We start from the raw sequence: 72089 nt of genomic DNA, 5'->3' as shown, positions 1-72089 counted from the left end.
AAAAGAAAGGCGCGCAAACAAGGGTGTGATAACAACCTAAATCTGGAGGAAGGTAATTTGGGGTTAATTCTTCAAGGGAGCAATGGGTATAACTTAAACCATACCTCAGAGTTTTTCTAACCAAAGCTAAAGAAGTTGGAGTATTTATATGCCAGCATCTATCTATCACTGGCCAAGGGCTGCCTCCGGGAGGTCCTGAGTCCTCAGGCACTTCTTTCAGTGAGTACAGGTCAAGAAGTTTCCAGCAGCCCAAGGATAGCCCTCAGACCAAGTGATGGGTGTGCTGGCTATTGCCAGTGAAAGCACAAGGGGCATTGGTATTCATGCCCCAAAATGTAAAAGACCCTAGAAGAAATGGGCAGAGCACTGACAGCTTGCTATTCCTCACACTGTCCAGTTCCATTCTCTTTTCAATGAAGTTCATAGCACTGATTCTTTAGGAAGAAAAGATTAATGAAACATTTACACACCCGCAACTGCAATCAGTCCCAAAGACTTAACTGATATTCAAGATCTTCCTTCATCCACCCCTTACAGGTCTCCTCTCTTGGTCAGTCCTTTTGTTGCTTTGGGTTGCTTGCAGAGTACGGTGACCCAATAATTCATCTCTGGAGGTTTGATGCCACAACTCTGTCTAATGTTCAGTTCAGTTGCTCAGTCATGTCTGACTCTTTGCGACCCCATGAACTGCAGCATGCCAGGCCTCCCTGTCCATCACCAACTCCTGGAGTCCACCCAAACCCATGTCCATCGAGTCGGTGATGCCATCCAACCAGCTCATCCTCTGTCATCCCCTTCTCCTCCTGCCTTCAATCTTTCCCAGCAACAGGGTCTTTTCAAATGAGTCAGCTCTTCACATCAGCTGGCCAAAGTATTGGAATTTCAGCTTCAACATCAGTCCTTCCAATGAATACCCAGGACTGATCTCCTTTAGGATGGACTGGTTGGATCTCCTTGCAGTCCAAGGGACTCTCAAGAGTCTTCTCCAACATCACAATTCAAAAGCATCAATTCTTTGGTGCTCAGCTTTCTTCACAGTCCAACTCTCACATCCATACATGACCACTGGAAAAGCCACAGCCTTGATTAGACGGACCTTTGTTGGCAAAGTAATGTCTCTGCTCATTAATATGCTGTCTAGGTTGGTCATAACTTTCCTTCCAACGAGTAAGTGTCTTTTAATTTCATGGCTGCAATCACCATCTGCAGTGATTTTGGAGCCCAGAAAAATAAAGTCAGCCACTGTTTCCACTCTTTCCCCATCTATTTGCCATGAAGATATGGGACCAGATGCCATGATCTTTGTTTTCTGAATGTTGAGCTTTAAGCCAACTTTTTCACTCTCCTCTTTCATTTTCATCAAGAGGCTGTTTAGTTCTTCTTCACTTTCTGCCATAAGGGTGGTGTCATCTTCTTATCTGAGGTTATTGCTATTTCTCCTGGCAATCTTGATTCCAACTTGTGCTTCCTCCAGCCCAGCGTTTCTCATGATGTCCTCTGCATACAAGTTAAATAAGCAGGGTGACAATATACAGCCTTGACATACTCCTTTTCCTATTTGGAACCAGTCTGTTGTTCATGTTCAGTTCTAACTGTTGCTTCCTGACCTGCATACAGGTTTCTCAAGAGGCAGGTCAGGTGGTCTGGTATGCCCATCTCTTTCAGAATTTTCCACAGTTTATTGTGATCCACACAGTCAAAGTCTTTGGCATAGTCAATAAAGCAGAAATAGATGTTGTCCTGGCACTCTCTTGCTTTTTCGATGATCCATCAAATGTTGGCAATTTGACCTCTGGTTCCTCTGCCTTTTCTAAAACCAGCTTGGACAGCTGGAAGTTCATGGTTCACATATTGCTGAAACCTGGCTTGGAGAATTTTAAACATTACTTTACTAGCGTGTCTAATGTAGTTGCTGTAATTACCTATTCATAGTTAAAAAGGGCATGGGATTTCCCAAGCTCTGGACATACTTGTCGCTGTCCCTTTTATGTAGTAGCAGCCAACCATCTCATAATGATCAGGGTTAATTACTCTGGCCAGTCTGGTGACTCCTTTCTTTGGCTCTTGGGTCTACCAGCAAGAGGATCCCAACATGACAAGTCAGCACTCATAGTTTTAGGCATTTTGGAACCCTTACTGAGCCCATTCCTGGAAGTATTCCTCTTTTCTGGGAACTAGGACTTCTATACATGCTGAAAATAGAGTTCTATTAATGATATGCCATCTGGCAAAACATATGCAATTAAGACTACCATTGGATTAAGTGGACTTCTCAGTTGGCACTAGTGGTAAAGAACCCACCTGCCAGTGCAGGAGATGCAGGTTTGATCCCTGAGCCAGGAAGATCCCCTGGAGAAGGAAATGACAACCCACTCCAGTATTTTTGCCTGGGAAATCCCATGCACAGAGGAGTCTGTCAGGCTATAGTCCATAGGGTCACAAAGAGTCAGATACAACTGAAGCGATTTAGCACCCACTGTCATTGGATTTGGAGAAGGCAATGGCAGTCCACTCCAGTAAATCTTGCCTTAACAATCCCATGGATGGAGTAGCCTGGTGGGCTGCAGTCCATGGGGTTGCTAGGAGTCGGACACGACTGAGTGACTTCACTTTCACTTCTCACTTTCATGTATTGGAGAAGGAAATGGCAACCCACTCCAGTGTTTTTACCTGAAGAATCCCAGGGACGGGGGAGCCTGGTAGGCTGCTATCTGTGGGGTCGCACAGAGTTGGACACGACTGAAGTGACTTAGCTGCAGCTGCCGTCATTGGATTAAGTCTATGGTAATTCCTCAACTTTTGTTACAATCCATTTTTGCTGGGGCCACATAATGGTGAACTGAATGGCAACACGGTAAAGGCCATTATCCGAGTATCCTGTAAACCTTTTAAAATGGCATCACTCTCTGCTATTCCACCTGCCATGCAGTATTGCTTTTGAATTGCTAATTTGCCAGTAATGGACCATTTCAGGTATTCCATTTAAGCTTATATAACATTAAGTCTTGAGTCATAGCATTATATCCCCATATTGTCAAAGTCTCCCTTATCCAGTCTTACATTCTGCCCCAAAACCCTGCTCCCATATTTCAGGCACACTCTCCTGATCCCTGATACTTTGTTGGTGAATAATCCCTTCCCTCCCTCAGTGGGACCAGAACTATTCCAGGTAAGACACACTAAGGTCTAACCTAGTTATTTGTTTCATGTTAGGTTTATTATTTGTTGGATATTAGAGAAGAAGAGAATAGAACTTGAACAGTCTTCAGAGAGGCTGCTATCTGCCAATAGCAGAGCAAATAAGTTTCAGGTTTATCTAAAATGTGATATTAGCATAAGAGACTTTTTGTGCCTTTAAATAGTCTTATGTTTTTGCTAATCTAACAATCAAATCTAGTCTTTAGAGTATATCTTCCCTCTATTGGAGACTGTAATATCTATGTGCTGCCAGGGAGGTTTTCTGACTTTCATACCATGTTCTTAGTCGCTCAGTCATGTCCAGCTCTTTGTGACCCCATGGTCTATAGCCCACCAGGCTCCTCTGTCCATGGGGATTCTCCAGGCAAGAATACTAGAGTGGTTGCCAAGGTCTCCTCCAGGGGATCTTCCATATCATGCTGATATCATTCTCTCATTTGAGTCCCTCAGTGGTTCTGACCAACACACAGCCAACCTCGAAGTTGTTATAATTGCTATTCCTCCATATGGCTCAAGACTAGAAGTATTGACTAAGCCAGGGCATGCCCTTTCACCTGTATCTCACTTCCCATCCCAATGTTCTCCTACCGTTACAGTAGGCCAAGACTACTACTGCTACCCTTACTAACATCAAATGTGTCAGTGTCACCTGACTTGAGTGATTTAACTCCAGAAGTCTATCCTGAGACTCTATCTCCTAGGTTCCCTTGTAGAAACAGTTGTCTTGGATCAAGTTCTCTAGAGTCAGATCTTAAAATGATTCTTATGAAAATGATCTATTAGGACACATTCCCAAGAAAAAACTGTCAGAGAAGAGAAGATCTAGAAGGGATATCAAGTAAGTTTCAGATCAATTCTTAGGAAGTTTGGAAGACAGTGTATTTGTCTCAGAGTAGGAGCAAGGAAGTTGGAGTATTTATATCTCTGTGGCAATGAATTATTGATCTCTTGTCCCTGGAGGACATAAATTCTCAGGCATGTTCCTGTTGGTAGGCAAAACAGGCTCCTATAGCCTGAGGGCAGCTCTCTAGTAAGGCAAATAGGTGCCAGGTACTGGAAATGAAAGCTTACCTCAAATTAGTATGTGTTCTGGTAAGGCAAATGGAGGATGTGTATTGCAGTTACTGCATGTAGTTGAAGATTTCTTTTTGATGGGAAAGAACCTCTACATTGATTTTTTAGCACACATATAGCTAAGGTAGGGATTGTCTCAGGATGAACCTAAGCTGTTTCTATTAATAATAGTAAAATCAAAATATACTTGGTTTATGGAGAAATCCAATGGAGTAATTCTCACCAGGAATCTCTTCATAAGTGACTAAAGATCCCCTGGGAACAAGGAAAATCAGAAAACAAAAAGGAATGATGGAGGCAGGCACACAATTTCAATATTGCTGATTCAGTAACAATGACATAGTAAATAGAGGCAGTTATTGACAGAGTAAAAGTGAGTGTGGTTCACCCTTCAGACTTCATGAGGAAAGAGGGGTCTGCAGTTAAAAACTAAAGGAGCAGTTTTACCAGAATCTCTTTAAGACATGGTGCTCAAGATAGTTCTGCTTGAAACTCATGTAATGAAGTGGGAAGGGACACTTGGAAGATATTGGTTGCTGGGCTGCACCCCACAGGCCTGCAAGCCCTGTACTTGCCCATCCTTGAGACTGAAGAATGAGCCTAGAGTCATTGACAGAAACTTTAGTGGGTTAATGGATAGAGAATCCTATATGTTTGAAGCCAGGTCCTGAAGTGACAGACCCCATGTGGGGAGGAAGGCAGGCAGGACGTGGCAGCAGTCTTAATTGGATTGGGGTGGCGGGGCAAGGAATTTATAACGGAATTGATATCAGGTTGGCTCCTCAGTTACCATGGAAACCAGCAACTAGGGCACATCCCTCACAGCCCCTCAGGTTAACCACCATCATGAGAGCCAATGTTTTGCTTTAATAAACTAAAAGTGGAGCCATTCTGGCCTAAGGAGCAGGGGGAAAGCATGCTCATATGAGGGACTGAGTCAAGTTGGCTCATTGGTTACCAGGGAAACCAGCAGAGAGGCATGCCCCTCATGTCCCCTTTGATAAGTAATTATAATGGAAATGTTCTGATCTAAAGTTAGAACAATCATTAACTGGGGCTGCAGCAAGTTTGAAGGATGGTCGGTAGTGTGGGTAGGGAGTAGCTGAAGCAGGCACGGGATGAGCAGATGTACAGAGAGCGAGAGAACAGCCACCTTGAGTGGCCTGACAAAACACCCCTCCCCTATACACCCTGCACGATCCTTACAATCCTGCTCCCCCACCTCTTACCTTCAACATTATCCCTGGGGTCAGGTATGCAGAAGTGAACTGCAACTAAATACCACAAATGCAATATAGATGACAGCAGCTAAAGAGTGTTAGGAGTCCAAGAGGTGGGCAAACTTGAGTCAGGCCCTTATTGGGTCAATTTTTCATGGAAGGTCCAGAGGAGGACCACATTGGCATCTCCCTGTAGACCCAGCAATCCAACTCATTTCTTAGGGAGGCCACTGTTGTCACCCAGTCTGTGAACAGGTTCCCTCTGCTCAGACTAAGGATGAAACATAAGTTGTTTAATAGGCGCAGTACAGGGGAGAGCATGACCATTAAGCAAAATACAAGCAGTATCTGCATTCTGAAATAATACCACCCTTGTCTGTGGTTTCTGTCCTGGCCTGAGGACCTCACCACCCATCTACCTGCGGACCCCATAGCTGAGAGCTGAATACTGGAGAGGTCATATAACAAGATCTCAGGGTTAGTAGAATGGCATCCTTCTCCAGCAGGGGGCCCAGATTAGTTAGCTTAGTCCTTTTAGGTGGGGCCCAGGAGGAGGAGACAGGTGAAACCTGTAAGTCCCTTTCTAATTCTCTTCCCCATAAGCCTGCAAATCCAAACCACGGGGACTTACCTGCCAGTCTCAGGGTCATGTTTTTATAATGTGGTTCACTGGGGAAGATCCTATGATGAGGGCAAAAGTGAATTATTTTCCTGACCAACAGTTGGCAACAGTCCTTCTGTGGTCAACTAGGGAACTCGATGACACTGACTAGTTGCCTCTGAGTTAAGATGGTGTCAGCACTGGGACCACTGCTCCTGGGATGTGTCCACCACTGAGGGAGTGGGTTTTCTGTCTCAGATGTTGAAGCAGCTCATTCACAGCCCAGCAGCAATGGAGTTGTGAGGCAGGGGAAGATGCCACTGTGTGTCATTCTCACAGGCCCATTCCTGAACTTCATGGTGAAATAGTGGATTCCCTTGTCACTACTGGTGTCCATGGGGGTCCTGAATCTCACACACAGCTGTTCTAGACCCCTAACAGTGGCTTATTCACCAGCTGTCTCTTTGGAATCTAATGAGCCACGAGCATGGGGCTGCTACTTTTAAACTAGAAAGAGGCTCTGTGGTTAACAGGATATCGTCAACATAATGGAAAGAGAAAGATGCTTCTCATAGTAGACAGCTGCCACAAGGCCCCACATGCTAGTGAACAGCCCACATGCTCAGAGTCACCCCTGCAACTTTCTGCTCCTTGTCCTTATTTCCTAACATCTCGCACTCACAAGGGTTTCCTCCATCTTCTGGCTGACTCACCATTCTGCACCCTGCAAGCCTCGTACTTGCCCAGCCTTGAGACCAAAGAAATAACCTGGAGACAGTGACGAAGAGAGCAGTTGGTTATTGGACAGGAGACCGTATATGTCTGAAGCCAGGTCCTGGAGCAGCACCTCCACAGCGGGCAGCAACCAAGGAGCAAAACACCCAAGGGCCAGGCCTGGGGACGTTACCATTTATAGGGGGAATGACATCAAGGAGGTTGGCTCATCAGTTACCAGGGGAACCAACAGCCGGGGCACTTCCCTCCCAGCCCCTCAGGTTAACGACCATCATGAACACAGCTGTTTCCCTTTAATAAGCTAGCAGGTGGAGCTGTTCTGGCCTAAGGAGCAGGTGGAAAGCACATTCCTGTGAATGGAGTGTAGGTGCATGTGTAGGTCAAGCAGGGGATGTCCAGAGAGCAAGAGATCAGCCACCTTGAGAGGCCTGACCATACGCTAGTGCTTTAACTCAGTTCACCAGATATTCGTTAAAAATGCTTATTTTGAAGATTCAAAGGAGCATGGCACAGCCTTGGAATGTCGGGGCCTTCAGCACGTCAGTCACATCCATGTAGTGCTCTCAGTGACAAGATTGTGGTTGTTCAGTCACTAAGCCATGTCTGACTCCCTGTGACCCCATGGGCTGCAGCACACCAGGCTTCTCTGTCCTTCACTATCTCCCAGAATTTGTTCAAATTTATGTTCATTGAGTCAGTGATGCCATCTAACCATCTCATCCTCTGTCGCCCTCTTCTCCTTTTGCCTTCAATCTTTCCTAGTGTCAGGGTCTTTTCCAGTGAGTTGGCTCTTCACATCAGGTGGCCAAAGCATTGGAGCTTCAGCTTCAGCGAGGACTTGTCATTTGTGTGGGCCCTTTCCAAGCTTCCACTGGAGGAAGGCAGGGTGCTAGAAATATGTTCATGTAGCCTTAAGTGTTTGAACATTTTGGCCAGTTTTAATCACAGTTGTGTCTCCATTCTGTTGGCCTCCGTGAGTGCTGGGTGATGAAGTGATGGATGCAACTGTTTAATACTGATTAAGACAAAGCTTAAGTGGGAATATGTTTAATTTGGGCTTGAAATTAGGATATGATTGTGTGGTTTGGGTCAATAATGGGTAGAGTTAAATTACTGCTAGCTAAACTTGTAAAAGAACAGCTTCCTGGGACACTTATTATATCATCCATAATGCCTACTCATGTGTGTAATGGAATTTAAATACAATGAAAAGGAGTGAATCAAATGAACATGGGGTTTCCCAGGTGGAGCTAGTGGTAAAGAACCTACATGCCAATACAGGAGACCTAAGAGACACAGGTTCAATCCCTGGGTCGGGAAGAACCCCTGGAGAATGGCATGGCAACCCACTCCAATATTTTTGCCTGGAGAATCCCATGGACAGAGGAGCCTGGTAGACTATAGTCCACAGGGTCACAAAGAGTCGGACATGACAGAAGCATGCAAGCACACATAGTCAAAAAACAAAACAACTGTGGTGTGGGGAAAATACTTTTGTATGTGTTTTGAATTTCAGAAAAGACAACAGACATCACTTTTAAAAACTTGATTGCAAGGAAGAGAAGAATCAAATTTCTGTCTTTAGGAGCTCTCATTGTATAGTATATAACTTAAAAAATATAATACACCTAAAGTTAGGACCATGTTAATCAACTGGTTCAATTTTAAGTCATCTTTCATTTTCAATGTAGGCATTTTAATAATATATTTAATAATCAAGATCTTTCTTCTGATACAAGCATATGGAGCCTTTAGGTTATATGGCCCACCAGGAAAAACTTACAGGTTTCATTAGTAATTTTTTTTTTTCTTTTGTCACATTAATATCATAGGGAAGAAGGAGGGTTCACCAAACAAAAATGTATCTACTTTGGAACTTCTTAATTTAGTTCAACAAGTATAGTCAGGAGGCAGTTTGCTGAGAAAAAAAAAAAAAAAAAAAAAAGGATGCCCTTACTTCCCCCCCCCCCCCAGCTTTATTGGGATATAATTCACATGTGACATTGTATAAGTTTACATCATGTTGACTTGAAACACTTATATTTGCAATATGGTTACCACCCTAGTGTTAGCTAACACCTCCATCATGTCACGTTATTACCATTATTACCATTTCATTTTTGTGTTGAGAATGTTTAAGATTTACTCTTAGCAACAGTCAAGTGTAAAATATATTATTCACTATAATCACTATGCTGTACATGAGATTCCCAGAACTTGCTCTTCTTATAACTGGAAGTTTGTACTCTTTGACCAACGTCTCCCCTTTTCCCCTATCCCCCAGTCACTGGTAACTCCCATTCTAATCTCTACCACTGTAATCTTGTTTCTATGAATTAGGCTTTTTTAGATTTCCCTGATAAGTGATATCAAAATATTCATCTTTATCTGACTTATTTTACTTAGCATAATGCCTTCAAAATCCATTCCTGTTGTGCAGAATGTCTTTCATTTTCATGGCTTAAATAAACATCTTCTTTATCCATTCGTCATTGATGGACAATTGGGCTGTTTCCATATTCTGGCTATTATGAATAACGCTGCAATAAACATAGAAGTGCAGATATCTGAGATACTGTTTTCATTTCCTTTGGATACATAGAACTGGGGCTGCTGGATCATGCAATAATTCTGTTTTTAATTTTTTGAGGAATCACCATACTGTTTTCTTTAGTGACTGCCTTTTCTTTAGTGGTTGCCATAACTACCTTCCCATCAACATTGTACAGGGGTCCCTTTTCTCCCCATCTTCACCAACACTTGTTATCTCTTGTTTTTTTTGATAATGGACATTCTAATATGTATAAGATGATATCTCATTGTAGTTTTGAATTGCATTTCACTGATGATTAATGATGTTGTGCATTTTTCATGTAACTGTTGGCCACTTTTATGCCTTCTTTTGGAGAATGTCTATTCAGTTCTTCTACCCATTTTTAAGTCAGATTTTTTTCATTATTGAGTTGTATGAGTTCTTTATATTTTGGATATTAACCTCTTATCAAACATATGATATGCTTCCCTGGTGGCTCAATAGTAAATAATCTGCCTGCAATTCAGGAGCCGAAGGAGATACAGGTTCCTTCCCTGGGTCGGGAAGATCCTCTGGAGGAGGGCACAGCAACCTACTCCAGTATTCTTGCCTGGAGAATCCCATGGACAGAGAAATCCCATCATGGGCTACAGTCCATGGGTTCACAGAGAGTTGGATATAACTGAAGTGACTTAGCATGCATGGAAATATATGATTTGCAAATATTCTCTTCCATTAAGTAGGTTGTTTTTTAATTTGTTAGTGGACTTTTCCCCTGTAATCCCATTCTTAAAGAGAAAATTCTTGTTTCAGATTTTACATTTTCTTTCTATACCTTCAAGGCAGACTCCTATATTTGAATCCTTACTGTGTTTTCAAAGACCTTGCTCCATCTTGTCACCCTGTCCTTCCATAACCTCACTCCCATTCCAGCCTTTCTTCCCTAAAGCTTCTCTGGGCCAGGTTCCTTTCCCCACTAGGTCACTCTTCCTTTCCCTCTGTTCTCCTCTGGCTATATTCCCATCCCTTCCTCTTCCCAACTAAACTTTCTGAAAATAATTTTCTTGTTTCCTCTGCTCTCTCATTCCTCTTCACCCACCATCAAACTGCAAAATGACCTGCATACCCACATCTCGGCTGGGTATGTCATGAAAAAGCCATCAGTGAACTTCTAACACAAGGTGACTGTGTTCCTTTTCCGACCTCACCAACCCGAATTGCAATGTACTTATTGTTGCTCTGCCATCTTTCTTTAAGGCCACGAGTTCCCATGATAGTTGTGTCCCCCTATTGTTCCTCACACATACAAGCCTGACCGTTTAATCTCTGTTGTGTGTGGGCATTTCTTATTCTGTCCACTCCTTGAATGTTGGCATTCTGTCTTTGGCTTGGTATTTTTTCATTCATAGGCTCTTCCTGACCACTACACATTTAGTTCTTTAGTACTGAGCATACATACTTTTATATCTTCGCCTCTATCCCAGTCCTTTTTGCAAATTTCAGATATACAATCAGGGTTTTGTTGGGCTTGCTGTTATGCATTGAATTGTCTCCCCCAAAGATACTGAAATCTCCCAGTACCAAATGTCACCTCATTTGGAAGTAAGGTCTTTGCAGATAACCAAGTTAAGATAAAGTCATTAAGGTGGGCCCTAATTAAATATGACTTGTATTTTTATAAATTAGGGGATTTATTTTTTGGCTGCGTCTGTGACTTGTGGGTTCTTAGGTCCCTGACCAGAGATCAAGCCCCGGCGAGAGCAGTGAAAGTGCTGAATCCTAACCACTGGACCACCAGAGGATTCCCCAAACAGGGAAATTCTGACACAGAGACAGATATGTAGAGAGAGGAGATGAGATGAAGACACACAGAGAAAGCGATCTACATGCCAAAGCATGCCTGGAGCTACTGGAAGAGAGGCATGGGACAGATTCTCTCTCACAAATCTCAGAAGGAACCAACTCTGCTGACATTTTGCTTTTGAACTTCTAGAACTGTGAGACAATAAATCACTACTCTTTAAGCTACAAGCCTGAGGTATTTGTTATGGCAGCCCAGGAAAGTTATACACACACCTGCTTGTTTACCCCACTTTTACTACTAATTCATGTCTCAAAGTCAAATCATTGTCTTCCCCCTGAAAAGGACTCTTCCTGAATTCTCTGGCTTAGTTATTCAGACCACTCTTTATCCCATATCGAAGGTTAGAGGCCCAGGACTCCTATCTCCTCTCTTCTCCTGCATCCATCTAACCCAATGCCATGATCTTTCAATTCTACCCCCTGAACATTATTCATGTCTCTCTTCTTTCCATGCCAGCTCTTCTAGCCCTAGGTCAGTCCTCACTGCTGCTCTGTGAACCACTAACTAGTCTCCCTGATTCTGGAATTGAGCCAGCATATGCTATCTAGAGAGAAAATCTGCCCATGTCACTATCTATGCTAGGACACTCTTCAAGCTTTTTAACATGGCAAACAAGACCTCCATGCTCTGTCACACTATCCTCCCTACCTTAATCTTCTGTCCTTCACTAACTGACCATGTAGGCAAGTGAGTCCCTTTAAAATCCACCCTTTTTCTTGCTTTCATACTTTTGCATAAGCTGTTCTCCAACATGGGAAATTTTACCATAACCCTCCTCATTTAACATATAGATCAGGAATTACTTGCAGAAGATCTCCCCTTTGTTCTTCAGTTTAGGATTAGAACCCCTCATCTGGTGTCCTCTAATGACCTGTATGTTCCCCTGCTATTGTACCTAAGAAAATGCACTGCCACGTATTATTATGTCTATCTTCCACATTTGAATAGGGACTGTGTCTAATTTACTCAAGTGTTCCAAGGGTTTAGATTCTGGACTATGGAAAATCTTCTTTATCCTTGTCCTAAATTTTCACACAGAACTAATGTTCATAACATCTCTTCTATACAAAACAACTTAATGGCTATAATCTATTCTACATGGTAAAGATCACCATGGGGAGCAACCTAGAATGTAGTTCTGGTCCCTCTGAACATGCTATGACCTATTGCCACCCACAAATTATAATTTAAAGAAATACTGATCTATTTCATGTTTTGAGCTTTATATATAACTTTACTGAAATCATTGGATCCTAGAAGGAGAAACATTGCAGACTCATAGTGGGTAATTTGAGGACAGTGTTAAATAAGACAATTACATAGGACTGAGACGGTGGGAAGAAAACCATAAGATATTCCAGGGCTTGCAACATAAAGGCCAAAAAAGGTTTGAAAGGACAGGGTGAGAGAGAAGTTACAAGAAAGTATGTAGAGAGTTGTTTGCTAGGAGCTGTGAACTGCAGAGGAAGGATCACCCACCTGCAGTCTCCATGGGGAGGAACAGTAGAGATAAATACTCCTATCCTCACTTTCCTGCCTCCACTGAAAATCCAGCAGAAGCCAGTAGAGAAAGTGTGGGGTGCAAACCACACAGGTCAGTCTCCTGGGGCCTGAGCAGGATGGAGGGGAGTGGAGCACACAAAGGAAGGAACACATGGACAATATTGAGCCCAACAAATATATATCAGTATTCGTTTTTGCAAATAGGAGGAACTATTGCCCTAGTGAGGTTATTGCCCTGCATTAAGAGTTTCAAAACATTGTTTCCTGTTTAGAGATCCAAAATCTATGAATCTAGCATACTGGCTCCCATATAGCAGCTTCTCTGAATGCATTGTTAATTCCATGAAGATGACAACTTTTTTCTTGGCTATCATTTTATTTGGATTTTCACTCATCTTATATTTTCCTCAAAAAGAAGTCTGAGTAAAATAAAGAAATGATCTCAGATTTGAAAAGAGCTACAGCAAAGAAAATTTTTCTGTTTGTCCACCACTGAAGCCTTCTCATTTATGAAATAAAGTACCTAATGACTTTCCATCCAAAGTGGGGTAACTAAGAAAGAAAAATGACATAGAGTTAAACACGTAATACTCCAACGTAAAATAAAAATTAAGTTTAAATAGTGCTTCTGTGGTTTTAACCATAGATGAAATCATTACCCTTTACCTTCATAAATGAGTAAGTTTTCTTTCTTTAGCCCAGTCTTGGACATCTGCTTTTCCAAAGATAAGATAGAAGATCAGTCCTAATGTGTTAATGACAAATGACAAGGAAAAGACATTCCTCCACCCAAATTCAGGGTCCTGAGGAAACAAAAGTTCAAGTAAGTATTACCCCTTTTATTCCCTGTTCCTATGAAACTCACATTAAAAGTTTAGAAGACAATGTTCACTAGTGGATCTTCATGTAGAAATTCATTTCCTATACACAGCTTAATAATTTGATGGAAAGAATTTCAAAATGGATTCAGAATGTTCTTCATAAAACTACTACAATATTGTAATTAGCCTCCAATTAAAATAAATTAATTTTTAAAATAATGGACTTAGAGACTTTTATATCTAACCTCCAAAATTGCATTTGTCATTATTTATCAAAGTGCCAAACACTTTCTCTTTTGTGCGAATCATGACTCTCTCTATATACATATTTACATACACATATATATATGTACTAATAAAATTTCTTCTTCTCCAGTGCAAGAATCTTGCAAGAAGACAACTGTGGGTTTTGAAGCTAGGTAGGTCTAAGAGGAATTCTGATTCTACATCCTCTCAGTGGGAAGACATATTCTATCATATTTTAATCATCAGGAAATGAGGATATTAATACTTTGTTTTCATAATTAGTATGAGCATCAATAACTTAGATTACTGTTTATGAAATACCTATAATACTCCCTGTATATATCAGACACTTCAACATATTTGCTTTCATTATCTCTTTGCTTCTGTATGGTTATGCAAATGAAAATTTCAAAGTGTTGCAGAAGACATGACAAGTTGCATATATGCATGGATTCATCATCTTCTCATAGGACACGTATGTCACTGTGTGATTTCGAAGACTGGAAATTACCAGCGGATCCCCAGGGAGTGCTTTGGTTTCAGAATGAGGTCACGAAAGAAACTGTTCTGTATTTTCCTTTGCTACATTGATCGTCATGACAAAGTTACTCATGATTTAATTTTATTCTCCAAAATGTGAAAATGTTTTTTATGCTATTATCGTTATGAGTAGATTTGGCAGAGCATTTTAAGAAACCTTGACAAGAAAACCTTACCTGACTGAGAAGAAATCCACTGACAGTGGGTACCAGGACAGCAGATAGCTGTGCAAACGCCCTTGACATTCCCATGAGAAAACTAGAATGCCTGTGGGTGACAGGAATGTTTCAGGCTAGATCCACATTTGTTTGGCAGCATGCTTCAGCCCCAGAATGTATCATATATTAACAGTAATTATGTCAAAAAGACTTGCTCTGTGTATGTCCAATGAAAGGCACTGAGGCAAATCAATAATGCCCTTCCCTCCACATACTTGAAAATGGCCACAATCATCATCGCCCATGATTTATAATTTTGCAAAATTTGAGGCTTCCAAAAGTCTGCAGGCTAAATCTTTTTCAGAAAATATGAAAATGAGAGTGGAGATTACAGTCCTACCTTGGAGCAATATCTAAGGCATTGACATAGACCCCTGGCTGACATAACAGGCCTAGTCCACAGGAGAGCGTCAGAAGGCTCACTGCTATGATATAGTCGGAGGCAACGAATGGCAGAACCAAAAGGAATGTTGAGGAGGGGAGACTTCCTAAGGAATGAGGAACAGACCAATTAAGCAACAAACATTTTTGGATGTTGTATGCCTTGTGAATTATCAGACATTTTGGCCCTGTTCTTACCTAGAACTGTGGCAATTTTCCTCACTGTAACAAGCCTAAAATTCTTGGTCAGAAGGAAATCTGCCAGGTAACTTCCCAGGAGGCAAACGATCCAGGCAATAATGAAAGGAAGGGCAGACAGGAAACCACTCTGAAGGGAAAACATTGAGTAAACCATCATAATAAAGGCCGTGAGACCACAACCTTATACTGATAAATCACTAATAATCCTACTGACAACTCTGAAATCATACTTTCCCAAGAAAATCAGTGGTCCCTTCCATCATACCTTCAGAAAAGCTACTCACATTACTGTTAAATTATTTCTTGGTAATAAAAGGTAAATTTTTCTAGATGAATGATTTGTGAAGACAGAGTAATTTGAGAGTTGTGCAAACAGGAAAAATGGTTGGAAGGAAATATACTCACATTTCTAATATCAATGTTGAACACAGAGCTAATGTAAGTTGGTGCATATATAGTTATTACATTCATTAACCACTGATGGCTAAAACAGCAAACACACATGGACCAGAGGGGTAGAGATCTGACCATAGCTTTGATGGGAAGAGGCTGCTTAGTAGAGCTGACCTGAAAACAAATTTACTGATCAGAATAGTAAGATCTGAGACATGCTCACATGTTCGTAGTCACTCTGATAAATTCAGATGCTGATATAAGACCTCTGGAGAAGGCTGGAGTTTTATGTGTACCTGTTGGGCCAAGGAGGATATGATATATTCTTTCTCTGTAACGTTTATCCATGGATGAGCGACGGGGTCATCATAAACCAAAACACACCAGAGGGGAAAGCAGACACAGCCAAAACCTCCTGCAAGCAGAGATTAAATTGGTAAACTTCTGTGTGAATTTCTTTTCAATTGGAACATTTTCTGGCATGGGTCCTGGGAAAAGCTTTTGCTCATAATATCTTCTTTCCACTTCTCAAAAAATTCACATGAATATCACAGCTTTTTAAATAAGTCTAGAACCTATTATTTCACATTTCTTGATTATTTGTGTGCATGAAAATCACAGACCCTAGAAATGGCATTAAACTTGGTATCTCAACTTCTTGAGAAGTAGAAGCAGTAACAGATTTTATTTTCTTGGGCTCTGAGATCACTGCAGATGGTGACTACAGTCATGAAACTGGAAGATACTTGCTTCTTGGAAGGAAAGCTATGACAAACCTAGACAGCATATTATAAAGCAGAGACATCACTTTGCTGACAAAGGTACCTATAGTCAAAAGCTACAAGCTTTTCCAGTAGTCAGGTACAGACGTGAGAGTTGGATCATAAAGAAGGCTGTATACCAAAGAATTGATGCTTTCAAATTGTGGTGCTGGAGAAGACTCTTGAGGGTCTCTTGGACTGCAGGAGATTAAACTGGTCAATTCTAAAATAAATCAACCTTCAATATTCATTGAAAGGACTGATGCTAAAGCTGAAGTTGTAATACTTTGACCACTTGATGTGCACAGCTGACTCACTGGAAAAGACCCTGATGCTGGGAAAGATTGAAAGCAAAAGTAGAAGAGATTGGCAGAGGCTGAGATGATCAGATAGCATCACTGAGTCAATGGACACGAACTTGAGCAAACTCCATGAAATAATGGAGGACAGAGAAACCTGGTGTGCTGCAGTCTATGGGGTCACAAAGAGTCAGACATGACTTAGCAATTGAACAACAACAAAGGAAAACTATATATCTACTCACAACACTTCTGACACTATCTGTGTTGGTTTTTCACACTAAGAAAGTCTCTAATTCTCTTCATACACCAAGCTAGTGTCCTACAATTTAGCCCAATTCTGACAATATCTGGCATTAGCACAGACCCTACAGAGTAAGGACTCAGTCACATAGACTGCCTCCTACTTCAAATACTAAATGCAACTAATAAGTCCCCAAATTAAAATTCCCACACTTACGTTCAACTTTACTACAAATTCTGAGGTTCCTGCAAGTCCCTCTCAGTTTGATAATTTGGTGAAACAGCTCACAAAACTCAGGGAAATATTCATTTTTGTTTACTGGTTTAATATAAAGGGACTTCCCTGGTGGCTCAGAAAATAAAGCATCTGCCTATAGTGTGGGAGACCTGGGTTCAATCCCTGAGTTGGGAAGATCTCCTGGAGAAGGAAATGGCAACCCACTCCAGTAATCTTGCCTGGAAAATCCCATGGATGGAGGAACCTAGTAGGCTACAGTCCATGGGGTCACAAAGAGTAAGACGTGACTGAGCGACTTCACTTCACTTTCACTTTATTATAAAGGACATGATAAAGGTTCATGATAAATGAACAGCTGGATGCCATGACTAGGGTGAGATCTGGAAGGGTCCTGAGTGTAGAAGCTTCTGACCCTGTGGAGCTGGGCACGTGCTCCCCTCCCAGCATGTGGGTGTGTTCATCAACCTGGAAGCTCTCAGAACCCTATAGCTTAGGGATTTTAAGGAGGCTAAATCATGTAGGTATACAATGCTGTGTTTAGTCACTCAGTCATGTCTGACTCTTTGCTACCTCATTGACTGTGGCCCACGAGGTTCCTCTGTCCATGAGGATTCTCCAGGCAAGAATGCTGGAGTGGATTGCCATTCCCTTCTCCAGGGGATCTTTCCAACCCAGGGATCAAACCCATGTCTCCTGCATTGCAGGTGGGATTCTTTACCATCTGAGCCATAACTAATTATTAATACAATCTGAAGCACCCTCTCCTCCCAGGAAGAAGGAGGGTGGGGCTAAAAGTTCCAAGTTTCTAATCATGGCTTGGTCTTTCTAGTGGCCTCCATGCTGAAGCTATCCAGGAGGCCACCAAAAGTCACCTCATTAAATGAAAGATGCTCCCCTAACTCTATGTAGTTCATTCTGGATGGTTTCTACTGTTATTTTTAAGTTCATTAATCATTTCTTCTGTTGTATTATCTGTCACTAATTCAATCCTTATAACGTAGTTTTTAATCTCTAGAAGTTTGATTTAGGGTCTTTTAAAAATATGTTTTGCTTGTCTTAATTTCTGAACAAATAGAGTTATGTTATAATATAGTTATAATAACTATTCTTGTGTGCTAATTCTAACATTTGTGTCAGTTCTGGGTTGGTTTTGATTGATTAATTATTCTCCTTGTTATGGATTATGTTTTCTTGCTGTTGTCCATGCCTGGTAACCTATGGTTGGAGCCATTATGGAGTTCAGCATAACATGAACTATATTTTGTTGGGTACTAAATATTTTTGTATTTCTATAAATATTTTTGAGCTTTGTTTTGGGATACAGTTAAATTACATGGAAACACTGATTCTTTTAGATCTATCATCATCATTTGTTAGAGAGATCCACAATAGTGTGTTCCCTGGAGCTAATTATTTCTCACTACTGAGGAAAGACACTTATGAGTATCCTGCCCAATGAGCCAAGAATTAAACAATTTTTCAGTCTGCTTTGTGGAAACAGGCACTATCCACGATGCTCTATAAGTACTGGGACACTATTCTTTAATCTTTTCCAATGATCTCCATCCTCCCCTGCCCTCAGATATTGTCCTCACACATATACCCAGATCAGAGCTCTGCAGAATATCAAGGAGGACTCTGCAGATAGCCAGGGTTTTCTCTGTGTGCAGGTGTTTCCTGTTAGGTGCTCTTTCCTGTTGGCTATACCCGCCTCACTCTCTCAGGGCTCTTAGTTCCACCTCCTCAACTCTGATTCTTCTGCCTCTCACAAACCACTGCTATTCAGGTTTGTCCCCTACCTTCTGCTAGGGCAGCAGAGTTTGCCCAATCACTGCATTAATAATGCATCATAGTGGACTTCTTTGGTGGTCCAGTGGTTGGGAATCCACCTGCCGATGCAGGGGACTCAGGTTTGATCCCTTTTGGGGGAAGATTCCATGTGCCATGGGGCACCTAAGCTCGTGTGCTACAACTACTGAAGCCTGTGCACCCTAGAACCTGTGCTCTGCTAACGAGAAGCCACTGCAGTGAGAAGTTCATGCACTGCATTGGATAGAGAGTAGTCCCCGCTCACCACGACCAGAGCAAGTCCACACGCAGCAATGAAGATCCAACACAGCCAAAATTAATTAATTAAATATTTAAAAAATGTATCATGGCAGTTTAACAACATCATAGGCAGGAGAACTCCCAAATTCTTTGATGGCGTAGGTTCATTCTTCCCAACTATTATATTAAGACATTTTGTTCTACTAGAATCTTTCTATGTTGACTCATTTCTTCCAGAAAAGTACACACAGTTAGATATCAGAAGAGTCACCCTATATATGAAAACCTGGGAGTGGGGAGATAGTAGCTTACCAAATATATAGAAGACAAAAGGCCACCCGAGGGTTTGACTGATGATGCCACCCAGCAGAATGGCAATGGAGGTTCCCAGCAGCAATCCTGCAAAGAGAGAATAAGGCCATGGGGGCTGGACTGCCACCCACTCGGTGCCTACAAAAGGACAGGTGACATAATAGAGAGCACTATCACCATAAAGAGATGAGCATGGTAGAATATATATATGAACTTCAAATTTGTGAATTTGTGATTGAGTTCATAGGTTCTCCTAAAGACCCATTTTTCTGGTAGTTCCCTAGTATCACTGTAGATGACAACTATGCTTTTATGCTATGTCAATTTTTAATTACACAATTCATATAACATATATACTTATTGTAAAAGTAAATTACCACAAAGAACCAAATGCCCCACCAATCCATTCCTACTCTTTTCTCTAATGTTAACCAGGAGCTACAATTTATTACATGATGTATAATTGCATACTTTTCTTCTCTGTACACATACATAAGATATATTGATATGCACATGTTGCTTTGTAAATGCATTTATAGAATACGTAGACAGCAAGTTAGATACATTTGCCTATTAATATGCTAACAACACTTATTTATTTCCATGGCTTTACAGAGCATTCACATATAATGTGGGCACATTTTCCTTTTACAACTTTTTCAAAACTAGACTATTAGGTTTTTAAAATTTCCCAGATGAACATTAACTGGTCAAATTTTATATATATGTATGTGAGTTATTATTAACTTTAAATAAGTAGGACATAGGTACAATAATGTACCTTTTGTCCCGTGACATTTATTTTTTAGTTGCAACTGGTATTGGAAATATTTCCATGTCACTCTAGATTCTACAGCCATTGTAAATTCTGAACATAAACTAAACTATCACTTCTGAACATAGACATAATTTATTTCTAAATATATAAAATATCAGCAGTAGACTTGCTAAATCATAGATTGTACATTTTTTATTTTGACAGATATTGCTGAAGTATCCTGCTAAAAGTCCATACCAAATTAAATTGCCAACAAATACTTGTTTCTCATCTCTTGACAACATTGGACATCCTCAAAATTCTAATATAGTTTTCCAAATGTGAATATAAAACAGTATACCTTTTTTCCTTTAATAGTGAAGTTGAATTATTTTTCCTATGTTTGTCATTTTTTATTTCTTCTGTGAAAAGTCTGTTCATAGTCTTTTTATTTGTTTCTTTCACTTTGCCGCAATTTATAGAACCTTTATGTGTTATAAATAACCCTCTGTCATGCTGGCTGCAGTTCTCTTCTCCCACTTTTAACTTTGTTTATGGTGTGTTTTGTAATCCAGCAGTTGTAAGTTTTCATGGGGTTCAGATCTATGAGGTTCCTCTGTAATGACTTCTAGACACTCATTTGCTTAAAAGGGCTTTCCCGATCCCACAGTTAAAAAAAAAGATCACTTATGTTTTTCTTCTTATTTGGCCATGCAGTTTATTGAACCATCTTATTTGTGTTATCTCCTTAAGCACCAATATCCAAATTTACAATTGAGGAAACAGAAACATGGAAAAGTTAATTAACCACCCCAAGGTCATACAATTAATAAGAAGGAAAGGCAGCAGCATTTGAAATGAGACTGCCTGACTTCAGGACACAAATCAATGAAGATGGAAATCAGTACCTTTTTCCACCACTGCATCCATCAAAGCTGCATTCTTTTCTCTAAACTCTCTGCCTTTATGCCAGTTATAATGGGGGACAGGTCACTGCATCAATCCAAAACCTGGGCCCTTCTTGTTCTTTCCACCTCTTTGCACCCTATCTTAAATGTATTAACTCACCCCATTTTCCTTCTTACATCTCACTCTGTGTTTTAAATTGGCTTGACAAACTGTAATTATAACACTTGTTTTTTGTCTGTGAGCCTAACTATTCCATGAATCTTGGCTTGGTTGTGTACCTGGGGCTACCACTGCATTGAGGCAATTTCCCCATGAAAGATATGCTTTATTTATTCAACATTTATGTTACTAAGACTTATTCATGTTGTTGCATTCAGCTGTTCATATTTATTGCTCTATGATATATGATCCTTAGATTAAAGGTGTGTGTATGTGTGTTTCCATTACCTATGAGACCTGCCTCAAATATGAGCTACCAAATCTGTTTGGTCTGCTTACTCTTCTTCATTAATTTATCGAGCTCCTCAAGTGGTTACAAAGCTTCCTACCTATAGGTATACCTTTGTGGGCCTGTTAGAAGAAAATACAGTATATTTTGTCCTAGAGGCTAGCAGTAGCTGGGCTCTTCCACTAAGGACTTCCCCAGTGGCTCAGTTGGTAAAGAATCTGTCTGCAATGCAGGAGACCCAGGTTTGATTCCTGGGTAGGGAAGATCCCCTGGAGAAGGAAATGGCAACCAACTCTAGTATTCTTGCCTGGAGAATTTCATGGACAGAGAAGCCAGGCAGGCTACAGTCTGTGGGATCCCAAAGAATTGGACACAACCGAGTGATTAACTTTCACTTTCACTTTCTGCTAAGGACAGATACTTTTCTGAAAGTCCTCCTCCAACCTCAAGAGCTGAGTGATGCTGTCCTTAGTGCAGCCTACTAGGGAGCCCCGGCATGAGTGGAAATGGTAGTTCCTCTGAGAATCACTGAAGTAGGCAGGTAGGTTCAGTTCACTCCACCTGTTCATGGTCTCCTCCGATGTTTTTTTGTCTGGGCCTCCCAGACAACCATAAGTTTTGTGTTTCCAGAACCAGGTTCTGGAGGCCATCTACCTGGGGCTGCTAAGATTCCCCAAAATCAAAGACAAGCGGGACTCTAGAACTTGCAGTCTTGTACATTCCCAAGATTCCTCTAGACAGTCAGTTGACCTATCCCAAGTGCTCTGTCCCTATTTAACAGGAAATGAGAAGAAAAGGAGTTGTCACTTTTAAAAGGTCACTGCCTTCATCTGAGTCTTTTAAATTTTCTTTCATGCTTTCCAACTCCTGAATTTCTTGTACTGTATTCTGGAACAATATCTCAATATTTGTCCAGTTCACTGATGAGATGGCCTTATCCTCATAAAGGTATTCAGATTTCTCATTTCAATTAAAAAATACTAGCAGTAATATTTTTAATTAGCAGCTATTCTTTTTTTTTAAGTGAATGTCATATACACATATCTCCCTGGATCTCTCTGATATTATTCATTAATTATTCAAAATCTTCTCTTTTTCATTTGGATTAATTGCAGTTTTTGAGTTTGGTTTCTCTCTTTCACTCTCTTGATTTTCTCCAAATTTTTGAGAATTTAGGAAGACCATTTCTTATTTATATTTGAGGACATCCCTTAGTCAGCTGTGGTAACCAAAGTGAATCTCCTTAGTCTAAACTGGAGCCTCCATTCCCCTACCAGTGGATGTGAGCTCTGATGACAAAGATTAAACCTCTAGAGTTGTGAAGGGTTCTCAAAAGGCATAAGGTCAGGTGGGTGTGTATGTGTGTGTACATGACTTGTTGTCTGGACTTGAAGAGTCCTTGGCTCTCTAACTCAGAACTTATACTTTGGCCATCTACAGTGTGTTAGAGATGTCCATCACCAAAGGTTGTATATTGTCACCCTGCTTATTTAACTTATATGCAGAGTACATCATGCGAAAGGCCAGGCTGGATGAAGCACAAGCTGGAATCAAGATTGCTGGGAGAGATATCAATAACCTCAGATAAGCAGATGATACCACCCTTATGGCAGAAAGTGAAGAAGAACTAAAGAGCCTCTTGATGAAAGTGAAAGAGGAGAGTGAAAAAGCTGGCTTTAAACACAACATTCAAAAAACTAAGATCATGGCATCTGGTCCCATCATTTCACGGCAGATAGATGAGGAAACAGTGGAAACAGTGACAGACTCTTCTTGGACTCTAAAATCACTGCAGATGGTGACTGCAGCCATGAAATCAAAAGATGTTTGCTCCTTGGAAGAAAAGTTATGACCAACCTAGACAGCATATTAAAGAGCAGAGACATTTCTTTGCTGACAAAGGTCTGTATAGTCAAAGCTATGGTTTTTCCAGTAGTCATATATGGATGTGAAAGTTGGACTATAAAGAAAGCTGAGCACCGAAGAATTGATGCTTTTGAACTGTGGTATTGGAGGACTCTTGAGAGTCCCTTGGTCTGAAAGGAGATCCAACCAGTCAATCCTAAAGGAAATTAGTCTTGAATATTCATTGGAAGGACTGATGCTAAAGCTGAAACTCCAATACTTTGGCCATCTGTTGCAAAGAACTGACTCCTTAGAAAAGACCTGATGCTGGGAAAGACTGAAGGCAGGAGGAGAAGGGGACAACAGAGGATGAGATTGGTTGGATGGCATCACTGACTCGATGGACATGAGTTTGAGCAAGCTCTGGGAATTGGTAATGGACAGGGAAGCCTGGCATGCTCTAGTCCATAGGGTCTCAAAGAGTCAGACACAACTGAGTGACTGAACTGAACTGAATGTGTTAGCCATACTGTTTCCATTTTCCATTACTCCTTAGTGTAACGGACATTTCTCCCTCTGGAGTTTTCATTCCAGGCACACTGTCCAGGCAGATCATTATCAGAAAGCTGTTCTCAGGACAACTGAGAGCAATTCCAAAGAAGATTAAGTTGGATCCATGCCTTACACTCAACACTAGTATAAATCCCAGTATGTCAGAAATTTAAATATAAAAAAATGAAACCATGCATAGTCAATAAAAGCCATGGTTGGATGCTTTTGGAACATTTCTAACTATGATTCAAAGTCCAAAAACCATAAAATAAAAGAACGCTCAATTTGACTACATCAAAATGCCTTTTTGAAAAATGGCAAAAATCATTATAAGCAAAATCAAATCACAAATGGCAGCCTGGGGAAAATAACTGAAAGTCATGTGAGAGACAAAGGACCCATCCCCCTAATTTATAAATACTTGATCAACATTAAGCAGAAGACAAATAATCTTCTAATGAAAACAAAAGTGGTCAAAAAACAAAAAAGACAAACTGTCAGAGAACTCAGTGAAAGAATGTTGGATTGTAGTGGACTCGTTTCAGTTATATGTTTTTACCTGATATAGCAACGCCACAGAGTCGACTTCGTTCATGTGGAGGACTCCATCTTTCCCAGATTGCAAACTGACCCCCATATCCTAACCCCTGAAATAAAAATAGAGTTGTTGATACGTGGTCCCACAGAGAAATTCATATTCAGTCATATTTATAAAATATCTGGTTACCAGGCTCATGCCCTGAAGTATTCGAGTTGCAATGAGGAAAACTAGTCCAAATTCAGCTGCCAGAGGGGTGAAAAGAACAAGAAGGGCGGATCCAAGCTGAGCAGCACCAACCACTCGTTTTGTTCCTATTCTTCCAGCCAGGTATCCACTGGGAGCCAGTGTCAGAATCATGCCATAGTTGATAGCACTAAAGATGATGCCCTGGATTTGAGGGTTCCAATCATACACAGGGGCCTTAAAGAAAAAGACAATGCTTTGGTAAGCCACGCATAGGAAGGCTCTTTCATAACTTAAGAAGCTTCTTTAGATTTTTCACTTACTTACAAATCACAGTTTCCTCAATTAAAACTTTTTAACATATAAATTCTAGAAAAATATGGGCAAGGAGGTGGGAGGGGGGTTCAGGAAGGGAATACATGTACACCCATGGCTGATTCATGTCACTGTATGGCAAAACCCACTACAATATTGTAAAGTAATTAGCCTTCAATTAAAATAAATAAATTTTAAAAAATTCTAGAAAAATAAACATTGAAATAAACAGCAAAAACAAAAACATAACTTGAATCTTTCATTGCTTACCCCTGCAGGAAGACTCTTTGGGGAATTATTTGGGTCACCAAAGGAATCAACAGGCAACTCCTCAGTGGAGTCATTAAATGAGGGCTGATGGTTTGTGCTGTTGACCATGGCTACCATGGTGATATTCATGATAATATTTTGTGCCATTATTATGAAGTTGCAGAGGTGTACCATGAAGGCTATTCCATAGCGAGTGGAACAAATGCTAGGAGCTAGAAATATTAAGACAGTGTATTAGTACTTTCCTTATCGAAACTTTATTTACTTTTCACAAGTTAAAATACAGATAGGTATCACCTGATGATTCAAATGCACTTCTATTGGTTTTGGGAAAGAAAAGATTACAAAAGGAGGAAACCACTGAGTTGAGTCAAAGGATGTTTTATACCATAGTTTTATAGACCCTGACTTTTTCTGGGGAGTTCTGTTCTTACAATTTTGTCTTTCCAATTCTTAGATTATTATAGTCTATGGCTGATGAAATTACTCATAGTTAAATATATAAAGATATGATATATATTAAAAGTAAATATATACATAAAAATAAAATATGTATATGTATATATACTTAAATTATATAATTTATAAGTACTACATTATATACATATATACATAGATAATGTAAATTTTAAAATATTGAAAGAGTTGTTCACTGGTGTAGATTTATTATTCTTCTCATATGTCTTAGTGAGGACAAACTTTCACTTAAGTTTTGAAATTAAACCTATAAGTTTTCTCATTAGAAAAAAATTGACACCCACAAACTATGAAAAAATATAGTAAAAAAATAACAGAAAAAGAAATGAGCACAAAATTAAAATAATCTGTTTTTGTACTCTCAGGAAAGATGGCTATTGCCAGGAATTATTGCAATAATCCAGAAGAGAAGTGAAGAAGCGTGGACTAGGTTGGCAACTGTAGAACTAAGATATGATAAGATCCCAGACAGATCTCAGTAGGTGAGCAACTAAATATTGGTTTCAAGTTTACAGATTGGGGGAGGGGCATTGGGGAGGGGCATTGGAGGGATTCTTATTCTAAACAGCAGGAAGAATAGGGTTGGCTGTTCACTGAGGAAGAGATCTGTGGAAAAAGAAGGTTTGAGGCAGTGGAGTTATAAAGAACTTATTATTGGACAGTTAAGACAAGGATGCCTTTTAAGCACTCAGGAGATGCTGAGAATGTTGTTGGATATAAAACTCTAGAGTTTAGGAGAGATGTAGAGGCTGAGGCATAACACTGGGATTTAATAATCTACAGATAATACTTGAAGCCATGATATTTAGAAAATGAGAATAAATGGAGAAGATAACCAAGGACTGACTCTAGGGTTCTCCAACACTTGGAGGCTGGATAAATGGGGAGAAATTGGCAATAGAAACTGAAAAAGAAGGGTAGGTGGGATAGGAGAAAACCAGGAAGAATGTGGTGACCTCAAAGCCAAGGTGTAAGGGGCTACAGCTAGGAGGGAGTCAGAAGGTGTGTCAGATATTTCTGGTAGGTTATGTACCATGATGACTGAGAATTAACTCATTTAACCTTCACAACAATCCTATGAGGCAGCTACTGCTATTGTTTTACAGGTGCAGAGAGGTCAGCTAACAGAATAGCTCAGGTGTCTATGCTCTTATCCACTGTGCTGCCTGTATATGGTGGCTTCTATTTTGTCCCAGATGATTCCATGAGAATACCTTTTCCACAACCCCAGTACCCTATGAGGTTTGTATGATGGCATGGTATAGGAGAGGAGGATAATACTATGCATTGTCAAGAAGTCTTCAAAACTTCAAGAAAAGAAGTGCCTTGAGGTTTACAAAAGAGCCTTTCCCTCAAGGCTATACTCTCTTAAAGTGAAGTGAATTCGCTTAGTCATGTCTGACTTTTTGCCACCCCATTGACTATAGCCTACCAGGCTCCTCAGTCCAAGGAATTTTCCAGGCAAGAGTACTGCAGTGGGTTGCCATTTCCTTCTCCAGGGGATCTTCCCAACCCAGGGATTGAACCCGGGTCTCCTGCACTGTGGGCAGAAGCTTTACCTTCTGAATCTTTGCATTGAATGGAGGGAAGGAGGAGGAATTTGGAAGAAACTGGAAAATACACTGTAATTAGAATGAGGAGTTCAAAAATAATATCTTTGTAAAGTTTTCCTTTTTCAGGAATGGATGATGATTTCCAATGTCAATCAGATCAGCTAATAATTTATCAGTTCTTGTGGCCTCTGATTTCTCCAATGTACTTTGGGATCATAGAGGCCACAGGTTATTAAAAAGGATTGTCAGCAAACCAGGTGACTAACGGTTCACAAATGGGTGGAGTGAAGATCCGCCTCATGTGATTGCTGAAAGATCCACTAGAGAGTATATTTAAAAGGCTTAGTCTGCTGCTTGCTGCATATTAAGTGTTCCTTACAGGCTACTATATGTGTCCTAAATCTTTGTGTGTTTTTGACTGCCCTGAGCAGTTTGCAGAATCTTAGTTCCCTGGTCAAGGATCAAAGCCAGGTCCCCTACAAGAGAAGTTCAGAGTCCTAACCTCTGGACCGCCAGGGAATTCCCACTATATGTGTCCTTAAAAATGGTTTCCTGTGTCTAGTGAAAATATATGAAAAATACTGTTGGTGCAACATCTCATATGTTAAATTTTTAAAAGTCAGTATATAATACAAAAATACTGCATTTGGTCAAATTGACTTAAGGTACATCATTTTTGCTCCACTAAGAATCAACTGATCAACTAATCAACAAATCAAACTTAATAGATCCAAAACTAAATTCCTATGTTCCCCCTCCCAATCCTGCTCCACCCAAATTGCTTTCCAACTCAGCTGACAGAAATACCATCCTTCCAAATACTTTACAATTTATCCTTGATTTTTCTTCCATAGCCTACATCTCATCTACCTAGAATACAGTGTTGTCTTTACATTCAAAATGTACATAGAATTCTACAGCATTTGCAGTGCTCTACTTATACCATGATGGCTTCCCTGATGGCTCAGATGGTAAGGCATCTGCCTACAATGCAGGAGATCCGGGTTCAATCCCTGGGTCGGGAAGATCTCCTGGAGAAGGAAATGGCAACCCATTCCAGTATTCTTGCCTGGAAAATCCCGTGGATGGAGGAACCTGGTAGGCTACAGTCCATGGGGTCGCAAAGAGTCAGACACGACTGAGCGACTTCATGTTCTTTTCTTTCACTTATACCATAAATTTGGTCACACTCTCTTCTGCTCAAACTTCTCTATGTGGCCTCATTTTGTTCAGATTAAAAACTAAGGTCTCGATAATGGCCAGTGGAAATGAAATATTTGTAACCATTGCTTCAGATTTGTATTTTTCTTAGGAAAAAGTCCTGAGAAAGTACTAATTCCAACTGTAGACAAGTGTTATGTTAAAGGATATCATGAGATGTATATATACATGTATTGGAAAGGAAAATGGCAACCCCCTCCAGTATTCTTGCCTGGGAAATCCCATGAACAGGGGAGCCTGGTGGGCTACCAGTCCATGGGGTCACAAAAGAGTCAGATGTGACTGAGTGACTAAACAACAACATATGTGTGTGTGTGTACACATGCACATACATACAGATATGTTATATATAATATATACAATTTTATATCTATTTAACTACATCTATCAGTTAATCTATGTATATGATGTGCTAAGTCGCTTCAGTTGTGTCTGACTCTGCAACCCTATGGACCATAGTCCACCAGGCTCCTCTGTCCACGGGATTCTCCAGGCAAGAATACTGGAGTGGGTTGCTATGCCCTTGTCCAGGGAATCTTCCTAACCCAGGGACTGAACCCACAGCTCCTGCAGCTCCTCTGCATTGCAGGAGGATTCCTTACCGCTGAGTCACTGGGATAGATAAGCAAAAAAAAAAAGAAAAAAGCAGCTACACAACTTAAATATACAATCCCAGGAAGAATTTTCAGGCAAATATACTTTCTCTGTTGGATAAACAGGAAAAATAATATGTATCATTTAAGAATAATTATAAGGCAAACAGAAACATGTGTGATCCAAAATACACAACGTAATATATACATCACAGAATTATGTAAAATATACATATAAAGAGAGACAATAAAAAATCACAGTGGGGTTGAATTAAGCTTACTAAATTTTTCATTTCTTGATTTTTCAAGGTTTCTTTAATTAATTTTTAAAATTTTCCTAATTAAGCAATGTAATTAGGCTTATAATATTACATGCAATAACAAGCAGAGTACACAATACTATGTGCAGACAATTTGGTAGCAATTATCAAGAATGTAATGCATATGGATTAAGATTAGAAGGTAATCATCAAAAGTAAAATACTTTTTTAGAATAGCGGTATTTGTTTCTTTCATGTCTTTGTAAAGGTACAATAATAGTATTGAATACTTGATTTCAAAAAAGGAATTATACAACTTAAAAGATACAAATTCATTTCTTTGCATTACAACATTGTAAAAATCCACCATAAAATACTAAAACCACCTAGTCAAGACTGACTTTACCTTTCCTAGGGCTGACCTTCTCATCCCCTTGTATATCTTGAGAGTTCTTCCCTGCTGTGGGACTCAACTCTGTCATAGTGGTAACTGTGTTCTTCTCTTCTGATGTCTGTTTTTCACCTCTCAGGGTGATGGAGTGTGATCCAATATATCAGGCATGAGAAAAGAGACTCCTTTAAAACACTTAAAAAGTGAGCAACAAAAAAAATTAAATAAAAATAAAAAGTGGGCAACAGGCAAACAAAAGCTGGTGGGAGTCACTTGGAGTCAAGTAGTCTACCTGACCAGGAGCCTCTCTCCTATCCAGCTACCCCTTTGGCAAAGTAGGGCGGGCCAAAGTAACCTAACTCTAATTCACATCTGGCTGAGTCTTGTCCAACATTTATTTACACTGTTTAACCTGTGATCAGAAGCAGCTTTGTTTCAGGAAGAATCTCAAGCTCTAGAATCAGAGGACCTCTGATACTTCTTAACTTTGCAATAGCAGACGAATTAATAAAGATACCTCTGCCTCCGTTCCTTTATCTGTCAAACTACTGTGATGAATTTCATTAAATATTACTGACTACCAAAAAAAAAAAAGTTGGACCATTCCATCTGGGTTGGTAGAAGAGGATCATCACCTATTCTTGGCTCAATACAACAGGTATACCTAAGGTTTGGAACTGTTTATTATTTAGGATCTAGAGTACTCACCAAATTCCAATTTCAGAGTGGTTGATTTGGAGCTTGACATTCCTTAGTTCATATCCAGGCTTGTGATTTACCTAATGTGCCAAGTGTTACCAGGAACAAATTTGTGTATTTCAGTTTCCCATCTGTTGTTAATAACAAGGACAACAACAACAGTGCAGCTGCAGCACCTTCATCAAGGATTTATAAGGATTCAATAGACAGCACATGGTTGCTATATGATTTATTGCCATCATTGCTGGAGTTTATTTCACTCAGCATAATTATTTTGAGTTTCATCTATGCTGCCCATATTAATACTTCATTCCTTTTTATTGCTGAGCAATACTTCATGGCATGGTTATACCACAATTTGTTTACCTGGTCACCTTTTGATGAAAAATTGCATTATTTGCAGTTTGTGGCCATTAAAAATAAAGCTGCCATGAACATTCAAGCACAGGTCTTTGTTTAGACATGTGCTTTCATTTTTCTTAAATACCTCTAAGTAGAATGGCTGGGTCATATGATAAACATATGTTTAACTTTTTAAGAAAATGATACATTGCTTTTCAAAGTGGTTGTACCATTTTACATCCTCACTAACAGTGTATGAGAGAGGTCCAGATCCACTACATACTAAACAGTTTGGTGTGGTCAGTCTTTTTAACTTTAGACATTCTGAAAGATGTGTAGTAATATTTCATCATGGTTTAATTTTTATTTCTATAATGAGGTGGAGCATCTCTCCATGTGTTCATTTGCTATCCATGTATCTTCTTTAGAGAGGTATCTCTTCAAATATTGGCATGAGGCATTCTAATTCCCTGGTGTGGCCAGGACTTTTTAAAAATATACCTTTTACACCTGAAACTAGCAATATTGTAAACCAACTATACTTCAATTTTAAAAAATAGACCTTATACACATAGGTTAACTGCCTTGATTTTAAACGCATATATTGTTTGGGAGATACTTGACTAAATAATAAATATGTGGCCAGACGTATTGTCTTGTACAACCTGGCAATGATGAACAAGCACATGTTGTTTTTATTAACAGCTTTTCCCCATGTGTGATATTTATTCTCACTTCCATGTTCTGCTATGATGTCAATCAATGTAACTATGTGGTTATGATACGTTACCATCCCCTTACTGTAGGACTATTTGGACTGGAACATTCTGAATGTCAGAGTACTTCCAGTTTTCTACTACCTTTATTCCAGACAACAGGGCATGCCTTGTCTTGGAAATCAGAGTGTCCAGTCTCAGCAGATGTGACCATGTACATGAAGATAATTCTCCCAGGAGATTTTATAAGCATTCACTCACATAGCTAAACAGGTGGCTGAGCATAGAGAGCAAATAGAGATCCACATAAGGGAAAGTTCTGAGAGCATTTGGCTATCAAGGGAGTATCTGAATTTCAGGAAAGCTTGGTGACCTCAAGAAAGTTTTCTGGCTGGATGCCCTGGCAGTGAAGTTGCCAGGATAATTTCACTCCCATTAGCCTCCAAGGCCAAGGGGTATGCAAAAGAAAGTACATATATATCATATGTGTTTTCTATTTATATATGTGTTTACACCCACATGTACATTCACACATATTTTTTAACAGCTACCTTATTTCCCACTATTGGTCGAGAAAACCCTGCTGATTGCCTGAATCTGAGATGATATGGCATAGTGAAATGTTTCTGGTTTGAAGTCATGTTCACAGGGAATCATTTTGAGGTTTACCTTCCTGCAGAGCCCCCTGGGTTTAAAGGCTGGGGTTGTTCTAATAATAGCATTGTATCTACATATCTGAGAGGTCACAAGGACCACCCAAAACTTGTAACTTCTACATCCCTGCCTTGAGGATTCTCTCTGATCACCTCCTTCCAACTCTCCTCAACCCACCTACAATTTTCTGGTGGCCCTGGTGGCCATACCATTGCCTCATCTATCCCCAACCATTTTTGTTTGGTTAAATTTCACACCATCTCACTGGTTCTGACTCAGCATTCCTCTAGATGCTGTCTTAGACCAGAGTCACCCCCAGTTCTGTCTTGTGTCAAAGTCCTGGACCCTAATTGATCTGGGTGGGAAACTAAGGCAGTGAATTTGATTACAAAAGGCTGGAGTCCTTTAGGATACTGGGAATAGCCCTGTTGCTGCTGTGAATCTGCCCAGGAGAAAAATCCTGCACAACTTTAATGGGAGTGGGAGGGAATGAATCTTCATGTAAGAGACAGTGATGCGGTTGCCAATGCTTTCTTATCCGGAGTGTTCTTTCACAACCACTCTATAGCTCTTCCTGTGTGTCCTACCAGCTAGTGCAACAACAGAAATTATGATAACCACAGTTATTGACTACTAACCCAGGCAGTTCACATCAACACCAGATGGAGATATTATTGACCCACTTCATCCAGCTCATCCCATTGGTAAATGAAAGCTCTGATGTTTGTTCACAAGCCCCCAAACTGAATTCCCAAATCTCTGCCTTTAAACATTTCACTAGAGCACCTGTTTATTGGAAAGGTCTTCCACAGTTGGCATTTTCTCAAAGTTTTGGGTTATCAGGCACAAAACTTCAGCTTCCTGCTTCTACCTCTCTTCTGTTCATGTTATTAAGGAGATGGGGCTTTTATCTCCACTCACTTCTTTTTTTAATCCATATGAGAAAACCTGAGACTTGGGGGTATATAAAAATTGTCAAAAATATACAACTGTTACACAGAAAGGACCCTTTGAGGTCTTTCACAGCAATACCGAGATAAGTGACTTACCGATTTAGTGTCTGAGGAAGGACTTCGATTTAGAACCTGCTCTCCCTTCAAGCTCTCACCCTCTACAACTTTGCCCGCAAGCAGTTGCAGATGCTTTGCCATCCTGGGGCTTGACTCGGTAATCATTAATGAGATTCATCAGACAGAAGCTAAATGAGAAGGCGTCTTGCCAAGTGGCCTTTGGGGAAATGTGCCTTGAATATTCGGAATCTAAACCTCCTCTGCACTTTCACCTGCTTATTCACCGACGTGAGATTCTTGACCTTTCTCCTTGGGTTCAGTTCAGTTCAGTTCAGTCACTCAGTTGTGTCCAACTCTTTGCGACCTCATGGACAAAAGCACGCCAGGCCTCTCTGTTCATCATCAACTCCTGGAGTTTACTCAAACTCATGCCCATTGAGTCGGTGATGCCATCCAACCATTTCATCCTCTGTCATCCCCTTCTCCTACTGCCTTCAATCTTTCCCAGCATTAGGGTCTTTTCAAAAGAGTCAGCTCTTTGCATCAGGTGGCCACAAGTATTGGAGTTTCAGCTTTAACATCAGTCCTTCCAATGAATATTCAGGACTGATTTTCTTTAGAATGGACTGGTTGGATCTCCTGGCAGTCCAAGGGACTCTCAAGAGTCTTCTCCAACACCACAGTTCAAAAGCATCATTTCTTCAGCGCTCAGCTTTCTTTATAGTCCAACTCTCATATCCATACATGACCACTGGAAAAACAATAGCCTTGATTAGATGGGCCGTTGTTGGCAAAGTAATGTCTCTGCTCTTTAATATGCTATCTAGGTTGGTCATAACTTTTCTTCCAGGGAATAAATGTCTTTTAATTTCATGACTGCAGTCACCATCTGCAGTGATTTTGGAGCCCCCCCAAAATAAAGTCTGCCACTGTTTTCACTGTTTCTCCATCTATTTGCCATGAAGTGATGGGACCAGATGCCATGATCTTTGTTTTCTTAATGTTGAGCTTTAAGCCAACTTTTTTACTCTCCTCTTCACGTTCATCAAGAGGTTGTTTAGTTCTTCTTCACTTTCTGCCAGAAAGGTGGTGTCATCTGCATATCTGAGGTTATTGATATTTCTCCTGGCAAACTTGATTCCAGTTTGTGCTTCATCCAGCCCAGCGTTTCTCATGATGTACTCTGCATATAAGTTAAATAAGCATGGTGACAATATACAGCCTTGACATACTCCTTTTCCTATTTGGAACCAATCTGTTATTCCATGTAGAGTTCTAACTGTTGCTTCCTGACCTGCATATAGATTTCTTAGGAGGCAGGTCAGGTAGTCTGGTATTCTCATCTCTTTCAGAATTTCCCACAGTTTGTTGTGATCCACACAGTCAAAGGCTTTGGCATAGTCAATAAAGCAGAAATAGATGTTTTCCTGGAACTCTCTTGCTTTTTCAATGATCCAGCAGATGTTGGCAGTTGGATCTCTGGTTCCTCTACCTTTTCTAAAATCAGCTTGAACATCTGGAAGTTCACGGTTCACATATTGTTGAAGCCTGGCTTGGAGAATTTTGAGCATTACTTTACTAGTGTGTGAGATGAGTACAACTGTGCAGTAGTTTGAGCATTCTTTGGCATTGCCTTTCTTAGGGACTGGAATGAAAACTAACTTTTTCCAGTCCTGTGGCTACTGCCCAGTTTCCCAAATTTGCTGGCATATTGAGTGCAGCACTTTCACAGCATCATCTTTTAGAACTTGAAATAGCTCAACTGGAATTTCATCACTTCCACTAGCTTTGTTTGTAGTGATGCTTCCTAAGGCCCACTTGACTTCACATTCCAGGATGTCTGGCTCTAGGTGAGTGATTACACCATCGTAATTATCTGGGTTGTGAAGATCTTTTTTGTACAGTTCTTCTGTGTATTCTTGCCACCTCTTCTTAATATCTTCTGCTTTTGTTAGGTCCATAGCATTTCTGTCCTTTATTGAGCCCACATTTGCATGAAATGTTCCCTTGGTATCTCTAATTTTCTTGAAGAGATCTCTAGTCTTTCCCATTCTATTGTTTTCCTCTATTTCTTTGCATTGATCACTGAGGAAGGTTTTCTTATCTCTCTTTGCTATTCTTTGGAACTCTGCATTCAAATGGGTATATCTTTCCTTTTCTCCTTTGCTTTTTGCTTCTCTTCTTTTCACAGCTATTAGTAAGGCCTCCTCAGACAGCCATTTTGCTTTTTTGCATTTCTTTTTCTTGGGGATGGTCTTGCTCCCTGTCTCCTGTACAATGTCATGAACCTCCGTCCACAGTTCATCAGGCACTCTATCAAATCTAGTTCCTTGAATCTATTTGTCATTTCCACTGTATAATTGTTAGGAATTTGATTTAGGTCATACCTGAATGATCTAGTGGTTTTCCCTACTTTCTTCAATTTAAGTCTGACGTCGTCAATAAGGAGTTCATGATCTGAGCCACAGTCAGCTCCTGGTCTTGTTTTTGCTGACTGAATAGAGCTTTTCCACCTTTGGCTGCAAAGAATATAATCAATCTGATTTCCATGTTGACCATCTGGTGATGTCGATGTGTAGAGTCTTCTTTTGTGTTATTGGAAGAAGGTGTTTGCTATGACCAGTGCATTCTCTTGGCAGAGCTCTATTAGCCTTTGCCCTGCTTCATTCTGTGCTCCAAGGCCAAATTTGCCATTACTCCGGGTGTTTCTTGACTACCTACTTTTGCATTCCAGTCCCATATGATGAAAAGGACATCTTTTTTGGGTGTTAGTTCTAGAAGGTCTTGTAGGTCTTCACAGAACCATTCAACTTCTACTTCTTCAGCATTACTGGTTGGGGCAGATTACTGTGATATTGAATGGTTTGCCTTGGAAACGAACAGAGATCATTCTGTCATTTTTGAGATTGCATCCAAGTACTGCATACTCCTTGGGTATATCTCCTCAAAACCTCTGATGCCTTCTCTAGTTCAGACATCGGTGTGTGGTTTTTGCTTTGCTTTGTTGTATCTTCAATGATTTTAGTTTGCTTTTGAAAAAATTTAAAAAAGAAAGACAATGTTATAATTAAATAGTTTAGTGTTTCTTCCTCCCTTGTATCTGTGTTTTTTCCCTTTGAAATTTTGTTAATTTTTACCCTTTGAAATACTGAACTATAACATTACAGATTGAACTTCACTCTGTAGCTTTCCCTGGGTCCTTTCTCCTTTACACACACAAACACACACCCATAGGAACAAAAGCGAAAACATCTCACATAAATTTAGTGACATTTCTCCATATTTTTCTATTTTTGCTACCTATAGGTACATTCACAAACTATAAATTAATGCTTTGTATTATTTCTAAATTTGTGTACATGCTATTATATGCTATGAGCCATGCTATAAGTCACTTTGGGGAATAAACAACATGCATGTGTAACTGGGCTTCCCTTGTGGCTCAGCTGGTAAAGAATCCACCTGCAATGCAGGAAACCTGGGTTAGAACCCTGGGTTGGGAAGATCCCCTGGAGAAGGGAAAAGCTACTCACTCCAGTATCCTGACCTGAGAATTCCATGGACTGTATAGCCCATGGGGTTGCAAAGAGTCGGACATGACTGAGCAACTTTCACTTTCATGTTGAACACCTATATGGGCATAGTGAAAGCCAACCTCTCCCAATTTCTTTAGGTTGACTTGTTTTTATCTACATCTCTACACAGTTGAAAACATTCTCACTACTTTCCCAGTGTTCATGCGGTTCTGCTCATCTTCATATCAGAGATGAACCAATGCCTTCAGATCCCCAGCTTTATGTAGATGGTTCATTTCCAGCTCCTTGCATGCTCTGTGCTTGCAGCCCAGACACCTTTTCCTATGTGACACAGACTCAATCTCCAGCCATGGACTATTCACCCTAGTTCTACTCCTATGAGTTCTTCTGGCTTAAGATCCCACTTGTCACTTTGACTTTAAGTTTCTTCTTAGTTCTTAGTTTATGGCCACTGAGGAGATCTCCTTTTTTATTTTGAATTTGATCATTTACACCTATTCAGACTATATAGTGGGAGAGTAAACCATCTCCCCGCATTGTGGTGGAGAAGTGAGATCTTGTCAAAGTCTATCACTAAGATCAAGAATTCTGAAGGAGGTACCTGGGTCTTGGGGAGTCCAAACTACTACTTCCAATCATTTATTGTATGTCCTCCTCACAATTCTTTCAGGTAAATTTTATTATATTCATTATGAGATAATAAGAGGAAAGAAAAACAGATTTGTTCCATCTGCACTTTGGGAATTTAAGCATGGAAATCTAAGTCAATTATGTTGAAGGAAGGGGTATAAATTTCACGTTCCTGTGTAAAAGATTTTTCCCTGAGTCATTTTTTGAAGGACTCTGGACCATGAGATAAATGATCAACAGCTTTAGAATTCAAATATGTCTAACCCTGAATTATTATCCAAGTCAGAAAATGTGACTTGGTTTTGCAATTTAATTTTTAACTTTATCTTCAAATGCTCATGAGTTCTTTGTCCCAAATTTCACTTGGTAGAAATAGATGTATGCTGTCTCTGGGTAAAAAAAATCCAAATTTGCTTCATTTCTATAAGCAATTTTTAAACACTTGAATATAGATTGAAATATTTCTTTGACTTATACTGTGATATCTACCTATTAAGAATTTTATATGTTTTTATTTTGAAAATGGTTAGTTTTTAAATCACTTTCTTTTAGTCCCTTAGAATTATTAGAGGGTATAGGGCACACATTTCTCCTTTGGTAACTTTTTAAATTATCCTCAGAGTTGTTTTCATAAGACTGTCAACAGCTGTCACTGATAATTAGACACATGCCAACTCAGCAAGATGTTGGCTTTCATTCAGGGTAAAGTTTCTGGGCAACTGCTCCAGTGTACAATCCTACTGTGATCATAGAAAGCCTATTGATTCTAGTCTGGAAAGCCAGAATGGGTCCTAGCAGAGGAAGCACCTCTCTTGTGCACACTCTGCCCCAAACCTTACAACGCCGAGTAGTGATTCAGGAGATTCTAGGGCAGCTGTCAAGCAATCACATGAGACGAATCTGAATCCTGAAATGAAAGTCTTGACTAAATGATAATGGTCATTCTCTGGATCTGGAGCTTGATGCTTTTTCATATTCGTTCTAAACCAGGAACCCAATGATGTCTCATGTCTGCTCAGAAACTTAAGCCCCTATCATGGTACTGGCAAAACCTTTTTTCTCTAAGTTCAAGTCAAACTCCTGTTTGGCATCACTACCTCTGTAACAAATGCAGTCAATCTGGTCATTGAACTCATATTGGAAAACCATCTTTATTATTCTGACTTCTATCATATTCTGACTTCTATCAGCTGAACAGAATAGTATATGTTTTGCTATCTACACAACACATTCAATTACGTGCTAGATGGTGTGTGTGGTCAGTTGTGTGCAACTCTTTACAACCCCACGGACTGTAGCCCGCCAGGCTGCTCTGTCCATGGGACTTTCCCGACAAGAGTACTGGAGCGAGTTGCCATTTCCTCCTCCAGGGGATCTTTCTGAACCAGGGATCGAACCTGCATCTCTTGCATCTCCTGCATTGCCGGCAGATTCTTTACCACTGAACCACCCAGGAAGCTCATGTGCTAGACTGCCATACTGCAAATACTCCTTCTTTTGTCCATAGATATGGCTTTCTTTTAGTCTACTTTCTAGTTTCAATGTCCCTTACTTCTGCAACTACAGTAACAGAAATGCCTAACTAAAACTGCAAAATCTTATGCTATTGAAGATAGCAGTAACAGGAAAGAAAAGAGAACATTTGTGACAAATATAATTTTTAGAAGACATGGACAAAAACTAGGAGTGCTAATGTGTTGAGGTGTTATGTATTTCCATATAAGACAGTAAACAAAATTAATTTGCTATTTGTATTGTAGAAAAAAATCATAACTATCAAGCAAGATGGCACTGCATCTTCTCACTAGTACAGGCTCTATAAATTATATCATGTTGCATTTATGTCCAGACCCATTGTAAGAAAAGTACTTACTACCTGGGACTAGGAACAAGTGTATTTTTCTTTGATTCTCACTTATTTGGTGATCACTGAAAGAAACAGGGATAGATAAATCATGCAACAAAACCAAACCACTCACCACACTTGGCGTATAATAGAAAATCAATAAATGAAAGTCATCATTTGCCATCATCATTGTTACTATTATTATCAACACCTTTGAAATGTAGTGGTATTCATGAATGAAAGAGATTAAAAAAATCTACCTTATTCAAATGAACCAAATATAATAAAATTAAAAAGTTGTGGTTAGCAATCAATGTCAAGAAAATATCTCCAATTACTATATTCAAGTCAACAAAGTGAAAAGGAAAAGAGTTCCCTGCAAACTGGGAGTAGACCAAAATGCAAATAAAATTGAAATTAAATTGAAATTAAATAGTATATATAAAATCTAGGAAAACATTCCACTCAAAGGTGAACTTTCCTATTAATATCAGGTACATAAGAGAGGTGCTTGCTTATCAGATTTTTAACACTATACTGGAAATTCTAGCCAACATAATAGCACAAGAAAGAAATATGAAATGATTGGAAAAGAAGTAAAACTATAATTATCAATAGATGATATGATTTTCTACATAGAAAAATAAAAATCTATACATGAATTATTATCATTTATGAGAGAGTTTAGCCAGTTTGACAGATATAAAAGTGACATTCAAAATTGGATTGCATTTTTAATTACCAATCCTAAATAAAAATGCAGCCAAAAATGGAGAAGCTCTATACAGTCAGTAAAAACAAAACCTAGTGCTGACTGTGGCTCAGATCATCAGCTCCTTATCGCAAAATTCAGTCCTAAGTTGAAGAAAGTAGGGAAAACCACTAGACTATTCAGGTATGACCTAAATCAAACCCCTTATGATTATACAGTGGAGGTGATGAATAGATTCAAGGGATTAGATACGGTAGACAAAGTGCTTAAAGAACTACGGACAGAGGTTTGTAACATTGTACAGGAGGCAGCGACCAAAACCATCCCAAAGAAAAAGAAATGCAACAAGGCAAAGTAGTTGTCTGAGGAGGCTTTACAAATAGCTGAGGAAAGAAGAGAAACGAAAGGCACGGGAGAAAGGGAAAAACATACCCAACTGAATGCAAAGTTCCAGAGAGTAGCAAGGAAAGATGAGAATGCCTTCCTGAATGAACAATGCAAAGAAGAAAGGAAAAAAAATAGATGGGAAAGACTAGAGTTCTCTTCAAAAAAAGAAGTGGAGATATCAAGGGAACATTTCATGCAAGGATGGGCATGATAAAGGACAGAATCTGAGGTTGTTGATATTTCTCCCAGCAATCTTGATTCCAGCTTGTGATTCATCCAGCCTGACATTTCACGTGATGTACTCTGCATATAAGTTAAATAAGCAAGGTGACAATATACAGCCTTGATGAACTCCTTTCCCCATTTGGAACCAGTCTGTTGTTCCATGTCCATTTCTAACTGTTGCTTCTTATTCTGCATACAGGTTTCTCAGGAGGCAAGTAAGATGATCTGGTGTTCCGATCCATGTTGTTGTGATCCACACAGTCAAAGGCTTTAGCGTAGTCAATGAAGCAGGAATAGATGTTTTTTTGGAATTCCCTTGTTTTTTCTCTGATCCAGCATATGCTGATAATTTGACCTCTGGTTCCTCTGCCTTTTCTAAATCCAGCTTGTACATCTGGAAGTTCTTGGTACACGTACTACTGAAGCCTAGCCTGAAGGATTTAGGCATAATCTTGCTGGCATGTGCAATGAGTGCAATTGCATGGTAATTTGAACATTCTTTGGCATTTCCTTTCTTTAGGACTGGAATGAAAACTGACCTTTTCCAGTCCTGTGACCACTGCTGCATTTTCCAAATTTGCTGGCATAATGAGTGCAACACTTTAACAGCATCATCTTTTAAGATTTGAAATAGCTCAGGTAGAATTCCATCACCACCACTAGCTTTGTTCATAGTAATGCTTCCTAAGGTCCACTTGACTTCACACTCCAGGATGTTTGGCTCTAGGTGAGTGACCACCCCATTGTGGCTAACTGGGTCATTAAGAGCTTTTTTGTATAGTTCTTCTGTGTATTCTTGCCACCTCTTCTTAATATCTTCTGCTTCTGTTGGATCCTTGCCATTTTTGTCCTTTATTGTGCCTATCTCTGTATAAAATGTTTCCTTGGTATCTCCAATTTTCCTAAAGAGATCTCTAGCCTTTCCCATTCTATTGTTTTTCTCTATTTCTTTGCGTTGGTCACTTCACAGGCTTTCTTATCTCTCCTTGCTAGTCTCTGGAACTCTGCATTGAGTTGGGTATATCTTGCCCTTTCTCCTTTGCCTTTCACCTCTCTTCTTTTCACAGCTATTTGTAAGTGCTCCTCCACTTTGCCTTTCTGTATTTCTTATTCTTATAGATGGTTTTGGTCATCACCTCCCATACAATGTTACAAACCTTCATTCATAGTTCTTCAGGCACTCTGTCTACCAGATCTAGTCCCTTGAATCTATTCATCATCTCTACTGTTTAATCATAAGGGATTTGACTTAGGTCATACCTGAATGGCCTAATGGTTTTCTCTCCTTTCTTCAATTCAGGCCTGAATTTTGAAGTAAGGAGCTGATGATCTGAGCCACAGTCAGCTCCTGGTCTTGTTTTTGCTGACTGTACAGAGCTTCTCCACATTTGGCTGCAAAGAATACAATCAATCTGATTTTGGTATTGACCATCTAGTGATGTCCATGTGGAGAGTTGTCTTTTGTGTTGTTGGAAGAGGGTGTTTACTATGACCAGTGTTTGCAAAACTCTGTTAGCCTTTGCCCTGCTTCATTTTGTACTCCAAACTTGCCTGTTATTCCAGGTATCTGTTGACGTCCTACTTTTGCATTCCAGTCCCCTATGATGAAAAGGACATCTTTTCTGGTGCTAGTTCTATGAGGTCTTTTAGGTCTTCATAGAATCATTCAACTTCAGCTTCTTCAGCATTAGACGTTGGGGCATCAACTTGGATTACTGTGATATTGAATGATTTGACTTGGAAACAAACCAAGATCATTCTGTCATTTTTGAGACTGCAACCAAGTATTGCATTTCAGGCTTTTTTATTGACTATGAGGACTACTCTATTCCTTCTAAGGAATTCTTGCCCAAAGTAGTAGATATAACAGTCATCTGAATTAAATTCTCCCATTCCCATCCATTTTAGTTCACAGATTCCTAAAATGTTAATGTTAACTCTTGCCATCTCCTGCTTGACCACAATCAATTTACCATGATTCATTGACCTAATATTCCAGGTTCCTATGCTGTTCTTTACAGCATCGGACTTTACTTTTACCACCAGATGCAACCACACTGGGCATTGTTTCTGCTTTGGCTCAGCCTCAGCCTCTTAAATATACTAGTATACATTAAAAATATTTGAATATTATTTAAAATAAACTTGGGAAATAGGAAATTTGCTCAAGATTCATCATCCTCACATCCACCCCCCCACCAAATTTCAATATTATTTATTTTCCTTGTTGGTTTTTTTTTTCCCCTACTTGCTTTTCCATTGTGTTGGGAATCACAGTGTAGATAAAATTTAAGGCAAGTACTTTAAGATATTTCTTTTCCTCTTATATTACAAAACTTTGAGAGCACCAGGGAATCTTGAAATATTCACTCAGTTATGTAGCATTCAAAATATTATCACACGTCCATTTTATGTCAGGCTGTTTGTTTAGAGCTGAAAAGGAAAAGATGGTTACCACCCTCTAGGAGATTACATTCAAATTGGACAAATAAAGGTGTAGAACTTTACAATAAATGTGAGCTATTTCAAATCTTAAAAGATGATGCTGTTAAAGTGTTGCACTCATTATGCCAGCAAATTTGGAAAATGCAGCAGTGGTCACAGGACTGAAAAAGGTCAGTTTTCATTCCAGTCCTAAAGAAAGGAAATGCCAAAGAATGTTCAAATTACCATGCAATTGCACTCATTGCACATGCCAGCAAGATTATGCTCAAAATCCTTCAGGCTAGGCTTCAGTAGTATGTGTACCAAGAACTTCCAGATGTACAAGCTGGATTTAGAGAAGGCAGAGGAACCAGAGGTCAAATTACCAACATATGACTGACTCAGCTTGGAATTATTTTATAAGGCTTCCTAGGGAAAGGAGTGTTTGTATAAGAGTTTGCAGGTGGGAAAGCATGTACAATGGAGAAAATATACGGAAGACTGTGCTGGTTTGGGAGTTGGGAATATACATTATGACTAGTGGAGAGTCCTAGGGTTTGATGACTGCAAAAAATTAAGTTTGCAGTTGGATAAGTGAGATGATTACAATCAAGGAAAACACAAGTCTATGGAAAGAAAGAGTTTGTAGAAAGCCAATAACACATGGGGGAGGGGAAAAGAGAGTTGTAACACCTGAGGGGAGAAATGGCAATGCTGAAATCCAAGTATAAATAGGGAAGAGGCTGGCAGATGCTATGAAATCCTTTTATGGAGCAAAAGGGCAGTGACCTTGGAATTGCTGAGCCAGCAGTAGTGACATATTTAAAGCCAAATTATGTGCTGGAAAACAAATTAAACAGAAGTGGAGAAAAGCCCAGAGCACATAAGAGTTTTCAGTAGCAAAGCATACAAGAGAAACTACTCAGTTTATGAGGAAACTGGGGGTCCCTTCCAGGCAGACTGGAGAACCAGGAGACCTGAACATGATGGATCCAGGTACAGAGCCTAATCACCATGCAGCTTAGTCAGGAAACCATGCACCAAAAGCCACCCCTTCCAAATGTTGCTTCTGTGTTTAGTTAGGGCTCTTGATAACTGCTCAGTTGGGAAAATTGATTTTAGGACAGAAATAGGCCAACCTGCAAGATAAGAAGGCATTAACTTCAGGCTTCCTCCCACACACACTACTCAGGCAAACTTGGAGAGCACATAAATTCTGGTTACTTTGTGCTCCCTGTGTGTTCTGAAAGCTTTTCATTAATTAGCCTCACTAGCCTTCATTTAAAGTCAAATGCTAAAACTTCTATCTTGTAAGTGGAGCCATTTTAGCTAAAGTAAGACTTGTTTGGATTAAATTTTCTCAGAACCATTAGTTATTTCTCTACAAGTTCTCTTAAAACACTGGTTACACACTAAGAAGATTCTCAGCACTCTGCATATTATCATAAACTAAAGGCCATTAATTTCTACAATGGTGTCAGCTTATATCCTTTCTCAAAATCATTGCTATCTTCAGTTTCTGAAAAGAACAATCTCCTATCTTCTGAATTTTCTTGATCGTTCAGATCCAATGAGACCACCAGGATTCTAAATCCTGTTATGAACATCTTTTTTTGCCCCTGTTACTTCATTGTAAAGTTAGGGTCAAAAATACTACCTACTTGTTAGGTTGTTGTAAGAATTAGCTGGCACATAATAAGCACTCCACAAATGTCGGCTATTATGTTACTGTTTTTTATTAATTTTTCTTCTTATTCATGCTGCTTATTTTGACTTATTTATCTAGTAATTCTTACCAACTTTCAGTGCTCAGTTCAACTCAATGGTCACTTTCTCAGTGAGGTTTTCATGGGCTTCCCTGGTGGCTCAGTGGTAAAGAATCCATCTGTCAAAGCAGGAGACACACATGTGTGGAGCAAATAAGCCCAAGCACCACAACTATTGAGCCTATGCTCTAGAGCCCTGGAACCACAACTACTGAAGTCTGAAGGCCCTGAATCCTGTGCTTCACAACAAGAGAGGCCACAGCAATGAGAAACCTGTACACCACAACTAGAGAATAACTCCTGCTCCCTGCAACTAGAGAAAAGCTTGTGCAGCAGTGAAGACCCAGCACAGCCAAATAAATAGAATCAGTGAGGTCTTCCTTGGCCACCTTGTCCTTCTTCCAACCGTTCAAATTCTTCTACATTACATTCCCTTAGTTCTCATCCTGATTGTAATATGTGATTGACTTAGAATCTACTCCCCTTTCCCTCCCCTCTGTAGGACTGAAAATGCCAACTTTTCAATGAGTCCTTCTTCCCTGTTTAATTTTTCTCCTTAGCATTGATTGCTTCCACACAATATGTAGTTTACTTATTGTTTTCCTCTATATCACATGCACAGGAACTGTATCTGTCCCTGCCACTACTTTAGCTCAAGAAGGCTGCATGGCCTAAAATATTAAACATCTTGTAAGATAAAATATTTTCTTTTATTTACAAAGCAAGTCATTTCTATTTTTGATGAGAAGTTTTAGATGTCAAGTTAAAAATATTCATCAGAGTACCTAAAGTTTTTAAAATTTTTTATGTGATACACAGTCAAAACATTTTGAAAACCACTTCTCTATACAAATTGTCTATTTTTAAGCAGTATAAAAAAAAAAAATAGGGCTTCCCTGGTCATTCAGATGGTAGAGAGTCCACCTGCAATTCAGGACACCTGGGTCTGATCCCTGGGTTGGGAAGTTCCCCTGGAGGAGGGCATGGCAACCCACTCTGGTATTCTCGGCTGGAGAGTCCCCATGGACAGCGGAGCCTGATGGGCTACAGTTCATGGGGTCACAAAGAGTCGGACACAACTGAGTGACTAAGCACACACCAGATAAAATAAAATGAGGAATGACTTCAATTAGAATAAATATTTCATGACATGATTTGATTTTAATAAAAAAGTAACCATCTAAGTTTTTTGGTTGGAGGATTTTATCAAATACATCTTAAAACTTGGTACTCCAGGAAAATAGTCCAACTTCATTTGAAAGAACTAGTTACCTAACCTGCCTTGCTTCAGTTGTTCTGAACTCAGAACATTCCAACTCTGATCAATCTTCTCCTATAATAACAGCCACACACAGCAGACAAGAAAAGGCAGGAGAGCCAAAAGCCAGATGAATATTAATCATTAACAGGTAATCCCCAAACCAATATTTGGAAACTCTTTGTTTACACTCTAAGTATCGCTCCACAAAAAAAGGTGTAGATGCCATTTTTAAAAAAATAGATGGATAGTGTGAACATAGGTATATTTTCAGGAAATTTTAGGAAATAAATTGGAACTTAGGGAGCTTGATGAAGACCTTGGGAAATGTGTTCATGTGCTTTTGGCACTGAGAATTCCATGGAGAAAACAAAGTAGAAGATCCAAGGATAAAAGTCAGCAGAAGTTAGAAGACAGATATAAGGTTCTAGCATATTGATAAATAGATGAAGGATTTTCAACAAACAGAGAAGAATCACTAATTAAAAAGCAAAATTGAAGGAAACTCTAAGACCACTAGATGAAAAGCAAATCATTCATAATGTTCAAGGCAACATCAGTTGGAAGTGATTAACATCTTGGAACATCTTGGTCAAAGTATGGAATTCAGGTTAAAGACAGACTCTTATACCACTGAGTCTAAATATACCTCTCCTACAAAAGTTAGCTGGCTGATCAGACTTCATTATTATATTAGACACAAGAAAAGACTTGAAGGAAGTCAATACTGGCTAAGTTAATATTTTAATGTATTAAGGTTCCATAATGATAGTATTCCTTTGAAAAAAGAAATTATTCACTATTATGGGACTAAGGATTATTCAAGTACTGTTTTAAAATATCTCCACTAAAATATATTCAGAAGAAGTGGATGCAGGGGGTGGGTTCATTAAAAAAAAAAAAAAAAACGTTAGTGGCTAGGACTAGGCTAAGGTAAGCAAGAGGTACCCATGGTGCAAAATTAAGGAGATACTCACTCTCATATGCCAATTCTGTGCTTGCACAAAATGAGCCTGAGAAAGAGTGCCTCCCTGGCATCTGGCTTGCCTCACCCTAGTGACCTTTGAATTAAGTTCAAATAACAGTGACAATTATGATATTCAATAGAATGCAATTCTCGTATGCAAAGCACTTAATGCAACACTAGTACATTAACTGCAACAAGTTAGAGCAAAATTTCAGAGAACGGCAATGAAGCCAAGGCGCTGTACTTAGATGAGATGTTCAGATGTCTCAGTGTACCAGTGAGTAGCACTGAGACATTATTCACCTTTTACTCCATAGGTTATTAACTTGAGAAATAAAGCATTAAGATAACAATAAATTTGAGGGCACAGCACAGCAAAATGTAATCTTCACACACAAGAGGGCTACAAGTCTTCCTCTATGCCTTAAATTGTTTCATTTAAATAACAATAGTCAAAACAAAATTTATAAGTAAAACAAAGGGAAACAGGAAGCAAGAATGACAAAAGATAAGGCTAACATATTAAAAAATAAGAGACAAACTGTCTTTGAAATAAATAAATCACTAAGTGGTCTAATGAAGAAGCAGAAAGAAAGCACACAGGCATCATGTCATAGGTACAAAAGAAGCTCAAATCTCAGCTATAGAAAAACATGAATATATTATAAAAAGATAATTGATAAAACACTGGAATATTTCACAAATATAATTTAAATTATGTATAAAATGGATGATCTTCCAAGATATCTTAAGTTGTCAAAACTGATGGAAGAAAATATAGAGCCCTTTAACAGGCCCATAACACAAAGGAAATAAAGCCTCTTATCAAAGAACTCTTCTCAAAGTAGCTTTGGTGGTGGTTTAGTCACTGTTGTGTCTGACTCTTGTGACCTCATGGACTGTAGCCTGCCACGCTCCTCTGTCCATGGGATTTAAGCCTACATAATTATAAACCAATGCTTTCAAGCCTTCAGATAATAATAACAACAATAAAATTTCCATTCTAGTTAATTTTTTCAGAGTATTGGGGAATAAGGAAAGTTCTCCTTTCTTGTTTTGAAATCAGCATAAACCCCATATCCAGACATGACACTCATGCATCCAGAGCCAATGTCATATACCAATAAAGCAGCAGAAGTCCTGAAGAAACCATCAGTGAATCAAATTCTGTGGTCTATCAAAAGAATACTGAAGATACAGTTTGCTCAACATTAAGAACTATATTAATGTACAATATTTAATAATCAAAGAGAAGCAGATCATCTCATTCAATAGCTATCAATATGATTTTTGAGAAAAACAAGTTAATTTACATTAAATGTTAGAAATGAATATTAGAAAAGAATTGTTAATGTTAGAAACAACTCTTTGGGATGGGGGAGATGGATTAGAGAGGCTTCCTATCAACCACAATGCATCTATTCTGAAGACCTTGGGAAATGTGGAGGGTAACTGCTTCAGACCATCAAATGGAGAAAGATAACTGAAGTGTCTCTGACACACAGATGTTATTTTTCAGGAATAATCAAAGTGCTCAGAAAGTCTAGAAATGCTGAGCCATTGTTGTTCTTACCTTTACCTCCGAAGACAACTGATGCTTCCAGGGACAGGGTTTCTTGGGAAGCCTGAGCTTGCTCATTTTGCTGTTTAAGAACTTAGACTTTAATCCAGAAGCTGACAACAGAGACTGCCCTGCTGCCTTCTGCTCTGATGCTGGTGGGTCGGGCAAAGGAGGATGAATCTGAGGATCAGGGGAGAATGGGAAAGTAGAGATCAGGGCTCCTTCCCAGCTGTCCGTCTGTCAGACCTAAGCTGAAGAGAGAAGAGAAACTTTGAAGTGGATGAAACATGGAGTTTAAGTAAATGTTTTACTTTTAATACATCTAAAAATGTACAAGTCATAAATGTACACTTTTCACAAAGTTAAAACACCCAGGTGACTAGCACCCAAGTAATGGATCATTACCAGTACCTCAGGAGCCTCCTTTAAGCGTCGCCTTCCCTCTCCTACCCAAGGGAAATCCTTACTTGGATTTTTAATAATTAGCTTTGTCTGTTTGAAAAAACAAAACTCTATTTAAACTTTGTTTTAGAGTCTTAATACTCCCTACTGAGTACTCCTCCCTTTTTACTAACTTATTATTTTGTATTGGGTTACAGCTGATTAACAGTGTTGGGATAGCTTCAGGTGAACAGCAAAGGGACTCAGCCATACACATATGTGTATCCATTCTCCCCCAAACTATTTAAACTCCTAAAAGAAGGTAACTTTTGTCTTGTTTCACTTAAAATGTGTTTATGAGATCCATCCATGGTGTTGCATATTGTGGTCTATTTATTCTCATTGCTGTAGGAAGAGACCATAATTTTTTAATCATCTTTCTCGTGACAATTAAGTTGTTTGCTGTTGGGCTATTATAAGTAGTGCTCCTATGAACATTGTTGTATATCTTTGTCCAAATATCTGTGTACATTCTTAAGTGAAATGTCTAAATCATTGGAATGTCTAAATTTAGCTTTAGGAGATATCACCAAGAGACTTTTCCCCGAGTTCTTTTATACTCACAGTCATAGGGTGTGAGAGTTCCAGTTGCTTCACATCTTGTCAGTGTTTGCTGCTTTCCATTTTCTTTTATTTTTCCCTTTCTGCTAAGCACATAGTGGTATCTTACTGTGGTTTTGATACTCATTTCTCAAAAGTCTAAGGAAGTTGAGGGCCAGTTCATACATTTATAGGCCACTTGAGTTTTTCTTTCATGAAGTCCTTGTTCAAAACATTTGCCTACTGGGTAGTCTGGGTTTTTTCTCTTTTTTTCTTGTTTTCAATTTGCCCATCCATTATGCTACTCCTCTCGTTTGTTCTTCTTTTGGTTTACTGCAAACTCTCCTTCCTCTCTAAACTATAAATACCCAGAAGACAGAGCCAGAGTGTTCTCATCTCAGCATCACCCTCAGAGCCTGGCAATCAGTTTCCTTTAAAGCACTAGCACAAAAAATATCGATTGATGGGTACTAGGAGATTCTTGTTATCTTCTCAGTTAGCCCAAGGCTCTAGTCCCTGTGGTTCTGCTTGGCTTCTAAACATGCTAAGAATTTCTCCTCTAGGATAGCTGTAGCAAAACCGATATCAGCTCTTTGTGTAGAGACAGCCTAGAGGATGTGTTTTAAGTACTAGGAGTCAGAATTAATTCCTCTTAGGGCTGATGATGACTATCTGAGACTCTTGAGAAAACAAGGAAACTCTAAAAAAGGTCAAATGATCTTTTTTAATCCTGAAAAGAATTTCTCTGGTGTGTGACATTGTTCTATGATTTCTTACATCTTATGTCGTTAGGTTTCTTCTCTTCCATTTAAACTTTCATTTCATTTGAAAATGTCTCTGTTGCCTTCCTCCAATTTTCAATCTATGGTCCAAACTATCTCATTGTCTCTTCCAAAAGTTACCACATTGCCTCCCTTCACATTCATTCTTTTTACTTTATAGGTTTTCCAATTCTATGTGCTCTCTCCTATGATCTTTAGCTAATCTAATTTAATCTCCTTGTCATTTCCTGGTTGTTAATCTCCTGGAAATAGTTAGGATAAGTAAATATCTATTTTGCCTGATGGAAATAATCCTAGTGAAAATAATTTTTAAATGACCCATTTAATTTTAGCATATGAATTTTAATAGAATGTAACCACATAAATAAACATCCATATTTCTCAATGTATAAAAACAATAAAAATGTTAATTCTGTGGATTACAGCCTTAAAATTATATTCTGTGCTGAGCTATATAACATACAACTATGGATATAGTAGATATTTTCTGCACCTATAATAACCCCCATGAAGGTACTTATCAGTGATTATTTTCTCACAGATTTTTATTTTTCTAATTCTTTCCAAAAAGGAAAATTCAAAGGCAATGGGACTGATGTTTCAGGTTTTCCCAGCAGTTGTCAACCCTGGGTGTGTGTCACAAATACTGGGGAGTGTCTAAAAACTAGTGATATCTGGGCTCTACCCCAGACCAATTCATTCAGAATCTCTGGAGTAGATCCCATTCACCTGGATGTTTTAGAGACTCCCAGGGAAATCGAACATGCAACCAAAATTGAGAACTGCCAAGTCTGTGGCCAAGATTAACAATAAGTAAAAAAATGTTGAAAAGTTAATGCAAAGTACTACATTGAAGTTTGTAACTATATCCTCAGAGACGGGTGAGAGTCCTTTCTTTGGCCCAGTGCTGGATTTCTGCTTGTCCAAATGTGAGGTAAAAAACCAGGCCAAACATGTTGACAGCAGCAGCTAGAAAAAATACATTCCTCCAACCAGACACAGAATCCTGGAGGCAAAAAAAAAAAAAAACAACCCCAAAATCAGAATGATCAATCTCAGAGTTGCTTCTCCATCAGTTCTAGAAAGCCTCCATCTTGTATATTGCAACACTGATCATAAAAATCTAGGGAATGATATGCAATAACCACTTAACACCTTGAATTCTCAAAGAGGATGCTAAAAAGCACACTGGGTTCTGACTTGGAATGAATTTTTCTTTAAGCCCCCCTAAATCAACCTATACTAACATTTTTCTAGAAATCTGGATCTAGAGTCTTGAAAATATTATATTACTCATTTAAATTATGCCTAAAATAACAGCTTGAAGATCATCACTCTTCTGTTTTTGGCTATTGGCATCAATCGCCATAACCCCCTGAATGGACACCTCAATATGATGTGAGTCATATTTGGTCTGACTGTATGAGTCTCCTCTTGAAACCCTTATAAGTCATAGTTTATTTCTGGCATTATAGTCACAGTGGATTCCTAGCAATTTGGTCAAAAAGTAACCTGAAAATAGGTCACCTAGAGATGCATTAAAATGATTTTTTTGTTTTTGTTTTTGATAAATTGACTCATGACTGTCCTGCCATCCCAGCCTGGTTCTGCCTTTCCATCTTCCCTACCAACCCACACTGGGTACTGAGCAAGCCTCATGGGCCATCCTCCCTGCTTTGTCTCACAGCCGTTCGTTTCACCCATGATTTAAATTCTCTTTAAGCTGGTTTGTGTTTCCATTTAATAATTATTTTAGAAATTGGGATTAATATGAACAGACTCTTCATAACTTTCCCCTTTCACTCCTGTGACTTCATCTCTTATCCTTGACATGTATCATTCACCCTAGTCATAAGAGCTGTTTCATTCTTTTTTTCCTCCAGGAAGTCACGTGTGCTATTTTCTCTGTCCGAACTTCTCATTTTCATCAATCTAACATCTATTCATTTTTTAGAAATTCAGCTTATACTTCTCTTTCCCTGGGAAATCTGACTTACCAGTGTCTGACTTTAGAGTCCCCTACAAACAGAATAATTGTGCTGATATTCATGTTGATTTTCCCCATCAGATCACATAGTCCTTGAGAATAGGGGCCCAGTTGTGAATCCCCAGTGCCTAAAACAATACCTGCCACTTGCAGATGTTCAATAAACTGGCCCAACCTGACTGATAAGGAATCCAGTGGCAGTGGAAGAGATGATTCCTGCAATGAGCCCAAATCCCCTTGAGATTCCCATGAGGAAACTTGCATATCTGTGGAGAGATGATTTTATAGATGATTTTATATAGAAAGCTGCCTATGTCTTTTCAGTAACTCAACACTAATGCAGTTCAGCTCTAATAGCAAAGTCATTTAGACTACTGCAGATTTTTTGTTCACTTCAACACAGCTCAGGCAATATCAGTTTGCAAATCCTGAAATGACTTATCTACGAACTCAACATCCAACTCTTTAGGACCCCATGGACTATAGCCCGCCCGGCTCCTCTGTCCATGGGATTTCCCAGGCAAGAATACTACAGTGGGTTGCCATTTCCTACTCCAGGGGTTCTTTCCAAGCCAGAGATCAAACCTGAGTCTCCTGCGTCTCCTGCATTGGCGGGCGAATTCTTTACCACTGCACCACCTGGGAAGCCACAACACCAACTCAACAACTAGGAAACAATTCTATCTCCCAGGAGCCCAGGTTCCCACCCCAGTGTCTTAGTATGGCAGGCAGTTAGAGCAGTGGACGAGATGACAGACTCTGGAGAGATGGCTTGGGTCCAAATCCTGACTCTGCCTTTGCATAACCTCAGGCATGTCACTTAACTTTCTCGTGCCTCTATCATCTATCTCTTTTATAAAGTGAAGATACCAATAAGGCATGTAATTGTGCAGATCAGATGTGTTGATATATGAAAATGAAAGTCACTCAGTCCTATCAGAGTCTTCATGACCGCATGGACTATACAGTTCATGGAATTCTCCAGTCAAGAATGCTGGAGTGGGTAGCCTTTCCCTTCTCCAGGGGACCTTCCCAACCCAGGGATTGAACACAGGTCTCCCACATTGTGGATGGATTCTTTACCAGCTGAGCCACAAGGGAAGTCCAAGAATACGGGAGTGGGTAGCCTATTCCTTCTCCAGTGGATCTTCCTGACTCAGGAATTGAACAGGGGTCTCCTGCATTGTAGGCAGATTCTTTACCACCTGAGCTATCAGAGAGGTTGATGTGTGAGAAGTCCTTTAAATAGGGGTTGGCTCATGGCAAGCATATATATATATATATATATATATATGGTAGCTAATATCATCAACACTATGGAAGCTTTTCCAAAACACATATGCATGGGTCCTTTCCTAGAACACACAGTCCAGTCTCAAATGGGGAAGCTAGGGAAGTTTTTCACCTAAATGTTATCAGCCAAGATTGGGCACCATTGTTCTAAAAATGCCTTAAGTCATGGCCATATAGTGACATTTCTCGCTATTTGTTAGTACTGTGCCATCAATTTTTGCATGTCAACAACAAGAAGGAGTTACAAAAAGACTGAGTCTTAAAAAAAAAAAAAAAAAAAAAGACTGAGTCTAAACCTCCAGAAAGGAAGGCCTGGGGAAGGGGACAAACAGGTAAAGATCTTACCGGGGGGCAACATCTAAGGTGTTGATGATGAATCCAGAATCACACAGGTTGCTGGTCCCAGGAATAAGTATCAGCAAAATAATGGTTGTTGTATAACTGGAAGCCACAAAAGGGAGGGCCACAGCACATAGTGATGGAAGGAGGAGGCCTGGGCAATGGGGACACACTGTCAAGAACATCTGACCATATGTGGAAAAGGGATTTGTTAACTGAGTTTTGCCTAGACTTACCTAAGGATGAAAAGAGTTTTCGGACAGTGATTAATCTAAGAAGATTCCTGGACAGGAGGAAATCTGCCAGTTGACCTCCAAGAATTGTACAACTTGCAGCAGCAATAAAAGGCAGGGAGGACAGAACCCCACTCTGAAGGAGGGAAATGTATAGAGTGAGTAGTTACAGAGGTACATATGGCAGCAGATTTTATTAGTGACACAGACCAACCATTAACCCACCCTCCTGACACTCTGAGTTGTTTTAAAGAAATTGGCATCATTTTCTATAAGAACACTGTCTCAGGTAAGACGGCCAGCACTTGCATCATACTGGTCTCCAGAGAAAAGCACAATTCATTTCTAAAGGAAATTGAAGCATCAGCTAGCATGGCAACATTGCACAGTGGTTAAGAACACAGATACTGTGGTAGCTCAATCACTGAATAATTGTGTAATCCAGGGAAGTGTTCCCCCTCCACGTGCCCTTATTTATACACCTGTGCAATGGGAATCATTACAAAACCTCTCAATCATTGTGAGGGTTAAAAGAGTGATTATATGCAAAGCCAAAGTGTAGTAGGCAGCGCAGAACTGTTTCTCCTTTTACCATTAATATGTTCATAAAAGTACAGGAAGCATACTCACGTCTCTGATGTTGACACGGAGCACAGAACTGATATACGTTGGTAGGTATGTTATGATTATGGTGCATAACCAGAAATGGCTGAAAAACCCCGTGAAAATGGCCCAAAGTGGTAGGCATCTGACCATAGACTTTATGGGGACAGATCGTCTAGGAGAACTGGACTGAAAGGAAACATCTAATCAATATGGGCATTAGAACAGGTCAGAGGGTGCCTCTCCTGAGGGCCCCACACCCTACCCTGGAGGTCTCTGCATGGTCCACAAGTAGAAGGGTTGCACAGTACCTGTTGAGTCAGAGAAGACACGATGTGTTCCTTTTCTCTGATGCTTATGCATGGGTGATGCAAGGGGTCATCGTAAATCACTGTGAACCACAGGAGACAGCAGACACAGCCAATGCTACCTGGGAAGCCAGGACCCAGTTAGTTTTCATGTAGATTTGTGAGCTGGGGGAAGGGAGTTTCCTCTGAAGTAGCATATCTCCCCCCAAAACACACATGTTAATTCATGGTTATTTCACCATAAGGACCTAAATTTTACCATTTTTCACTTCAACCCACCTACAAATCTCCTTTTGACTAAATGTAGAATGCCATTTGACAATGTCAGAGCCCTCTGGAGGAAGCAGGAGCATGATATACCTTTGCATAGCTGATTAATTACTCTTCAGACTCCAGTGGATGCATAAAATTGGTGTGGCAAGGAAAAATTTCCAACACATTTGCAAAAGATAGTGTTATCATATTCAAATGATATATCCATTATGGATTTCCAGAAAAATATTTCTTAACAGTACCTGATTAACATGTATGGATCAAAATGACTTGGGAGTAGCATCATTAATGAGAAAGCCATCCTAGCCAGAACCATACTGAATGATACCGATTAGTTAAAACAAAAAGATAGAAACTTGTCTCATTGCTGAGATTTGTCATCTGAAAAGATTCTATCTTAAAGACTCTGTGGATTAAAGTTCTTTAAATTCCCTCTAATTACTGGATTTATCCATTCTTTTATTTGTAAAGCTATAGGTTGGGCACTGTGATAGTACCAAAGTGATGAAAAAATTATGGAATAGATTTCTTGCCTTAATCATCTCACTGACTAGTGGAGAGGAAAAAAGGGAAATAAATAATGACATGTCAACACAGCCTAGAAAAGAAATTATCAGTAACCATCACAGAGGATAGAAAGACTTAATCTGATGGGATAAGACTTGGAAATCCCCATATGGAAGGGGACATTTAATTTGAACTTTGCAAGATTCACCTGGTAGAGAATAGGCTAAGGGTACCTTGGCAGAAATAATAATTATAGCAAAATATGAAGACAAATTGAAAATGTGCTTTAACAGCTTTGACATCTTAACTACATGCACCAATTAAACATGGCAATTCAGATGTGGTGGCAGAGATTCTAAGAAGCCTGGGGTGAGCATGTAAGGTTACACTCTTGATTTCTCAGGAGTCAGCACGATAAAGATGCATTTTCTCGCAAATGGGAAGAATATGGATCATGGGTGCTGTAAGCATGAAAACAAATGCCTGGGAAGTGGAGATGTTAGGATTTAAGAGAAAGTGACTCACCAAAAATGTAGAAGATAAAAGGCCAGCCCAAGGCCTGGGAGATTAGTCCCCCCACACAGAGAATGATGAAGGACCCAAACGCTGACCCTGAAGAGAAAAGGGATTAAAAAAAAAGAAAAGAAAAAACTGAGGAAAATAGCAATGGTTGAATGACTTCCCTAGGTGTTATTCCAACAGTGAGGTGGCAGATTTAGAATTACTGGGTAACGAGAGACTTTATTCTACCTCACAGATCTCCACCAGTAAAGCCATGGAAAATAATTAGAATTAATAAATCATAGTGATATGCCACCTGACACTTCAATGGCTCTTTTAACACCAATGTGACCAAATCCAAATCCCATTTGTCATAGAAACTCTCTGTAAACAAAGCCCACAATATTTCTTTATAATTAGAGTTACATTTTGGTGAGGGCAATGAGATTGGCAACAGAAAAGGAAAGTCTTACAAAAACTAATAAGACAAAGTCCTTGACCTCAAGGAGATTTCAGCCCAGTGAACATGAACAAAATTCACTATTAAAGTGTAATACACTGTAGACTTTTGAGTCTGAACATAGTTTTCAGAGACTCACAATAAGAAATGTATTTTACATGGCAACATAGTATATACACAAATACAAACACACACGTCAAACAAAAGTTTCATGAATCAATACTTAGCCTTACCGTGTGCAATTCATTCCAAAAATTTCTACTTTATTCTACTCATTTTTATTTTAAAATATTGGTTTTTGACCTACTAAATTGATTTTATGACCCCTTCAATGGGTCCCAATATGAAATTTTGGGGAAAAAATGTGAAATACAAATATGATAGTAAAACTAATTTTCTGTGAAAGAATAAGGAGAAATGAGGAGAAACATGAGGAGAAAATTAAAATTGATGATAAAATCAAAAATTGTTTACACATCCTACGCAGTAGGGTGGATGGAATTTTTGTAGAAAAAGAGAAACTTTAAGTGCACTTAGTATGTAGTGTGACCTGAGCCTTGCTTACAGAGGAATACTGAGTGGGGGGGCAGGAGGAGACCATATGGTAAAGCATCTTTCAGGTCAGTTCAGTCGCTCAGTCTTATCCGACTCTTTGCGACCCCATGAACCGCAGCACTCTATATCCGTGTAATAAGATCTTTATCTGTAAGATGGAGGAATACATTGAAGATTCCCAGGAAAATTAGCAAAAATGCCCCATCTATGCTTTAAGGAGATAACTTGGCTTGATGGAAAGGAAGGTTTGAAGGAAACAAAGAGGAGAAAGGCCAACTGGGAATATTCACAGTTAGAAGAGATGATAACTACACTGGAAGGAGCCAGAATGCAGGAGGGTTGTTTCTGTAGTAAAAATCTGCAACCACTCATGGGACCAGGAGTGAAAGGCTTTATGACCCTCAGTTCTATTCTTCAAGTATAAGGCAAAGAGGAATGATGAAAGACTCATAGTATGATTATACACTCAGAAGGGCAGTGTAGCATGGTGATCCAGAGTGTGCACTCTGGGACCAAACTGCCAGGGCTTAAACCTCAATTTTACCACCTGCTGGCTATTTACCTCTGGGAAATTTAGTTAATCTTTGCATACTTTAATTCCCTCCTGTGTAAAATGAGAGTTTAAAATAGTCATCAAAGGGTTGTTGTGACTATTAACTTAGAAAAGTATAGAGCTCAGAAAACTTCACTCTTTAAACTCTACTTTCTAGCCTGATTTATCTCTTTACTACTGATAGTCTTAATTCTCATTTGCATATCTTTACTAACATGGTGTTTATACACTTTACTTTATTTTTTCCACTTATGCAAACTCTTAAAGTTCTAAACTTTTCCTTACAACGCTTTTCTGACTGACCTCACAATGGTCTTTTCTGTCTGAAGTCTTAGTGACTTTACAGGACAGGTATATTTATCCTATTTGTTGTGTGACTGTCTTACATTGTTGAATTTTTTTTAAAGCACTTTTCTCCCTGTCCCCCAAACCAACTAGGCATAAAAGGAAAGAAGTGATAGGGTGAAGCAGATTACAAAGCTGTGATCCATACATGCATCCTTACCTGATCCCGCAATGCTGGTGAGCTTGCTTCGTTCAAGTGGGGGAGCCCATTTTGCCCATATTGTAAACTGACCTGTCCATGCCATACCCTGAAATGACAATTAGTAAGACTTGATCTCCAGTAGAATTCAGGAACCTGTATCCCACACAGAATGAGAAAGTAACTGGTTACCTGAGCCATGCCCTGGACTGTCCGAATCACAATAACCAGAATCACTCCAAAGTCAGCAGCCAATGGTGTAAAGAGAGTGAGAAGGGAGGAGATCAGCAAACCAGCACCAAGCATCTGTTTTGCTCCAAATATCCCTGCTAAATAGCCGCTTGGGATCAGAGTTAGTATTATCCCGTAGTTGATGGAGCTAAAGATGATACCCTGAGTTTCTGGACTCCATTCATATACAGAGACCTGGGGTGGGGGTTGGGGGGAAGGAAAATTCTTTACTAAGAATTTATTTTATAAAATATCTAATTTATAGCCAGAGCTGCTTGTGCTCAGTTGCGTCTGACTCTTTGTGACCCTGTGGACTATAGCCTACCAGTCCCCTTTGTCCATAGGATTTCCCAGGCAAGAATACTGGAGCAGTTGCCATTTCCTACTCCAGGGGATCTTCCTGACCCAGGGATCAAATCTGTGTCTCTTGTGCCCTCTGCAATGGCAGGCAGATTCTTTACCACTGTGTCACCTGAATTCTGGCCCTCTTATATAATATTAATTTTGGTTTTTCTCCATTTTTTACTAAACTTAAATATCCAACTTTTCCAAACAACCCATTATATTCCTAAACTGATTATCTTAGATGGAGACAAAATAGAGTAAACGAAGAGGAAAAATGATAAAGAAATGATTATATAGGTAGTTGATAGGAAGATGTAAATGAAATACAGTGAAAGATCTCCTTTTAACTATTTTGGTTCTAGTAAATAATTTGGGTGACACGCTTTCAAAAAATTTCAAAATACATCTTTATTGAATGCTTATCAAAATCAGTCCCTAAAATCAAATTTAAGAATCATGGTTTATCCTAGCAGAACTAACTTCCTAAAACACATATTACACATTAATAAGACCACATTTCTCTTCTGATATAACCCAATAAATAATTTTTTGTAGTCAGTAGATACATGGCACCATGGTATACATTGAAGAGCTCCAAAACGTAAAATACAAAATATAAAATAACTACAAATAAAGCAAGATACATGATTCATGTCTGAATTCAAGCCTGAAGATGAACTGTAGTAAAATAGGGACTTTAAGAGGGAAGAACAATTTGGGAAGGTCCCAGGAAGGAAGAAGTACTTGAATCATTCTTTGTAGAATGACTATGATTTGTATAAAGAGAAATAGGAAAACTCATTGTCATTGAAGAAATACAGCAAAAGTGGACTTGTAGCATTTAGAATGATACACAATGATTAGAAACTAACCAGGATTCTGACTTGCTCAAAGCAAAGACTGTTCCTGAGCTACTGACAGCAGATATGAGTGTGCTGAGAAGTGGGCCAGGTTCTGGAGAAATGCAGCATTTCAAGAGAGGAGTTGGCAACTTGAAGGTATCCTGGATTCTTAAGCACAGGAGTGTGAATGTGTAGAATGAATAATGGAAGAAAGATTTGAGGCAGAGAGGTCATTATAAATAAGCTGGCTCCAAGGTAACAAAATCATAAAATTAGAGGATGATTTTACTGTACATTTAGAAATGTACAGTAAATGATAGTTTAAAGGAAAATATTTAAATGGGGTATAATACCAACAGACTGGTTCCAAATAGGAAAAGGAGTATGTCAAGGCTGTATATTGTCACCCTGCTTATTTAACTTATATGCAGAGTACCTCATGAGAAACACTGGGCTGGAAGAAGCACAAGCTGGAATCAAGATTGCCCGGAGAAATATCAATAACCTCAGATATGCAGATGACACCACCTTATGGCAGGAAGTAAAGAGGAACTAAAAAGCCTCTCGATAGAAGAGGAGAGTGAAAAAGTTGGCTTAAAGCTGTTGAGCTTAGTTCAGAAAACTAAGATCATGGCATCTGGTCCCATTACTTCATGGGAAATAGATGGGCAAACAGTGGAAGCAGTGTCAGACTTTATTTTTTTGGGCTCCAAAATCACTGCAGATGGTGACTGCAGCCATGAAATTAAAAGACACTTACTCCTTGGAAGGAAAGTTATGACCAACCTAGATAGCATATTAAAAAGCAGAGACATTACTTTGCCAACAAAGGTCCATCTAGTCAAGGCTGTGGTTTTTCCAGTGGTCATGTATGGATGTGAGAGTTGGACTGTGAGGAAAGCTGAGTGCTGAAGAATTGATGCTTTTGAACTGTGGTGTTGGAGAAGACTCCAAGAGTCCCTTGGACTGCAAGGAGATCCAACCAGTCCATCCTAAAAGAGATCAGTCCTGGGTGTTCATTAGAAGGACTGATGCTGAAGCTGAAACTCCAATACTTTCGCCACCTGATGAGAAGAGTTGACTCATTGGAAAAGATCCTGATGCTGGGAGGGATTGGGGGCAGGAGGAGAAGGGGACAACAGAGGATGAGATGGTTGGATGGCATCACCAACCCAATGGACATGAGTTTGAGTAAACTCCGGGAGCTGGTGATGGACAGGGAGGCCTGGCGTGCTGCGATTCATGGGGTCGCGAAGAGTCGGACGTGACTGAGCAACTGAACTGACTGACTGAATGATTATTCTCATATAAAATATAAGATGAACAGGTGATATTTTATTTAACTCATTGGCTAATGAAGGAATTGGTAAGATGATACAACTGGTCCAAAGGAGAATTCAAGGAACCACATACTTATAAGCAGGAAGTAATGCTGAAATAGATGTCAAATATATGGCAAAACTAACTTATTCAACTGAAGGGCATGTGGAGGAGAGTATCAATTGATTTTCCACAAGACAAAATTCATTTTCAGAGCTATGGGCAAGAATCATTTTATTACTGTTAATATATAGAACTTAGAGTTGTAAAATGGCTCAAAGATAATAAAAGGTACAGAGAACTGCTTAGAATCAGGCAGAAAGATGTATTGAGACAGTGCCTAGTTTTTCATTGAAGATATCCAGTAATCTGTTCCTTCCTAGAAGCATCCACAACTTTTTCCAATACTCACACCCACAACCTTGTAATCATAATCATCTCAGTGAAAGACTAATCACAGAGGTAAGCAATATCTCAGAGAACAATAATTCCAGACATTTTTAGTTTGTTATTGATAATTCATGTTCTATACACCACAGAATCAAGATCCAAGTCCTCTTTTCAAACTGGGTTTTCCCTCTCAACAAAGAGCCTTGTTCTCCACTATACTTACTTCTGCTGTATTAAATTCCTTGATGGATCTGTTGGAGTGATTGAAGGTGAATGCAAGAGGTCTTTCTGTGGAGGTATTGAATAAACCAGGCTGCTGAGTGCTGTTCACCATGGCAATGATTGCAATGCTTAGACTCACACGCTGGGTTATCATGGTGAAGTTTGAGAAGTGCATGATGAGAGCCAGTCCATAGCGTAACGAACAGAATTCAGGACCTAGAGAATAACACAGGTATCTGCAGTAAGTGCCTTTTTCACTTCTCCCACTGCTAAATCTGAGAAAACTACAGATGATATTATGCAGTCTCATCATTTTTTCTTACTCAAATAACCCTCCTTTGACACAACCTTTAGTTGATTTCAAGATAATAAATCAGAGATCTTACAATCAAGTAAGATCCTTTTTCAGAGGATTCTTACAGTCAAGTAAGGCCTTCTTCAGAGGTGTGGGTAGCACATGAAAATATAGGACAAACTAAAGGAAGATATTTATGTTCACAGTGTTCCAAAATAAAGTGAATGGGGAAGATAAGGAAGAGTCAGTCACAGAACCTGAGTCTCCCAGCCTCAAGTCTGGGGTCTCATCCATTTTGTATATTCATTTACCACAAAGCTTGAAAGTTTATACATAGAGAGCTACTTTGAATTAAACAAATCATATACCCAAGGGTTCTCTTTTAAAATACCTGAGAGATAGTGCATAAATGAGCACATCCACTAACTCCTCAGTGTAATCTTCACTTGGAAATATTTTTGATGTATGTCACTAAATTCTGCCTTCACATATACTCAGCTTTAAAAAAGCTAATATGGGGAACCGTTTTTACTGTTTGTAGGTGATATGGTACAGGACAAGTTGTCCTATTATAAGAGCAACACATTTTTAAAGTCTCCACTTAGTAGAACAATGGGCCAATATTGAAAGGATTTCCACATGAATGAAATATTAAAATTTTTCTCTGCGTACTTGGGGAACTGGAACTAAAGAGAAATAGAAAGAGAACTTGTGAAGAAACAGATACAATATTCTAGAAGAAAGCATTTTTAATGGCCAAACAGGCTCAGGGATAGGATGGGTTGCCTGCAAAAGAATTATTTCCCTATTAATGGAGGTTTCCATACTCAGAGGAAATAGCTCCTGGGCAAAGATGTTACAACAGGAATTCATACATGGGTGAGGGGGTTTGTTTAAAATGACCTTTTCAGGACTCATTTCATTTCTTATGTCCAAGGATTTATTGATCATTTGACCTAATATCTCATAGATAATTCAGTGCTCCCTAAGGAAAAAGCAGTAGGTAATAGGATGAGAGGCTGGAGCTGGTCCCATATTACACTGAGACAGTCTTCACAGTAAGGAGGCTTGATGGAAAAAGGAGGAGAAAGGAGAGGAAAATTGAGTGAAGAACACTGGAAGTAAGCTTCTACTGTTCCATAAGTAGGTTGAGAATAAGAGATGTGGCTTTACTTTTCCTGGTGGAAGGCTTCTCATCCATTTGGCTCCTCTGGGAAATGGTACCACACTTTGTGGTGGAGATTTCCTCTGCCCTGAATCTCTTTTACCACGACAGGCTTTTATCTATAGGGAAGAACAACAATGCAAAACAAGACACACAAACAATTTTTTCATGTTAATGCTGCCTTCTCCCAGCATCAGTGAAAATTGTGATCCAACACAGCTGTATGATTTACATTTTGCAGTACACTTTCTTATTGTCATGCTTACAGAGGACTTGATTTTTATAAGAAAATCTGACTGTGAATTCCAGCTAAATGATTTAGAGCTAGTCATTTAAATTCTCTAATTAGCCATTTCCTGTCCAATAAAAATGTCTCATTTCTGAGTGGTGCTGCAAGAATTGAATGAGAAAATTGCAAACCACAGAGAACCATGCAAAGGTAAGCAGTATGATGACTTGAGGCAGGTCAGAAGACAGGAAGGCTAAATTGAGCTCAAGGGCTGGAGGAGGAAAGTTCCAGTTGACCACGTTTCTGTTCTTTCTGCACAAACAGAACAACATTCACTCAAAGGTGTCTTCTTTGAACATGAACAATGACATTGTATAACAGATATACATTACTGTAATATGTAACACCTTAAAATGCTTATTCTTATCTTTGCTAACATAGTTGGGACACTTTGCTGGGCTGAAAAGTTCTTCAAGTCACCTGTAAAATCATATTGAATGAGGGCTTTCTACTACAATTACAAATAAATTCAGCTATTTAACAGGCAAAGAGAATTCATAACTTCAAATTGGACACATTTAATTTGATATTTATACACTGATCTTCAGGGGATTCATACATTTATTTCTTTTCCATACAATCCTTATTCTAAGAACATTATCAGTTTTGCAGCCTTTCCTAAACTGAAGCATCCATGACCTCACAAACACATGTATCATACTTACATTGCATCATTCAAAGCTTTGCATTCTTTCTGCACATAAATTTAATAAGACTTATCTGCATCCTTAAGAATATTATCTATGTCCATAGGATGAAAAATGATAATAAAAGAGACAGATGAAGAATTTTGTCCAAAAACATTATTTGTAGTATTAGTTATTACAGCATAATATTGGAGACAAATTAACCTAAGCATAAGAATTTATGAATCAACTTTAATAGATTCTTGTAATGGACTTATTTGTTTTTGAACATATTGCATAATATTAAGGAAATGCCTGTACTCTAGTGTACAAAGCAGGCACTATGCCTGTGCTGATACATGCACACCCAAAAAGAGAGAAACAGATTTACACAAATGACAGCAATGGCCTTTTCAGGGTTATAGAACACACCATGGTCACATTATGATTTTCCATATTTACCAAGTGGTTTTTCAAACAATTCAGTTCAGTTCAGTTGCGTCTGACTCTTTGCGACCCCATGGATTGCAGCATGCCAGGCCTCCCTGTCCATCACCACCTCCTGGAGCTTGCTCAAACTCATATCCATAGAGTTGGTGAGACCATTCAATCATCTCATCCTCTGTTGACCCCTTCTCCTCCTGCCTTCAATCTCTCCCAGCATCACAGTCTTTTCCAATGAGTCAGTTCCTTGAATCAGGTGGCCAAAGTATTGGAGTTTCAGCCTCAGCATCAATCCTTCCAATGAATATTCAGGACTGATTTTCTTTAGAATGGATTGGTTGGATCTCCTTGCAGTCCAAGGGTCTCTCAAGAGTATTTCCCAACATCACAGTTCAAAAGCAGCAATTCTTCAGCACTCAGCTTTCTTTATAGTGCAACTCTCACATCCATACACGACTACTGGAAAAACCATAGCTTTGACTAGATGGACATTTGTCGGCCAAGTAACCTCTCTGCTTTTTAATATGCTGTCTAGGTTTGTCATAGCCTTTCTTCCAAGGAGCAAGCATCTTTTAATTTCATAGTTGCGGTCACCATCTGCAGTGATTTTGGAGCCCCCCAAAATAAAGTCTGTCACTGTTTCCACTGTTTCCCCATCTATTTGCCATGAAGTGATGGGACTGGATGCCATGATCTTAGTTTTTTGAATGTTGACTTTAAAGCCAGTTTTTTTTACTCTCCTCTTTCACTTTCATCAAGAGGCTCTTTAATTCCTCTCTGTTTTCTGCCATAAGGGTGGTGTCATCTGCATATCTGAGGTTATTGATATTTCTCCTGGCAATCTTGATTCCAGCTTGTGCTTCACCCAGCCCGGCATTTCACACGATATACTCTTCATATAAGTTAAATAAACAGGGTGACAATATACAGTCTTGATGTACTCCTTTCCCAATTTGGAACCAGTCCGTTGCTCCATATCTAGTTCTAACTGTTGCTTCTTTACCTGCATACAGATTTCTCAGGAGGCAGGTAAAGTGTTCTGGTATTCCCATCTCTTTAAGAATGTTCCGGTTTATTGTGATCCACACAGTCAAGGACTTTAGCGTAGTCAATAAAGCAGAAGTAGATGCTTTAACGGAACTCTCTTGCTTTTTCAGTGATCCAATGAATTGGCAATTTGATCTCTGGCTCCTCTGCCTTTTCCAAAACCAGCTTGAACATCTGGAAGTTCATGGTTCACATATTGTTGAAGCTTGGCTTGGAGAATTTTGAGCATTACTTTACTAGCATGTGAGATAAGTACAATTGTGTGGTAGTTTGAATAATCTTTGGCATTACCTTTCTTTGGGATTGGAATGAAAACTGACCTTTTCTAGTCCTATGGCCACTGCTGAGTTTTCCAAACTGTACTGGCATGTTGAGTGCAGCACTTTCACAGCATCATCTTTTAGGATTTGAAATAGCTCAACTGGAATTCCATCACTTCCACTAGCTTTGTTCGTAATGATGCTTCCTAAGGCCATTTGACTTCACATTCCAGGATGTCTGGCTCTAGGTGAGTGATCACACCATCATGATTATCTGGATCATGAAGATCTTTTTTTGTGTAGTTCTTCTGTGTATTCTTGTCACCTCTTCTTAATATCTTCTGCTTCTGTTAGGCCTGTACTGTTTCTGTCCTTTACTGTGCCCATCTTTGCATGAAATGTTCCCTTGGTATCTCTAATTTTCTTGAAGAGTCTCTAACCTTTCCATTCTATTGTTTTCCTCTGTTTCTTTGAATTGATCATGAGGAAGGTTTTATTATCTCTCCTTGCTATTCTTTGGAACTTTCAGATGGCTATATTTTTCCTTTTCTCCTTTGCCTTTCACTTCTCTCCTTTTTACAACTATTTGTAAGGCCCTCTCAGACAAACATTTTGCTTTTTTGAATTTCTTTTTTTTGGAGATGGTCTTGATCATTGCCTCCTGTACAATGCCATGAACTTCTGTCCATAGTTTTCTAGGCACTCTGTCTATTACATTTAATTCCTTGAATCTATTTGTCTTTTCCACTGTATAATCATAAGGGATTTGATTATAAGCAATTAGTAGTTACTTATTTTACACTCAGAAAAAGCTAAGGTGTCTTTGAAAGAACAATGATGAGGCATAGTCAAGATAGTTTTCTGCTTGCTAAATGTCTCTAAAATTCTAAGAATGAGATCACTCCATTTAAGCTTTAAAATTTTCTTTTTCTATTATAAGAGACAAAATAGATGGCCAGTAGGTAATAAGAGAATATCGGTACCAGGAAATATGTTGGCTTTTGCTCTGTTTTGGAAGGTTTTCCAGTTCTACTAACATCTAGATGACATCAGGAATTCAGTTCAGGACTCAACACTCAGATCCCAGCTGAAGAAACTGGAGTGGCCACCTGATTGACCTGGAGTTTGGACTATTTTCTATTTGATCTATCTTGTTATATAAGAGTCCAAGACTTGGCTGAAGGCAACTTTTAAACTGTATGTGCAGCTACAAGTACTTATACTCAAAGTTTTCTCATCAACCACTCCAACCAGTCTTATAAACAGAGAACTCTAGAGCTGAAAGAGATTCAGAGTCTCTAACCCAAATATTTGTTTTATTTATTTTTAATAAGAAGACTGGTGTATAGAAAGTTTGAAAAATTGCTTCGAGTCACAGAGTTTACTGAGTCAGTACCAGGGCTCCTGATGCCTAGACTGATGCTTTTTTTCTACCTGTTAATACGACTTCCTCTTTATGTTCACATTTTAAGCAGAAGTTTAAAATGCAGTAGGGTAGTTTCATTGTAAGGCATTCTAGGCAGAAATTTATATAATTGTAAGTTGTTTTTTAAATTGAAATATAGTTGATTTACAATACTATAATAGTTTCAGGTGTATAGCATAGGGATTCAGTACTTTGGCAGATTATCCTCCATTCTAGGTTATTACAAGATAATGGCTGTAATTCCCTGTGCTCTACAGTATATCCTTCTTGCTTGTCTATGATTTTAAATTAAGTTTTAATCATTTATTCCAGAAGGAAATTTGCTGATGGAAATACTTTCAGGTTGAGCTTCGAATATTTAAAGAAATAAAGAAGACTCCTCTTTCTTGCTTTTTTGGTTAGTGAAATTATAACACAAACCTATGACTTTAGTTGTCCTTCCCTTCCATCTGCTGCCATCCCTACCTTAGCTTTCATGGTTTCAAATGCTATTTTAAATTTTGCCTCAACAGTTAACTTCTGTTGTTAATTTCTCTGCTTCCTGGTATGAGACAAATACAGAAATCAGGCAGACATCCCAAACCATTCTAAATGAGGATCCTTCTGTGACATAGTAATGGAACCTATTTTTCTACAATAATCACAGAAGCAAATAAAAGTATGGGATCCGTGAATTAGCATAACTGATATCACTTAAAGACAGTGGAATGATTTTTAGCCTAATCATAAACATTGTCAAGGGTCTTCCTACTTAAGAGTGACATTTCTAAGAAATAGTGACTCCTACTGTTAACATTGCAAATAGACATAGAAAAATTGAATTAAAATTAAGTTAAAGGAAAATTCTATACTTTAAAAATAACTTCATAACACAAAACAGAGTTGTATCTGGTATAAAATTAATAATATAGATGATTTAGGCATCAGCAAAAGATAAGATTTTTTCCTTCTCTTATTGGTAGTCTAGAACTCACTATTTTATTATCATTTTGTTTCTATTTTGTTTCTATTGCTGTTAGATTCCCCTTAATATTGAGCCTGTCTTGCATCATCTCTATTAGCTGAGTCCCCTAGTTTACTCAGAGTAAATGTTATATGTTGTTGAAAGAGCAGGAACCTGCAGTTCAAAGGGTATCCAAGGACCAAGTTTTTCTCTGTCATTCAGTCTTGAGTAAACGAGGGCAGATTTTATAAGATCCCAGAACTTTCACTGTTTCATAGGAAAAATGGGGATAATGTTACTTCATTGAACTGTTGAGAATGAAAACAAAAGAATGAGACATGCCTTCTCAATGTAAAATATTATACACTGCAAAATGTTATTGATATTAACAACAGGAATAATAGCAGTCACAAAATTGGCACTTGTGCCCTCTCAGATTAATAAATACAGGTTTATAGTAAATGAAATATCTTTCTATAAAAATGGTTTTGATCGATTGCTAAATTGGCTTTAAATGCTTCCTTTTAGAACTGAGTTCTTCTGGACTAAAATTTAGAAGATGGAGGAGGAAGGGATGTACCTTGCTACAAACAGAAAGAGAACATGCAAAGAAGCAATTTCTTCCATGTTAGTAAAACTGAGACCTCTTTTTATCACTTGTTTACCTTTCTGAAAGATTGGCAGTTTGGGAATAAAATTATCTATTTCAGTAGATCCTTTACATCATGCTGTTAATTCATATGCGTGTAATCATGAAGAAAAAAAGTGTACCAAGCAGTAATAGTGGGTAATCTTAGAAGGCAGGGTTATATCAAAATTAAGGTGCAACTGGGGCCCTGCCCACAGGGAACTCAGCTCCACTTGTAAAAGATGATGCAGGAGTGCCTGAGCACCTTTCCTCCAAGCAATGACCACAGGCTATGTCTTCCAAGCCTGTATGAGTCCATCTATGCTACGGAATTGGGATGTTCTCTGGGCAGGTGGGGAGAAGGCACCTTCCGTGGGTCTTTGTCCCCGGCTTCCCATCATAGTACTGATAAGTACCAACCACAATCTCTCTGGACACCTTTCCTCAGTTGCACAATGAGAGCTACAAACCAGGTGATCTCCACAAGTATACAAGTTTTCTTGCCTCAACCTTATTCACGACTTTGTTCATATTCTCCTGTTTCTGAGAGACAATTTCAACTATATACAGAAATCTGAAAAGGCTAATGAGTCACAGTTGCTGCTGCTGCTAAGTCGCTTCAGTCATGTCCAAGTCTGTGTGACCTCATAGACGGCAGCCCACCAGGCTCCCCCATCCCTGGGATTCTCCAGGCAAGAATACTGGAGTGGGTTGCCATTTCCTTCTCCAGTGCATGAAAGTGAAAAGTGAAAGTGAAGTTGCTCAGTCGTTCCGACTCCTAGTGACCCCATGGACTGCAGCCTACCAGGCTCCTACGTCCATGGGATTTTCCAGGCAAGAGTACTGGAGTGGGTTGCCATTGTCTTCTCCATGAGTCACAGTCCCCAACCCCCAAACCTTGTTAGTTCTGATCCACTACTTTATTCTGCAGCCAAAGTCTGTCTGACTTATCAAAGTGTTGCAGTAAATACTCACGGAATCCTTGGAGAAGTGACCATTGTCCACAGAGTCCATTGGCACTGGTGGCCTCTCAAGTCTTGCTCTCTCTAGGGTCTTGACTGAATCAATTGCATTTTTTAAGAAAGTCTCTTCTTCACTTTGAAACCAGGAACCATTCCCAGAGGGAGATTCTTATGCTGCTGACAATGTTTTTCCTCTGACTTCCCCTCAAACTGTTCCCTCCCTTTAACAGATCTCTGATTAGTAATTATCTTCCAACCCAAAAAGAAGAAATGCACTTACCTTCACCATTAAACCAGTATTGTAAGCCCTAGACTATAAGGCTACCTTTAAGAAACAAGGCATTTTCATCCCTTCTTCCTTTTCAGATAATTCCACAATTTCACAAGGATAAATAATGTGTCACATGGCAGGCAGACTGAAACAGGTTTAGCCCTACATTCTCAGAGCAGAGAGCCTGAGGTTGGCTTTGCCGCTTAATTTTTAACTTCATTTTCAAGTTCTCACTGATAAAATGAATATCTCAAAAGATGACACCATGTTTTTCTGCTTTGAACTCTTCAGACAGCCGACAAAGTCAACAAGCCTTTTTTCCTGAAAGGAAGGCAGCATGGCATGGAAGAAAGGGCAGGGCTCCTGGAACTGGAGAGATGAGGTTAACCCCTTCTTCACATCCTAGTGTTTTCTGTGGCCTTGGACAAGTCATTTAACTTTTTTGTATTGGTTTCTGCTTTAGTAAAAGCTTCCCTGGTGGTTCAGTGGCAAAGAATCCACTTGCCAATGCATGAGACTCGGGTTCGATCCCTGGGTTGGGAAGGTCCCCTGGAGAAGGAAATGGCAACCAACTCCAGTAGTCTTGCCTGGGAAATCCCATAGACAGAGGAGCCTGGCAGGCTACAACCCAAGGGGTCACCAAGAGTCACACATGACTTAGCAACTAAACAACAACAATCTCAGTAAAGTAAGGGTTATAATGTTCAATTCATGGGGTTACTGGGCAAATAAAATTAAATACATATGCTAACCAGTAGTGGGTCCTCACATGGCAACTCACTCCAATATTTTTTCCTGGAGAATCCCCATGGATGGACAAGCCTGGAGGGCTACAGTCCATAGAATCGCACAGAGTGGACATGAATGAAGTGACTTAGCATGCAGGCACACACACAGTAGGTCCTCAATAAATGAGATATTCTCCCATTAAAGGGTTCTGTTAAATCAGCTAGGGGCTGCCTAGGTGGCTCAGTGGAAAATAATCCAACTGCCAATTCAGGAGACACGGGTTCGATCCCTCGGTTGGGTAGATCCCCTGGAGAAGGAAATGGCAACCCAGTCCAGTATTATCGCCTGGAGAACTCTAAACAGAGGAGACTGGCAGGCTACAGTCCATAGAGTTGCAAAGAGTCAGACACAACTGAGCACACACACGCACAAATCAGCTAGGTTTTCCTTATTTGGTGTCCACAGCTTGATAAATGTGAACTTTGGCTACCCTGACATCTCCCTACAAAGTTACCCTGCATCCATCCTTCCTGCTTCTTATCTATGCTCTTTCTAATCCAGTCTCTGCTTGACTCCTGGTACTTGTACTTGGGTTTTTACTTATTTATTTATTTATTGGCCACAAGGCATGTGAGATCTTATTTCCCCAACCAGAGGCCAAACCTGTGCCCCTTACATTGGAAGCATGGAGTCTTAACAACTGGACCACCGGTGAAGTCCCTGCACTTGTGTTTTATTTGAGATTCTTAAATTTTGGACTGTAGTTGCTACTGGGTATTTCCACTTAGGCTCTCATCCCTTATAAAATGAGGTGGAGTCCTGCCATTTCTGCCTTTATTAGCTTCGGACTGCCTTATTGAGTTTACTTGTCCCAGATAATCTCTCCATACTCCCCCAAGGAGCCAACTGGAACTAGCACCTTAGCTTAGCTACTTGGTTCCTCTGTATTAGTGTTCTATTGTTGCTGTAATCAATTACCACAAACTTAGTGACTTATTAATTACACAACACAGATTTATTCTTACAGTTCTAGAGGTCAGAAGTCCAAATTGGGTTTCACTGGGCCAAAACTCAAGATGTCATCAGGGCCACACTCTCCTTGGAGGCTTTAGGGGAGAATCTTTTTTTTTTTTTTTTTAACCTTTTCTGGCTTTTCGTATCACCTGGCTTCCTTGGCTCATGGCTGCTTCCTCCATCTTTAAAGGCCGCCGCATAACATTTTCAAATCTTTCTACCTCTGACCTCCTACCTCCCTCTTTATAAGGAAACTTGTATTGATAATTATATTCAGCTCATTTGAAAAATACGGGATAATCT

The 72089-nt window shown here is 39.3% G+C and overlaps 2 protein-coding genes across 5 annotated transcripts; both read right to left on the bottom strand.

Annotated features, from left to right (window-relative positions):
* Positions 1 to 12410: 12410 nt before the first annotated feature.
* Positions 12411 to 33309, bottom strand: SLC17A3 (solute carrier family 17 member 3). 3 transcript variants are annotated; one of them, XM_065913137.1, is made up of 14 exons: positions 33206 to 33309; positions 30454 to 30575; positions 29761 to 29940; positions 25251 to 25462; positions 24669 to 24902; positions 24501 to 24588; positions 19431 to 19517; positions 15825 to 15943; positions 15541 to 15702; positions 15133 to 15262; positions 14894 to 15041; positions 14512 to 14602; positions 13395 to 13531; positions 12412 to 13280 (listed from the first exon to the last, which is right to left on the bottom strand). In XM_065913137.1, the coding sequence occupies exons 3-13, from the start codon at positions 29834 to 29836 to the stop codon at positions 13397 to 13399; spliced, it is 1482 nt and encodes a 493-aa protein (XP_065769209.1). In that variant the 5' UTR covers positions 29837 to 29940; positions 30454 to 30575; positions 33206 to 33309; the 3' UTR covers positions 12412 to 13280; positions 13395 to 13396. The 3 variants fall into 3 exon arrangements, with proteins under 3 accessions (XP_065769211.1, XP_065769209.1, XP_065769210.1); XM_065913138.1 differs by having other exon boundaries at positions 29761 to 29930; XM_065913139.1 differs by lacking the exons at positions 30454 to 30575; positions 33206 to 33309 and having other exon boundaries at positions 12411 to 13280; positions 29761 to 29908.
* A 17803-nt stretch (positions 33310 to 51112) lies between these two features.
* On the bottom strand, positions 51113 to 63183 carry SLC17A2 (solute carrier family 17 member 2). 2 transcript variants are annotated; one of them, XM_065912711.1, is made up of 11 exons: positions 63156 to 63183; positions 61689 to 61903; positions 58530 to 58763; positions 58359 to 58446; positions 56310 to 56396; positions 55008 to 55126; positions 54724 to 54885; positions 54097 to 54229; positions 53867 to 54014; positions 52404 to 52494; positions 51113 to 51247 (listed from the first exon to the last, which is right to left on the bottom strand). In XM_065912711.1, exons 1-11 carry the CDS (start codon positions 63181 to 63183, stop codon positions 51113 to 51115), a joined length of 1440 nt encoding a protein of 479 aa, XP_065768783.1. The 2 variants fall into 2 exon arrangements, with proteins under 2 accessions (XP_065768783.1, XP_065768784.1); XM_065912712.1 differs by lacking the exon at positions 53867 to 54014 and having other exon boundaries at positions 51211 to 51247.
* Between the last annotated feature and the right edge of the window lie 8906 nt (positions 63184 to 72089).

This window comes from Muntiacus reevesi, chromosome 20, assembly GCF_963930625.1.
Source record: "Muntiacus reevesi chromosome 20, mMunRee1.1, whole genome shotgun sequence".
NCBI classification, from domain to species: Eukaryota; Metazoa; Chordata; class Mammalia; order Artiodactyla; family Cervidae; genus Muntiacus; species Muntiacus reevesi.
The sequence above is the reverse complement of the archived record's forward strand: the minus strand, read 5'-3'. Positions and strand labels throughout refer to the sequence as shown.

Bases quoted from the DNA above. Each gene is read 5' to 3' on its own strand.
- SLC17A2 (XM_065912711.1), bottom strand. From the start codon at position 63,183: ATGGATGAGAAGCCTTCCACCAGGAAAA. The intron at 55,127-56,309 runs GTGAGTCACTTT...CTGGCTTCCCAG, and splicing joins TTTTATCTTCTACATTTTTG to GTAGCATTGGCTGTGTCTGC. The intron at 54,015-54,096 runs GTAAGTCTAGGC...CCCATTGCCCAG, and splicing joins AAAACTCTTTTCATCCTTAG to GCCTCCTCCTTCCATCACTA.
- SLC17A3 (XM_065913137.1), bottom strand. From the start codon at position 29,836: ATGACAGAGTTGAGTCCCACAGCAGGGAAGAACTCTCAAGATATACAA. The intron at 15,703-15,824 runs GTACACATAAAA...ATTTGTTTTCAG, and splicing joins TATCCTCCTTGGCCCAACAG to GTCAGCTCTACTAAGCAGCC. The intron at 15,042-15,132 runs GTAAGAACAGGG...CTCATTCCTTAG, and splicing joins GAAAATTGCCACAGTTCTAG to GAAGTCTCCCCTCCTCAACA.